We start from the raw sequence: 60948 nt of genomic DNA on the forward strand, positions 1-60948 counted from the left end.
AGAAATAATCACGGTGTTACGATTATCACGATTATTATGCATTAATTAATTTCACAACACTATGAATGTGTAAAATCAAATATAGTCAAAATATAATTACATTACTCATTATTTACACAAAATATTTCAAGTATCTATTAATGTATGACCAATTCTTAATCCCCAGGGGAAATGTTTGAAATATTCAGGTCATAAATTGTCATCTATACCAAATGTTTGTGTTTATTTTAATCGTTTTTTTGTTTTGTTTTGCTTTTTTTTTAAATTAAAAATGACACGCTAACATTTAAATTCCTACCAATTCAATGTTACGTTAGTTACATGGACCGGTATCTGTGCATTTACCTTTGTTTTTGCGCAGATCTGCCGATAAGGTTCCAACATCAAATTTTTGTGAAAGTAACGGTATTTAGTAATCTTTACGATTAATTAAAGCAGAAGTAAGCGATATTTTTGTGTTAATATAAGTCTTAAATAGTTATATCTTCCGACAGCAATCACTTACATAGAGTGTTTGGACCGAAACACGGGTCTGTCAGTCACTCTGCTCTGCTCTGAGCCGAGGAGAAAACTTTTCTCGTATCCTACAAGTTTTATCCAATGAGGAGAGAGAACGGCATGAAGGGCTGTGGTGCAGGCAAGGGATGCGCGTGAATGTGGTGACGTAGGGACGAGGACTGTTATGGTGCGTTCAAGGCAACTCGTAACTCGTGTTTTTCCGACCTGTGAAGTGGTACCAGTTCGATCTGGTACGAGTTCACGGGTCGGAAGTTACGAGTGGCCGTTATAGTGACTTTCACAGGTAAAACAGGTCGGAAAAACACGAGTGGGTTGCCTGGAACGCTACAAAGTCGTAAGTTGTGATTTGAAGCTGTAATTTACGGTTTCAAAAGCCTGCCTGGAACGCAGCATTAGCCAAAACGACCGGATCACTTACTTCTGCTTTAATTGTGGAGTTTAATACCGCGATTAATTAATATAGTAATAAAGTAATTGTGACATCCCTACTGCCGTCTCCTTCTTCCTGTTCGTCTTCCAAGACTAGAATATGACACGCCCACTGATGATGTCATGGTTCCCAGGAAAAGAACCGACAATTACCACGTTTACATGATGTTTTTAAAGCGGAATTAACTTTAATTCAGAATTAAATGATTTTAATTTGGAATTAACCCTCTCATGTAAACGGGGCATATATTCAAAATTGGGTTCAGGAACCGGAACTGGCACGGAGCCCTGCTGGTGGGAAACCCCTATGTGATGCCTCTCTGCAGTTTCCCCCTTGCTGCCTGTCACCAGACCTGAACAGGGTCCTCACTTTGCTACTAAACCACGACCCCTGTCCTGGCGAGATGAACATGGTGGAGGACTGACTGTTGTGATGCATTGTGGTGCTGAAGGTTTCAAATGCAATGCTGCAGTGCCGCTTCGCTCAGTCAGTCTCTGGTGGGCAGCCAATCACAGCAAAGTAAGCAGTGCCACTTGAGTTCAGTGTGTCATAGCAAACCGGGTAAGTGAGAGCGGGGGTGGCAGTTGTAAGGACAATGAGAGGAGGGAGCAAGAAGAAAGAAAAAGGGGGAGCAATGAAAGAAGCAGATGGGGAGATGGTGATGACAGGAGGAGAAAGGGGTGGAGGGAAAATTAAGGAGGGAAAGTGAAGACCACACTGAACCATCCAGCAGAGCAAGAGGAACATAGTCAGCGCCATTTCATTTTCATGTTTTAATGTTTTCTTGTCTGTATACAACATCTATGTCACGTCTGCCCGTCCTGAGGGATTCCTCCTCTGTCTCTCACCCTGAGCTTTCTCCTGTTTTTTCTCAGAAGTTTTTCCTCAGTGGATGTGAGGGCATAAGGCCAGAGGATGTTGTTATGATGCTGTGTAAAGACCTTTGAGACAAGCTGTTTGTAAAAATGGGCTATGCCTTGCTTATAGCTTCACATTTTACACATTTTACAGGGCAGACGGTCAAATGAAAACCTTTGGATTTATCCCAGAATACATGCATAATGATGATCTCAGTTACACATACATTTACCTCTCGGGCTATCAACGAGAAAAGAAAAAAAAAAATTATGCTTTTCCTGTTTTTCTTCCTTTGCCATCTATTATTTCTGACTATCGGGGGGAACAGGACCATATAAATGAGGCTCCTTACTTATATTATTTATCTTACTGCAGACATGCTTGCCATGGCTCTTGTGTTTCATATGTTAACTATAACAATTTTTGTGTGTTTTAAATCTTTGTGCATGGGTTTCATCATTATCAATAATATCATTATTTATGTAGTTACTAATTATGTATGTGTCACATATTTAGCATAGCATAGCAATGGCTCTCAGCACGAGGGCTCTGTTTGATTCCTGGGAAATGAGAGGAGTTTGCATGTTCTGCCTGTGCCTATAGGTGTGGGTTCTCTGGCTTCCTACCACAATCCAAAGATGCGCGTTATACATGGATTGAGACTCGTGTCGTGTGTGTCATTTTTCTGTATACATTGGCCCTGTGATACACTGATGACCTGTCCAGGGTGTACCCCGCCCTCTCCCTAAGTCAGATGGGATTTGTGATTGGGATTGGTTCCAGCCCCCACAAGCGGTAAAGACAATGGATGGATGGATGAAATACATTGAACAGCAGTGTGACAGCACTGTCCAGGGGCTGTCAGTGCTCAGTTCATAGCGTAGTGAATGTGCAGGTCACAACTTGTCCACGAGAGCATTTTGGAGTTGTTGGATTGTGTATTTGATGAGTTTGATGAGGGACAGGCGACTACTTTATGTATCGTCTCTGCTGACAATTAAAGGTAATGAACCTACCGCTATGTGTGAATTCGCCAAAATGTTGAACTATCCCTTTAACTCTGCTACATTTTTACCTTAATTAAACAGCTTTTTTTGTGTGTGTGTGTGTGTGTGTGTGTTTAATAAATGGCTTAATTTGCTCCAGGGAGAATGGGGGATCTCTGTGTGTCACTTATTGTGTCTCTTGGCTGAAAAACAACTTTGCAAGATCAGCGCCGCCGCCCTGGAGTCCCAGCTCTTGTCTCTGCGGCACTGCAATATAACCCGAAGTCTCTTGTTTATGACAATATTAAACTACACAAATATACATGTTGTAACATCGTATATGATATATAACGTTATCCACCGCTCTATTGATTGATTTCTCACCGACTTCGCTATAAACAAATGCACATGGCCAGGAGGAGGGTTAGCAACACAGAGGAAAAGTGACCAGACTTACATAGTTCCTCTTTAAAAGGATGAGACACCTGGCTACTTAGGGGAAATCAAAACTTTTTTCTTTTTTTTAATTAAAGGTAGCATCACACGTTTTATACTAAAGCATAATGAAGTGGAAACACTGGTGTGTTTATGAGGTGGGACATATTAGAATTATGGCTGATATAGGCCAGTGTCGGCCCAGTAAATTCATATAAACTTATTAAAGGGATAGTTCACCCTAGAATGATATTTCGCTCATTATCTACTCACCCTCATGTTGACTAAGGGCTGGAAGAATTTTCAGAGTCCTCCGTCCCTTCTCTGAGTTACAGGGGGTCTTGGCGTAGCAGTGCATTTCAATGCAACGGTTGCAAAGGGACACCAGAGCTCTTCGTAAAAAAACACACACAAAAAAACATCCAAATACCTCCATGATGCTCGTATGTAATGTCCGTCTTGTGCTGAAGCCCCAAATTGCGTAATTGTCCCGAAAAAAATTAAATAAGTCTATATTTTAAGCTTGTTTGTAGTGGAAGCTTCTCGAAGCTCCTCTTCCTGGTCCGTCCAAATCTCGCGTGATTCGCAGTAACCGCACTGACGCCGGCGCAAATCACGCGAGATTTGGACGGACCAGGAAGAGGAGCTTCGAGAAGCTTCCGCTACAAACAAGCTTAAAATATAGACTTATTTAATTTTTTTCGGGACAATTACGCAATTTGGGGCTTCAGCACAAGACGGACATTACATACGAGCATCATGGAGGTATTTGGATGTTTTTTTGTGTGTGTTTTTTTATGAAGAGCTCCGGTGTCCCTTTGCAACCGTTGCATTGAAATGCACTGCTACGCCAAGACCCCCTGTAACTCAGAGAAGGGACGGTGGACTCTGAAAATTCTTCCAGCCCTTAGTCCACATGAGGGTGAGTAGATAATGAGCGAAATATCATTCTAGGGTGAACTATCCCTTTAAAGACATTTCTATCGCTTCTAAATGGCTAAACCCAAAGCTGGGGAGAAATATGGTTGGACATGCACTCCGAGGCCTTCATGGCTGGTATCTCTTTGATTGTTCCTTATGAATGATATAACCTGCAGTTGCAACAAGAAATCTACAGAGTCTGTGTGTGTTAATTAAGTCATCAGCAACATTTAAGATTTGAAAATGTTGGATTCTTTGGTTGAAAACTTTTATTTATCTATCTATCTATCTATCTATCTATCTATCTATCTATCTATCTATCTATCTATCTATCTATCTATCTATCTATCTATCTATCTATCTATCTATCTATCTATCTATCTATCTATCTATCTATCTAGTTAACGATAGGAAACCTCAACCTAAATAATGAACTAAATTGAACCAAAAGGCTCAGTTATTTGATCCAGTGTTTAATATAAGGAGAAATATCACTTGCGGTAATTAATCCTGCCACAAATAGCGAAGTATATTGTACTGTAATTTGCATAACATGTAGATGGAAACCTATGGAGTGTGTCTGTATGTGTGTATATGAGGTCACTGTGAGTGATGGGGCAGACAGGCTGCTCTGTATCCTATGACCTGATGTGTGCTGTGACCCAGTGTCTGTGTCTACAGCTCTGCAGCCACAGCAGACTGACTGACAAGGGGATCTCTAAGCCTTGTCTGTCTCTGTTGATCTCTGGGTTAGAGTCGGCTAAGCTTTTCTTCCTCTCATTAAAAAGGCATACAGGTAATCGCCTCTAAGCAGCTGTCTAACGCCTAAGACCAAACAACTACCAGTGGTGATGCTGCCATCAGTGTCCATCTGGCCTCCAGAACATGCAATGCCATGAAAATATTAGGGCCTCAAAGCTCCCATAGGGAATCCTACAGCACAGTTGTAAAGTAGAGAGAGGGAGAAAAATGTAGATACATGTGGCTGCAGGAAGCTTTTGTCTTATGTCTCTGTCAGGAACCAGGACATGGGCTTCAGGCACAACATGAAAATGGCATCAGTCTGAAGCATATCATTTCTATGCTTATGTAATGAGTAATGTTATTCATCACACAATGGATTGAAAATGTGGTGCTGAGATAGACTTTCGAAAATAAAAAAAGACAAAAGAATGGCCTTTAAAAAATATGTACTAACAAGATCAATATGTTGTGAAATTAATCAAAAAAAAATCTGTCATTGTGTTTTTTTTTTCCAGTGTGTGTTGATGTGGTGATGTTTATTGAAATAAAACTCTGTTTTAAATTTTGACTTGATGAATGAAAGTGTATAGCAGTCTGTTTCCAGATTTTTATCAAGCAATGTCTGATTGTCAGCAGTGACAGAGAACAAAGAGAAGGCTTGGAAAAAGCATGGACACAGCAAGTAGGCTATGTGTGTTGCAATTTCCATCAAAGTAGCGCAGTGTTTGTCAGGATTTAAGCATGTATGGGAAACCCATGAAGCTCAATAGATTTAGGATTGCTAAGAATGGGGAGGTTGCTTTGGGGGGAGCGAAGGTGTCAAACATTAACAAGAAGGTCCCACCCCATCATCACCTCCTCCAGTTCCTGAGTGGTTCCTCATTAGCATCTGTATTGTGTTCCAGGAGAGAGCGAACAAAGCAAAGTGCTACAGCTCTCAATGGGCTTAAAATCCTCTCTCCCTAGTCCTTTTAGGCTTGGTTATGCCTTTATTTCTTTTATCCACATGAGGTTTAAGTTTTCTCATCACATGAGCTAATGTGCGTTTTATAGCCTTTATGTTCCATGTTCACTTATTTGTTTGTCAATTACAAATGAGTAGTGAAGAGTAGCCTACTGGCAGTTTTGTAGCCTGGAACTTTAAAGCTCCCTCTGTTTGTACCAGAACTGTGAGGTGGAAAGTCTAGAGAAAGTCTAAATAGGCTACTGGCCATTAGAGAGCAATTGGAATTGGTAAGGTTACCAGTGGTGTAGTCTGTCAGGTATAGGCCTACTCAGGTATACCCACTGAAAATGCATTCATATTTCAGTAGCCTATAGGCTACTCACTACAAATTTGGTCTACCAGCAGAACTGAAATCAGACCAGGTCTATGCATTTTTAAATCCAGGTTAATTTCAATTTATCTATTTGTTTTTGGAGGACAATGTACAACATTCAGCACTCCCTCCAAGGGGGTGCGGCTGTACCCAATTGCAGCCTTATAGGCTGATTTACATTGCCAGTCCCCAAAACATTTAAAAACATTTCTGTTTTCATGTGCTTATGGATGAGCTCTTTTAAGGTATGGTATGTTTTTATGTATTTTTTCCAGTTTCCAGTTCTTACTATTAAATGTTTTATTTTTATGTAAAGCACTGAGTTGCCCCTTAGAAATGCACTATAAATAAAGCTGCCTTGCCTTGCCTACAACAAATCTGTGATACAGTGAACAGTGTGGGCTACCCACCTAAAAAGCAGTATACCCACCCACTGCAACAAATTAGACTACACCACTGAAGCTGACACCCTTTACAACAATGAGATACAAAGCTCACATGCATTTACAGTGCAGTGAGACAGTGAAGAAACTGGTAAATGTGTGTGTTGCCTGCTCAGGTTGGAGGTAGGCCTACTGTACTAGGCTATGTAAGTCTACATGTAAGTAGCTACAGAGTCTTTTTGTGTCAGACACTTCAACTGTGTGTTTTTAAAACATATTTCCTGGTTGCATCTCGCTCTGTTAACTGACTCTAACAGGACACTTTATATGGCAGTAGCATAGACTGTAGCCTATATGGCAGTAGGCCAGTAGCTACATAATATCAAATGTAAAGAAGTGAGTGAAGAGCAGACATGGGGAACAAAGAGAGACCTGAGGACAAAGAAGGGGCGTGGCCTCCGACTAGTTCCCGCCCATTCCGCCCAGAGCAGCCAATGGGCGCGCGGACATGTAAACCCTCTCACAGCGCCGCATCGTCCCTGCCCGGGCGGTGACGTCATTCGCACATCTCTCTGTGTCTGGCTGCGCGAGGACTCAGACAGAAGCAACAGAGGATCTGAGGGGAGACTATAACCGGGGAGGGGCCCTTTGTCAGGACTCAACATCACTACTACCACCAGCAGCAGCAGCAGCAGCACCGAGCGCCGGCGGTGGAGTAAACACGCGTCTCTTCTCCGCCCTGCTGTTAGCCTATATTATATTATAGGCTGTATTATATTATATCTACCGGCTGGACCAGGACAACAAAGGGACAGTGGATGCTCTCTGGTGGCTCGTTGCAGTTGCACCCTATTTTCTTCCTCCATCAGTCGCACTGATTTATTTGCACTGACCCAATTACCTTCGACAACCCGGTCCGGTGCCTCCCCCTCCTCCTCCTCCCCTCTCCTTTCTTTCTTTCTTTCTTTCTCCCCCCCTCCTGGTCACTCCTTATATTTACCCTCCTCCTTCGTTTTTTTTTTGACTTGCATTCGGATTCCGCAACGTTGCGATTAAAGCTCTGAAGATGCCCAGCTCCCTCTTCGTCGACAGCGGTGTCCGGGGAGAGGCACTGGACGAGCAGAAAGCCCTCCACATCGCCCTGGATCACCTCTCCCTGCTCGGCTTGGACAGCGACGAGGGTTCCCTGTACGACGAGAACCAGGAGCAGCGGAAAAAGGGTGTGAACATGACCGAGTGCGTCCCGGTCCCCAGCTCCGAGCATGTCGCTGAGATTGTGGGCAGACAAGGTGCGTGTTTTTTTTAGTGTTTCCACATAGTTTTCATGTGTAGTTAGTTATCATCACACTGTTACAGACAGACAGCCATGCAGGAGCTTATACTGCGTGGGAGGAACTGAATGCCAATACATCGGAATGATGCATGTTGCTGGTCTGCACGAGCCGTGGAACAACTGATATTCGGCCTAAATGAATTCAGCATCTGTTCCAGACCCAGTTGTAGTCATAGGTTTGGGGAAAAAACGGAACAACTTAATGAAGTTGTTATTAACATGAAATTATTATTCCATGTGATTGCAAAATAGCAGAGTGACTTGAACCAACTCTGAGAAGATTATAAGTTAATAGGTTATTGATGCGTATAGGCTACTTCTGGGGGGGACAAAAAGCATCATTAAGTTATGGAATAGACAAATGCTTTATTCACCCCCCTGGAGGGAAATTCAAGTCGTCCAGCCACTTACAAGAACACATGACAAAAAAGATAACACAACCTAAAATGATGTAGCCTATACAAAGTAAAAGTGTGTCGCCTAACAAATGGCATTGTGCATCTGATGAACTCTTTGCATGGAGTTTAGGCTAGGGCAAATAGGGCATCCCGTGTAATTGAAATGAGGAGACGTCTGGGCGACGTGCAGCAGTGGGCGCTGACGGGTCAGGTAGTCATTATTTGAGGTATTAATCATCCTCTTGTAGGTCACTGAATTAGCTCAGTTAAACGTGGCTCTCACATCACAGATGCGCCTTTGTTATTAAGCTGCTTCTTGCTTTATGATCATGACAGTATAGTAGCTACAGGATCAAGACAGCGGTCATGATCTTCTTACCTTGTCACTGTCAGAAGACGCCCAGAAATGCACAGGGACCTATAGCTATAGTCTCTGAGCCGCAGGGGGCAAGAACTGGTACTTGGTTACATATGCGGAATCTTTTCCCTCCCCTCAGTTTCTAGTTTAACCGCTGCTGCTCCGAGACAAACAAAGGAGTCGCAGAAACACAGGAACACCTACCCACCGTGGAAAGGCAGAACAAGAAAGAAAGGATCTGGGCCTAGATGTGTTGCTATACAAACTTACAGGGAGCCTCTTGAAAAAAAAAGATCAAATTTAAGTTCAATTCACATCAAAATGTATTTCTAAGAATTTCACGTTAAAGTAGAATTGATATGTAGATTGAGCAATTTTATTTGTAGGCTATAGTCCATTTTTACAAACAGTTTGTCACAGCATCATAACAACATCCTCTGTCCACATCCACTGAGGAAAAAGTCTAGGTGTGTTTACTCTCCTCTGCATCCCTCCTTACATCACCAGGCCCCCCTCAGCTGGCTCTGCTCTGCTTATGTCATTCCTCCAAGGCTGTTTCCTGACTCTGTCCCAGTTTGACCAGAGAGAGGTGTGTGTGTGTGTGTGTTTGTGTTGGAGTGCAACATTATGCACCAACGTGGCACTGACATGCAGTGTCAGAGTATCCTTAAGATCTGAACAGTCCTGCTGCTCAGTGATCCGGTATAGGGGAGGGGAGGGAGGGGCATCTTGTTGACACACTGGTCATATGTCGCTCACCAGAGGGAGTTAGGTCAAAAAATTGAACAGATACATTTATCTCGCTATTCAAAGATATTTAGCTCTTTACGTGTGGCATGAGTGATTGGCATCTCAGGTGAGAGCAATTTTCCTATTTTCGATCCTCAGTAAAAAGTAAAAACTGCAGTAATTGTGTATGAAAACTTTGATAAATGACCATGATCAGTGAAAATAGCCTCGCTAGCAGCAGCAAAAAACATCACCTTTGGGCAAGTTGTCACGTAATATTCAGTGAAAGCATTGAAAGGCACTGCATAGAACAGGTTTATTTCTGTAGTTTGTAGTTTTTTTTTTGCCTACTTTGTTTAGTACAGGGGTCTTCAATGTTTTTCAGGCCGAAGACCCCCAAACTGATGGAGAGATAGAGCAGGGACCCCTACTATATTAAAAAAAATTGTATTTTATCAAACTGGGCCCAGTGCCATGTATAAATGTACCTTATTATTGTGCATTCAATACTAAGCTATTCAAATAATACATAATTCATGTTTTTTTTTAATGTTCAAGGTACAGTGAGTAGGACGGCCATGCTTCTGCCATTTATAAACAGACCTTGTTAACTGATACCAATGCTGATATCAACTGTCTGTCAATTGCATGATAATCATGCACACAAGCTATTCAAATTGACCTTTTTTATTTGAAACATAAATGTGGAAACTAAAAGATAAAAGACCTCTGGTTCAGTAGATACACATAAGACCAGTGGTGTGAACTAAAATGGTTAAAAATGTGTTTTTATTTTTATTTTAGATGGAGTTAACTGGAGTTAATGATGTAACTAGAAAACATAAACAGACTGCATACTCAAGATTTATTTTTGCAGGAATGTCCATCATAAGAAAGATAGAATGAAAATTCAAAATTGTAAAAGAAATACAGAAAAGAGCAGCACAGACATTGTAGTTATTTTGTTAATTGCTTGGTCTTGGTTTTTTCGTGTACTTCCACTGATTAGTTTTTCTAAATAAGATGACTTTTAATTGCAGAAATTAGTATGGAATGCCTCTATTTTTGTGTTATTTTCATTCTAAATGTAATATGGTTAAAGGTTCAGTGGTTCAAGCCCACCAGTATTAGCACATAGTTGAAGTGTTTGGGGAGTTTTCTTGAAAGAATAACTCATCTTGTGGTGGGGCAACCTGTCATAAATCACCATTATGTATTTAACCTTTTGAAACTATATTACAGTAAAGCAAGTAGTCAAAATCAAAGAGTATCCATTTGGACGCAAGAACTTATTATTCACTGTAATATTGAAATTGAGTGATGACCCATAAATTGAAGTCGGCTCCAGGCTACTTTTCACTAGACACTTCCTCATTTTTGCTCTTACATGTAAAAGACTTGAAAACACTCAGAATGTCGGCCCTCTCTGCTACAGATAGTAACAGCTGAGTCTGTGTGTCTGCATGTGTGCTGCACAGTGGCGGAGTGACACAGAGCTGCCCCACCCCTCACACACAGGGTGAGGATGGGGTCTCTCCACTGCATTGTGAACATCATTCTTAGGCAGATTCAGCTCCCTTTACTCCCATTAAGCCGGCCAGCCCTCCCTGCCCCCCTCCCACCAGAAGCTGCCTTCGTCAACTCTTGTTAACATTTCTATGTTTTGCATATTCTGTGTTATAAAACATCTCTTCAACATATAGGGATCCCTCCTCTGTTGCTCACCCTGAGGTTTCTCCAATTTTCCCTGTTAAAGGGTTTCAAATACAAATAAAACTGCCTTGCCATGTGTCAGAAATGATTTTGATTAAAAAAAAGTGAGATAAAATGTGCGAACAGACTTAAACATATCATCTGTCTTATTAATACGTCACACTTTAAAAATGTAGCCCTGGGTTTTGGTACCCATCCCTAGTGTCAGGATATAAAATAATTACATAGTGTCTTCCCTTAAAAGTATACTTTATAGGTCATTTTAAGTTTTCAAAAGTCTACTGCCTCAGTTTTAGTATAAAATGAGTATACTTGTAGTACACTTTAATAATCTACTTTTTGCTAAGGGATTCCCCTTTCCATAGTGGCATTACTGTAAAAAAGAAAAAAGAAGTGAGTCCTCTTATCAGTTACGTTTGTCTTGTAAACCTGTGTCAGTGCACCATGAAGTCGTTATACATTCATTAAATTCAATAAGCAATGATTTATCACATGACAAATTGTTATTAAGCAATGTGAGCTCACTTTTACCGTTTGTTTCCATACCCCAGGTTGCAAAATCAAAGCCCTGCGAGCAAAGACCAACACCTACATCAAGACCCCGGTCCGAGGCGAGGAGCCTGTGTTTGTGGTGACAGGAAGGAGGGAGGACGTGGCCATGGCCCGGAGGGAGATCATCTCCGCCGCCGAGCACTTCTCCATGATCCGAGCCACCAGAAACAAAAACACCACCCTGAACGGGGGCGGCACCCCGGCCGTCGGACCGCCCAACCTGCCGGGACAGACCACGATCCAGGTGCGGGTGCCTTACCGCGTGGTCGGGTTGGTCGTCGGCCCCAAGGGCGCCACCATCAAGCGCATCCAGCAGCAGACCCACACCTACATCGTGACCCCCAGCCGGGACAAGGAGCCCGTGTTCGAGGTGACGGGGATGCCGGAGAACGTGGACCGGGCGCGCGAGGAGATCGAGGCGCACATCGCCATGAGGACCGGGGGGCTCATCGAGCTCCAGGACGAGAACGACTTCCACGCCAACGGGACGGACGTGGGTTTGGACCTGCAGGGCCACCACCACGCCGCCCTGTGGTCCAAGCCCGGCGCCCCCCCCGTGACCCCCACCTCGGGGCGTAAACCCTTCTCCAGCTACCGCAACGACTCGTCCTCCTCCCTGGGCAGCGCCTCCACAGACTCCTTCTTCAACAGCAGCTCGTGCATGGCCGACTTCAGCCCCCCCAGCCCCACGCTCAGCTACACCACCACCAATAACAACAACGGCAACAACAATAATAACAACAACAACAACAACAACAACATCATCATCAACGTCGACGGCGGTGATTTTGTTCATGAAAGTGACATGATCTCGCCCGACTGCACTGATCTGAGTTTCGACTCCTCGCCGGGATTCGACCACGCACAAGCCCCGCCCCCGCCGCCGGGCCTCCTCTGGTACGACAGCCACGTGACCCCCCCCTTCATCAGAGGCGGCTCCCCCACCTCCAGCGCAGCCATGTTCCAAAGCAACTCCGCCACCAACGCCAACGGGATCGCGATGAGTCAGCGGAGAGTTAACGGATGTATCCCACAGCCGCTGCATAGCAACGGCGGAGGAGGCCCCGTCGAGCACCACCTAGAGCGGAGGGTGCGGAGCGACCCGGGTGGGGGCTCTCTTAGTTTTTCTGGTTACTCCAGTATCATCACCTCCCTGCCAGGAGTTCCATGTGACTCCTCCTCCTCCTCTTCCTCCTCCTCCTCCTCCTCCTCCACCTCCTCTGGCAGCAGCCGGAAAGGCAGCCGTGACTGTTCGGTGTGCTTCGAGAGCGAGGTCATCGCGGCCCTGGTCCCCTGTGGCCACAACCTCTTCTGTATGGAGTGTGCCAATCGCATCTGCGAGAGGAGTGAGCCCAAATGCCCCGTCTGCCACACACTCGTCACTCAGGCTATACGTATATTTTCATAATAAGTATATCTCTCTTTGACTATTTGACACCCCTTGTTTGGGTTCAGTCACAGCTGACCGCCGTGCAGTAGTTAATAATATACTGTTATACTGCTAGGGGTAAATATTTTCTAAGTGCATGTTTTAAACAGTTAAGAAATGAATAGTTCTAGTAAATTGTATTCTATATTTATGGACTGAAGAGACGCGGCGGGGTCAGGATGGAGGTCGGTGGGTCATACGTGCTGCCTCAGAGTTTTGCCAATTAAATGTAAGGAGAGAGGGAGCCATGCTGGGGAACACGGAGGGCTTCCAGCCAAACAGGTCTATTGACATACTGCAGCTTTAGGTCCCAAACTATACGAGGGAGCAACGACATATCCTACACACACATATATACATATACACATGTGTGTGTCTATGTGTGTGCATGTACAGAATACATTTCCACAAGATGAAGGTTTAAAGGACATTAATACAGATTGAAGTATTTTATTCTTTTTTGACTTGAAAGATTATATTTCTTATCGCAAAACTGTTTACAGATATTTTGATTTAAGTTAAGTGAACATTTTGTAGCTGGGTTGAAATAGTGTTTATTTTGTAGTATGGCCTTACGGCACTGATCACTGTATTACTTTAATATCACATTACCATGAGAGGAAATGTCAAAAAAATGGTATTGTAATTGACAGTATTCTGTTGGGGAGGAGTTTTTTATAGTTTTAACAAAAAATGTCTTATCTGCTTCACCCAGCATATTTTCTATTCAGTAAGATAAAGTATATTTTATTCTATATTATTATGAAACATGGAAATGTACAAAACTTAGTAAGTTGAACACAAAGAAACCGTTAATGCTTTCTAAAAATTTATATGAATTAGATTCCAGTGGGAATTACAGGCTTCTGTTGCACCACTATAGTTTTAGTATTTCTATTTTACTACATTTGTTTACCACTTGTTTAAGTATATGTAAGTTACTTGAGAATAAATGTACTTTATTGATCAAAGTTTAAGAACAAAGTCTATTTTATTTTATGATGAAGGGCCTTCAACCTCATGGTCAAATACTAATATTATATTTGCTGCGATAAGAATTGAAAATGTTATCAAGATTTTTTATTTTTTGACATTTAAAGTTATACATGAGAAAAATAAGACAAAAAATAATGGTGCTACATCATGTTTTTGTTTTGTTTTGTTTTGTTTTTTTCTTAAGTATTTCTATATAAGTACAATAAAAATGGTACATTGATTGAGTGTGTACTTCTGTGTTCTTCCTGACCTGTTTTGTCGAGTGTGGGTGCTGAGCAGAGGTGAGCAATGAGGCTGCTGAAGATTGTTCAAGTTTGATAGCTGTCAGACCATCTGACTGTTTCATTTCTAGCAGAGACTTGGAGGAGGCAGGAGATGGCAGCGGCCTAATTACTGAGATCTGTTAGCGAGACGGGGGACTAGGCCATAGGCCGTCTTTGGCCCAGGAAACTTCTGATGAGCGTTGTTCATTTACTTCATTTTCTACTATGCAAAGACTGACTGATGAATTGGGGAAAAAAATTAGCAGCAAATGTTTCAGTGCAGATTCAAAACAAGGAAGAGAAACAGTGCTCATCTCTTTTTTTTAAAGGGACAACGAGTAGTTTCTATTTGGTTATAAAAAAGTCTCACGTTAATGTGGATGAATCTCTGCTACCCACACTTGTTAATGGGCCCATTTTAGATAAAATATTGTTTTGTCTCTATCGTTATTTTGTTATTATTAGTGGTGGTGGAAATGCTGGGCGAGCCGACCAGCGTTTCTTTACTTTCGGTTTCGTGGCGAGTCATGAGAATAACGCAGCCGAATCGCTGTTTATTGTGGGAACTACGACGGTATGTGATCGTCTTCCAACCTCTGACTTTAATTCTTGATGAATGAAAACATGAGTCTGTCTTGCGCCGGTCAAAGAATTTTACGGTGCGCGGAGGCTCATAAATGTAGTGTGAAAACGCTTTGCTTTTCCAAAACTCCTTGTTGTCCCTTTAATCTTTTTTTTAATATGTTCGAAATAAAGACTAATCAATCAATCAATCAATGATTTCAAAAGCAGACATGCTTGACACAGCAGCACAACATCTAAGCAGAAGCAGTGTTCTCTCACCCATTTACTGTAATACTGTCCCTCCTCAAGCAAGTAGAACCAGAGACAGAGCAGAGTGAAGGTACCCACCATACCATTGTCTCCTTGAAGATCCCTCATTGGCCCATGAGCATACATACCAAAAGGCCCAAGCCATCAATCCTCATCTTACTTGGCCAGTTCCAAGACATTAGGTTCATTACCTTTAATTGTCGGTGCAAGCTGTTTTTAGATGGGCGGGGCAGAGACGTGAGCTCTGCACGGCGCGCTGTAAATCGCCTTTCCCTCATCAAATTCATCACATACATGGAAATCTCTGTGGTCACAATGAAGTGACTGGCCAGTAGAGGGCATGCCCCCTGTATTCTGCTTTATAACACAGGACAACAGGGACCAGTCAGCCAGCAGCATGAAGAGCAGAGTGCTCAAATAGTTCCCGGCTAAACTGTCCCCTTTACTGTAACACACACTTTACAGAACAAATAAAAAAAAACAGTATAACAAAACCCTGGTTATTGGAACTGTCTCTGTAAAGGCTACCCAGAGTTGTTACCTATCTATCTATCTATCTATCTATCTATCTATCTATCTATCTATCTATCTATCTATCTATCTATCTATCTATCTATCTATCTATCTATCTATCTATCTATCTATCTATCTATCTATCTATCTATCTATCTATCTATCTATCTATCTATCTATCTATCTATCTCTATCTATCTATCTATCTATCTATCTATCTATCTATCTATCTATCTATCTATCTATCTATCTATCTATCTATCTATCTATCTATCTATCTATCCAACCATCACACTATTAACACAGCTTTATCAGCTGTGAAAATAGCATCAAGTCAGTGCTACATGCTATTTACTTATTTAAATGTTGACCATTTTTATCCAGTCTCCTTGTGGCCAGATTGCAGCACAGAAAATGACACTGGCAACTACTGATTGATAAAACACAGATGTAAAAAGGACCCAAACCGCCTGAGGGAAAACAACCAGCTGGAGTCTGTTTAACCCAAAAATGATCTGTACCATATTACAGTTTAAACTGGGAGTGCACATGGTTTATTCCAGGAGTGTTTTTTTTTTAATTTCTCTCTTCTTGATTAGAACAGATGTAATAAGGAGAATTAGATTAAAGGAAGTTATGTTACTGTAATTCTGACAATGCATGACAAAATCCTCAGTATCAAGAGATTCACTTCAATAATGAATAACCTATTATAATGCACCTTTTCCTTGGATGGAGCAGTCGCTGCATATATGCGCATATCATAAAAATGGGCTTTCCTTTATTTTCTGAATAGTGATGACAAAATTCAGTAACAAAAACATATTCAGATCCATAATATCTGCCTTTCTGAGGACATATTTGAATTAGGGCACACCCCCAGTATGCACAAAATATTGTGTGTGCCATTTTTATGGCCACAGTCAGATTTGTCAGGAATGTCAGTCATGTACATGTTTCTACGGGGTTTCACCAACTGACAGCCCTTGGAGGCCATGCAGCAAAGTTATTACTGTAACATTAAGAATGCCTTGTGGTGTAATCAGATAAGCATACTCAAAATTATGCAACACTTTGCTTAATTTGCCTAAAATAATACTACAAAATCTGCCTGAAAGTACAAAATCATTGAATGATTCATTGATGATAGCGGTGCGCAACTTCTCAGCTATAAACACCACCTTAAGAACATGTGCAGCCTACCAGGGTTGCCAGGTCCACGGTTTTCCAGTGGAATTGGGCTACTTTTTACAGTAAATAAAGAATAAATAAAGATTCATATTTTGAATGACATGTTTCTACCCAAATCTTGTCAAACGGACTCTGGGTCAGACCAGCATACCCACATACATCACCTGCATGCCCCACAGACACACAAATACAATGTTATATGATGTCACCAACCACAGCATCAACACCACCTGCCTGATCTGTGGTATAACAGTTAATACATAGCCTACTTACATACCCGGTATGCATTTACTGTATATGAATAAAATAGTGTAAATGTTTGATCTGAAGTAAGGCATTCCATATTATATTTTAAGTTATAATAATTTAGTGTCAATTTCATAAGGGCTTTTTAGGACCTATAGGTGTTGCCATGGCGGCGTGACCAGAGCCAGCAGCGGGAACAGGTATCAGAGCCTCCGTTCTAGATCCAGCAGGATGCTGAACGATTTTTCCCTCAGGGCAGAATTATGAACGGTCTCTGTCCTCTTCCACTGCCACTCCCCATCTCTGATCGGGTCTGATCTGATCTCTGAATAATCACTGTGGTACTGGTACTTGTTGGGGGAACATTTTATTTTTATTTTTTATGTACATTTGTGCATGTGAAATGACAAATAAAAATTCTTGTAATCTTGTAAGAACTGTTTCAGTGAAATTGCCTTTAATGTTTATGGTGTTATTTTATAGATAGGAGCTATTGGTGGATAGATCAGAAAATGATTACATCTTCCCAATTACCACCTGTACTATTCATTTAAACCTCGTCATTGTAGCTTTGTCCCACACCCTGAAGAAGAACCTCCTGGTCGAAACGTCGGTTCATTTTCTCTACTTTATATTAAATAAGTCCCTTTGTACATTCTTTGTACTTCTTTTACTATTCCTTCATGTTAAAACGTGATGAATAATAAACTTAACTGAGAAAAAAAAAACTGAGAACTTACAATGTCTGGTTTCGAATTAGAGGAAATAGTGAATGGTAGAGTTAATAGGAAAGTTGACCATGCTGTTTGACTGACTGAGCAGTTTAGGATTTCCTATTAGAAACCTGTTGAACTGTGCTGAGATGGCCCAGCTTTGAACGGGGAAAGGTAAAGTGTAATTGCAATGATATTTACACCAGAGCGTAAACATTATCTGACATAATCATTTATTGATGATTGAATGCTGCAGGTAGATAGAGGCAGCAAGGGGAGCCCTCCACAAAACATATTCAGAAGCTGACTAAGCCCATCGTCTCTCTGATCAGTTCCTGTTATTAAACCCTGGCCTAAAGAAAATCATCACACTTCACAGAATTTATTTTATTAGTTAATGATCATGAAAATACACATACACATTGACACACATCTGAATGACATCACTGTCTCTTATCTTCTTACCTAGTTCAGCTTATGGGGAAAAAAAACATGAACTTCCCTTATGTGTGGTACAGTCTGGAAGTGTTTAGTGTAGCTTAGCATTAAGGAACAAGGGGGAAAGAGCTAAGCTGCCACTGCCGTAAGTGGTGTTCATACATCTGCTCAGTAACATCACCTGGTAGTGTACCACCACAGCTGCTATCAGTCTGAACTCTGACAAAGAAATCAGATCAATGAATTTCTCAAAATACTGAACAAAGCCTGGTCCAAGCATTAGAGAGTGAATAATCAAATAAATCATATATCATATCAGACATTCAGCCTGAATATTTGTTTCTGTCTTCAGAAGCTGGCTGTGAAGGTGACTTGTCACTGGGTGAGATTATTAACCCCTCACTGAATTGCCATGACCTCGTAACTAGATGACAGCTCAGCAGCATCTGACACCACCTCTTTCTCTAACTCCTCCTCCTCCTTCACTTGTTCCTCCTGTTCCTGCTCCTGTTCCTCCGCCTGTGGTGCAGGATCTGAGAACAGGCAAGAGGTGTTGCCATCTTTCCACGTGACCACAATGTCTCCTGCTCTGAGGTCATTCGCCTCTCCGTTGCTGTTACAGTCATCTCTGAGAGCTATTTCTTCATGTCCACTCTTTTTAACCAGAGATGCTGCTGCCTTGTACTGAGCTATCTTCTTTCTGCTCCTGTGGGGAACGGACAGGGAATGAATGGTCAGTCAATGAAATGAAATACACAGTGAAATTAAGTTACTGAATAAATTGAGGTAGTACTTGTTGGCCATGGATCCCATTCCCAGTAGAAGAAATCCAACTAGCAGGCAGACAAAGGACAGTCCAAGAAGCACAAACTTCCACATGGTTGCTGCAATAGGAAGAACACAAGAATATTGCTTATCGACCACATACATATCTATCTATCTATCTATCTATCTATCTATCTATCTATCTATCTATCTATCTATCTATCTATCTATCTATCTATCTATCTATCTATCTATCTATCTATCTATCTATCTATCTATCTATCTATCTATCTATATGGGAATTAGTGATTATAGTAAGATTTTAAACAGGTTTTCAACAAGCTAGGTTTAATAATCAATATTATTTAGGCTATAACCTGTAACCCTTCAATTTAAATATAGTTTATAAAACATCAATAAGCAAAGAAAAAATATTTTTAAGAGACGTAGCTACCCCAGAATACATTCTAATCTACTTTTGCTGCTACAGCTGAGCAGGTAAATGATAAACAAGTGGCTCAATTCTGTAACTCACATCAGGCTGTAACTTTCAGAACAGTTTGAGGGGATTCATATCTGCAGCACTTACGATCCTCTGTGCGATAGTACCAGCGCAGATACTTTCTTTGTTCATCTGACATGACTGCACTCTCACCGGCATGGCCCTCTACATCCTGACTCTCATCTGGATCATCATATGCCCGTCTGAGTCCTACAGACAGACAAGGAGGTAGTTCACAGACAGGCAGGAAGACAGGTTTGAGACAGAATTAGAGAAAGGTAGGTTAGGGACAGCTCAGGCAGACAGACAGACAGACAGACAGAACGGACAGGCACGGTGACAGGCTGGACGGCAGGTTTTAAGGCTAAGCTCTGAGTACTGACTGCGTGTGTGTACTGAGGCTTTGATACTAGAGCTTGGTAGATGTAGATGTAGTTTACAACATTTTTCAAGTTAAGGCCCTTTCACATCGGGGACGTAACAAATAAAAGACACAAAATGTAATCAAAACCACCAACGGATGCAACAATTATGAACCAAAGTTTCGCCTTGCGTCGGGTGGTTCTTCGCCTCCACGCCGCACCTTAAATCTGTTTAAGCGTTTAGGGATATTTCAACATTTTGGCAAAGTCGCCTATTGCCATAATCCCTATAGTTTTAGGAGTAGAGGAGAAGTAGCCTACGCGAGCTGCATGGTATTTTCACATTTCCCTCATCAAACTAAATACACAATCCAACAACTCCAAAACACTCTGGTGGACAAGTTGTGACCTGCACATTCACCACACTAAAAAATAATAACATCACGACACATGAAGCAAATACTCAGAACTACTTGCTTTTGAAATCACTCCGCCCAGCAGCCGTGTCTGGAATGTAGTTTCGGCTACGTATTTGCCTCGATAACAACTCTGTCTCGTAATGTTCCGTTATGTGGTGAATGTGCAGGTCACAATTTGTCCACCAGAGCGTTTTGGAGTTGTTGGAATGTGTATTTGATGAGTTTGATGAGGGAAAGCTAGAAATACCATGAGTCTCCATTGCGTTAGCTGAGCAGCTTGCGTCTCTGCCCCACCGATCTAAAAACAGCTTGCACCGACAATTAAAGGTAATGAACCTACTGGTATGACTATAGGGATTATGGCAATAGGCCAATTTGCCAAAATGTTGAAATATCCCTTTAATGAGTATACCTTATTTATCATTTTATGCAGTCCAACACCACTGCTGCTGTTTTTAACGTAACACAATGTCCACATAGTCTACTTGCGACGACGCGCACACACTATTCTAGTTAGCCTTTCCACACGACTCTGTCGGGTCTATTTTCAGTGGAGTCTGCTCCGCTGAAATGTGTGGACTAAAGCTTAATAATAATCCACATAGCTCTGGACTGTAATAGGGACTATTTACTGGTCTACTTTGTCTCTCGGTTACATAAATACAAAAGAAAGCAGAATCAGCATTTAAACATTTCAACGTGAGAAAACAACAAAAACAGCAATTCAACCTAAAGAAGGCAAGGTGATCTGTTATAAATGGCTGATATTGCGAGATATCTAAGCTGTAATTGTCCCATGGTGTTGTCTCTGGCCACTCGCTGCTCTGCGACAAAGAGAGCTGGGGGATTTCGGGGTAACACTGTTATGAACATGCTTAGTACAAGAGCCAGCAGCAACACATGTCTTTGTCATTGTAATATTATTAAGATATTAATATAAATAGGCTATAGATTATGATGAAACCTTTCTGGTTTTAAAATATTTTCTGACTTACTGAGTTTTTCCTGGCAGATGTCCCCCTGGTCTAGAGATTTCCACTTGGACTGTTTGCTGCGGTCAGTCAGAACCACATGTTGGCCATCTACTGAAAGCATCATTGTGGTGCTCCTGCTGATCAGTCTGTCCCTGTCACAGTCCCACAGTAACCGTTCTCCCTCTGGGCTGGGGCTGTGGCAGGACAAGGTCCGGACTGGATCTGGCTGGGCCGACAAACATCTGGATGTAGCAACACACATCAGCTTGCCCTGAGTGGTCCAGACCCACTGTTGGTTCATGGAGTCCAAGTTGCACTTCTTAAGCAGGACTTGACCTGCAGAGTCCTCCAGACACAGGCTGCACTGGGTGTTCTGGACCAGGAATGCCCTCACTCCTGTATGTGTAGTGATAATGACAGGTAGATTATATATATATATATCATATAATATATCATCAGATATGACCAAAATACATGAATGATAATGTACACTAGATGGACAACGGTATCACTGAATTGTGTTTCATTCATTCCCACTGCCAAAGATGTAAAGTGAGCACCATGCAGCCTGCCTCTACAAACATCTAGAGCTGACTGGGTTCAAGTGTGGTACCATTAGGGTTGGCCACATAGTGGCACAAAAAGTAAAGTCACAGAATAGGGCTTCACATGTGCACATGATTATAGAGGGGCAGGGGCTCAATGTCAGAAAAGGGCAGTAGCCTATGTGCGCGCCATTTTTTTTCAGGCCTTAATAACAAAATAAATAAATAAAATTAAATTACAGTTACTGTACAGGACTGCAGTCAACATGCTGATCTCAATTTGTTGACATAGCATAGCTAACGTAGCCCGAGACCTATATCAGGGACAATAAGATAGACCAATTTCCAGACTTCCCAAAATTGAGTCATGACTTCTGAACTGGTAGGCTAATAATATGGTATTTTTTATAAGGTGCACAATGCACATTACCATGGTCTGCCTAACAAAAAATACAAAAAAAAAAAAATCATGGGAGTGCAAGTGCAAACGATACAGGTTACAAAAATGTGACAAAACCAAGAAATGACTACTATGACTGCTACTGTGCATGTTTCAGAACAGCAACGTCACAATAAACTCAACATCTGGAAACAAATTCAAATAGTCAGTGAAACCAAGCTGAGTGAGTGATTCCTCCTGTTGCTGCTGTTGTTCACTACATTCAGGTCATGTTAGTCAGAGGAGAGGGGGGGGTCTTAACTCTCATTAACAAGCACTTTCTGAAACATGACTCGTATTTAAGCTCGGTGAATAAGCGGAAGGCGATTTGTCAGCCCCACAAGGAAGTTATGTTGATGGATTTATAACTCACAGAGGTTTAAGTCGCTCCACTGTCTGTCACGTCTCATCTATGTGCAACACACATGGAGTTATTGGTGAGGCAGCAGCTCTTTCTCTCTCTCTCTCTCTCTCTCACAAACAAACACACACACACATAAAAAAGGGCACTTTTTAACACGAAGCAACAAGGGTAGGGGGGCCCTATGTGTGCACGTGCATGGTTGCAAGTGAGTAATAAGCTGCATAATGCATTAAGGCGCCAATTCTCTGCAGACTCAATAACTGCCAAGTTCCACACCTCCTCTGACATAAGAGCTTCATGGCCAAGCAGCTGCATGAAAGCTTTAAATGGATAGTAGCATTTTTTTAAAAGTGGGGTTGTATGATCTACAAATAGCCCCTAAGTATTTTAATTGCAATAGAAGACTCTCTGCACTCCTCCCGTTAGCAACGCCAGCCCATAGCCCTGCCCAGAGATTTACAACATACATTGTTGTGAATGGACCCAAAGAAACGGCCTATTTTCACAGCCTAAAAGAGGTTTTACGTGAAAAAAAATACACAGTTCCATTGTTCGCTATAATATAATTTTTTCCAGCCCCTCAAAGTGCAGGAAAAACACAGTTTTTATTTGGACCAACTGCTGATCGGCGGGCGCTAACTCTGGGCGGAGGGATACGTGAGTCTGTTAGGTCCAAATAAAAACTGCGTTTTTCCTGCACTTTGAAGGGCTGGAAAAAATTATGTTATAGCGAACAATGGAACTGTGTATTTTTTTTCAGGTAAAACCTCTTTTAGGCCGTGAAAATAGGCCGTTTCTTTGGGTCCATTCACAACAATGTATGTTGTAAATCTCTGGGCAGGGCTATGGGCTGGCGTTGCTAACGGGAGGAGTGCAGAGAGTCTGCTACTGCAATTAAAATACTTAGGGGCTATTTGTAGATCATACAACCCCACTTTAAAAAAATGATACTATCCCTTTAACGTCACCAAACATAATGCCAAACGTTGGACTGCATGGTGTAAAGCACACTGTCACTGGACGCTGAAGCCAGAGTGACCAATCACTCTTCTCTATCTGACAGTCTGATGGGTGAGTATGGGTTTGGCCAATGCCAGGAGAAAGTTACCTGTCTGTCTGTCTATGCAAATTAGAAAGTTTGGTGGAGGAGGTTTTTGTTATTACGTTATAGCCACAACTAATGCCTATTTAGAATGGGATGTCATGAAAGCTCCTGCAGGGTGTGGTATGCAGATGGTCTGCTACTTTTGTCCATCCGTGTGTGTGTGTGTGTGTGTGTGAGAGAGAGAGAGAGAGAGAGAGAGAGAGAGAGAGAGAGAGAGAGCATGTAAACCATAAATATGAGTAAACGAAGAATCACGTTACCTGACAGGAGGAGAGACAGCTTGATCCAGATACTAAACATATCTGAAGAGGAAGAGATATTAAAAATCAAATAAATGTCAATCTTAACATTCAAGAGAAAAGACTTGAAGCAAGTTCACTCATTTTTGTTTAATTGTTTATTCATTTACTACAATATTTATTTATCTGCTGTTGTCTTGTCCTGTCCTGGTATTTTTCATTATTAGCATTTAGCACTCACCATAACTGGAACTTCATCATTTCTGTCTGTATTTCAGATTTATTTATCCCTGCTGTATTTATTCATCTATTTTCCTCTCATCTGCTGTATATACTATATATTTAGTGTGAATGCAGAAGACTTACTGTTTTTATTCAAATCAATTATAAACTCAATTTTGAGTTGATGATTTTTTTCCACATAGTCAGACACATTGCTTTAGTTCAGGTGATCAGCCTGTCTAACCTGACACGTACTGACTTTGATCTGTGAGCGTCAGGGTGATGGGACTAATCTCCACTCTCCATTAAAGTACAATACAAAATCAGTAGCTGCTTTTCTGGGAAAAAGCAGAGGTGTGTCTTTTAAACTCGCAAACAGTTTCCATATTTTTTACATTAGAATCCCCTACACTATGTGGGGCTGGTCTCTGGCTGACCACAGTAGGTTTTTCTGATAGGAGGTTTGTATTTTTCAAAGAATAGCTAAAGTTCACCAAACACAAATCTCACTGAGCTCTGGTTAGAGACAGGTGAAGGATGGAGCTTGTTAACAGACTCTTTGATCTCTGATATTTTTATGAACACAGCCACACACATGGGTGCAGATTCTGGGGGTTCTGAAAAACATGAATTGTCCCCCCCAATAAAAAATACCCAAAATTATTCAAAATTGAACAAATGTATTTTCGGGCTTCACATTCTTCACATTTTAGATTCACATCTAAAAATAAGTTATTGAAATGGTGGAACAAATAATGTTTAACAAAAATATTTCTGACTCCACATCCCATCTCTGGTCTCCTCCACTATAATGCAAATGAACGGCTAGTTTCTTACACACGCTGGTGACATCAGCAGGCTTAAAAAAAAATGACCCCTCAATCTTAGGGCTTCATATTTTGATTTTCATCCATATGAATTAATCATGTATAAAGTAGTCCCATATCTGGGAAGGTATGGGACAAAAAGACTCACGCATTCATACTTGTAGACACACGTACGCACACAAACACACATACCCTATACATTACAAGACTAATCTTGCCTCTACATATTTTTGTCTGCATTTCCAAATCTATTTATCTGCTGCTATGCAAAAAATATTTACTAATCTGCTGCTTTCTGATTCTTACTTTTAATTTTTGTATGCTCTAATTTGCTTTTTCTTTTCTCTTCTGTGATTTGCCCTCTGAAAATTTAAATCAAGTTTTTTAATTTAATTTTCAATTTTGATCTGAACTCAAATTCATTTCATTGTGAGACCCAGTGGCAGAAGAAAAACAGCTCCAGTGTCTTTTCTGTTAAATAAAAGCAGTTTCTGGTCATGCTGTACAGTGGTGATGGTTTTAGTCCTGAACCTTTTTTCTTCCCGTCTGTACATGTTACCACTAGTGTCCGTCACCCTTTCTACCAGTGCCACACATTTCTCACCAGGCAATATGAATCCTGTCAACAGTAACAAAAGAAAGAACCTCATTCCACATGCACGTGGTCTGGGTCTTGTGATTTTTTGTGTGCCTTGTGTTTCAGGGCCGGTGTAAATATCCTTGTCACAGTAGCACCATTGATCTTGTGTCTGCAGGTGTCACTTCCACCAAACGAGGGCCGGTGGAGCTCTAACCTCTGTGTAACATCAGCAATGACTGTATATAAAGATGGATCACATGGCGGTTCCCCAAAGTGAAGCTAAAACATGGTGACTGGTAGAGTCTAGATATCTGTGTGGAGTGGATCTATGACGTGTGCAGGGCCGTTGTATAGGGGAGAACGGTGATGATAATTCTAGTGGCCCATGCAGCGCCCAGTAGGGCCCACAAAAAACCCCAGTGGTCTAATCTTTGTATGACTGAATTATTCTGCATAAGACCCTGACTAATACTCCTAGTAATCTGCATTAGCATCAAAACAAAGTAGGCTAAATAAAAAATTATAATACATACGTAGTCTAAGAAAAAAAGTGGAAAAGTCAGGGGCCCACTTTAGTATTCTTTCAGGGGGCCCAGAATTCCTAGCAACGGCCCTGATGACATGTGCAGGGTGAAGCCATGGGTCATCTCAAAGAATTCATATGATGCAGCATCAGAAAACCTCCAGCTGAGTAATGATTGATGATCCCACAAAACACAAGACGTTTGGGTTTTGAATAATTTCATTTACCAACTTGTGTCAAGCAACTGAAGACACATTAGAGAAATCAGTTCAGAGGAGAAGCTGCAGTGCAGGCAGAGCCGAGTTTACAGGCATGGACACATTGCTGAGGTGAGATTGAATCTTTTACAATCTGCTGTTAATCCCACGACCACACATAACTGGGTGACACAGCTTCACCCTCCACAAGAATTTGCAGCATGCACAAGAAAACTAGCAGTGAAAAAATACTTTAGTAAACTAAAAATGTAAAACTAACTAAAGATAGTCAGATAACATCAGCTTAGTTGTAGTTTTCTTAGAGATGTCTAAAGCTGCAGGAAGAAAAGGCCACAGCTCAATATGGGACAACTTGGAGTACGACCCACAGGTAGATGAGAGTGAATGAAACCTGATGAGGACTGATGGGATGGGAACATTATGGGATGCAACTAAAAGGGAAAAATCCCACTAATGTGGAAGTTCATCTTCAGAGGTCTGACAGAGGCTTTCTCCTAGAACATGAACAACTAAATAAAAACTAGTCAATTCCTCTAAAATAAAAACTAAACTAGAACTGATTCATCACTTGTTGAACACTAAGACTAACCTGAAATAAAAAAGCAAACTGAGAAACTAAATAAAAATAAAAACTAATGAACATTTTAAAACCATAATAACCTTGCTTGACATCCAGGTGCACTTAAACAGCAACAGCACAGAGCTCCATACTGTATCTTTCTAGTCAGGTACTCACCTGTGGGACGTTCGTTCTGTGACTGAGAAGACGAGGAAGAACCTCTGAGTCATCACTGCAAAGGAAACAAACGTTTTCCAAAGTTCATGGGGCGGAGCTTCAGATGATGTCATCAATCAGCTCTCCCTCTGAACACAGAGCGTGGCATAGATTTAATAGACAGTGAATATAGTCTGTGCATGTGTGTTGTTTTAACAGTTTGGTGATTTCAGGGAGACCTTCTTTATGTTTTTGCAGCAGCTTCCACCGTGTTGTTCACAGTCACTGTTCAGACCGAGTCCAGGTCTCTGACCTGTGGCATGTTACTATTTAGACAGCCTTGCAATGACCTTGTCCTTGCTGTTTGTACTAATGGGTGTCTGACTCATCGGTCAAACACACACACACACACACACACACACACACACACACACACACACACACACACATGAATGAGTAAAGGATTTTATTTTATAGCAGAGGTGTGGAGAGGTGAAGAACCTCAGTGTCATGAAGGAACGAGGAGGAAAACGAAGTATCAGACAGATGATTTAAAGCAGAGTATCAGTCTGAGTCAGAAAGACCAGCCTGTAACACATCTGCTCAGTCAACTACGTTAAAAAAGCCTGTCAGGAACCATTACTGCAGCTTTCTCTGCTGGACATCTAGAGTTATTGCATTCATTATTCTCAGAACAGCTCTGCTGCTTCAATTTCAACCCAACTGGACAGTTTATCACCGGCTCACAGAGCGGTGGGGGAGGAGCCTATCCACTTCTACAGGGAACACATACATGTACACAGTTGGTGACAATGAAGACTGTGGGGATTAGACCGTATGTTTTATATATGTATGTGTAACATTGTACTGTAACCTTCTTAGATTTAATGGCTGAACTGTATAGTAAAGATCCACAGTGTGTATAAGGAGTCAAATCATAGTGATAATAACAACAACTTGTATTTATATAGCACTTTTCAAAATAGATTACAAAGGAAGGTTGGCCCACAGTAGCATACATAATCCATATTTACATGTGATTCATCAATCATGTTGCCTTATCATTATTGATCTGTTTTCAGGTCTTGCTGGTTTTGGTGAGGAGGTAAAAGACGATGCTTCATAGACTTAATCATACAGACTTTTGTCATTGACAATGCTCTTAATGGATTTATTGTGAAGCTGCCCTCGCCCTTTTCTGTCTTTCTTTCTGTCAGCTTTCCCTTTGTATTTCCTTCCTTCTTTACCCCCCTGCCCCCCATTGGACAATTCCAACAGGGGTCATTTTTTTTAAAATATGCCACAAAAACTACAAAAATAAACCTGTTCTAACCCCAATCCTCAAATCAGTAGCTTTTTTTTCCTGCATAGTAATTGTTTTTTTGTGTGTAGCATCTTTCTTTAGTCTTCTTTGTTTCCTTATTATATACTCTACCAAACACACATAAACCTTATTGTCTGATTGTGCCTGCGTGAAGTCATCATCACTTTTTAATGCTGCTACATTCCAAGTATATTCAGTAGATCTAACGTAAATGCACTCATAAATAATAAGGGAAAACAGTAGGATCATACTGTACATCAGACACATCATTGTCACAACTCTTAACATGTGCTGTGGAATTTATTGTGTTGCACAAGAAGGTATGCAGGCAGTCATCATGGTCACTGTTGAATGAGTGCAGGTTGTGTTTTCTGGAGGGGCTGCTGCCTGAGCTTCTCCTCTTTATTTGTTTTTGCTGAGTGTCCTCTGCTTCTCTGCGTGCTCCACTATCTTCTCCTCCACGTAGAGGCCTTTGCGGCGGCGGACAGCGTTCATGTATTTCAGGGCCTGGTTGGCAGAATCCGCTTTCTCACCAAAGTGCAGGTATTCTTCTTCGGTGGTGGGAACCCAGTTTGGATCACTGCTAATAACCTGGGACGCACACAGGATGAGAGAGACAAGATCAAACACCTGTTCATGTAATAATGGTCCTTTTTGTTTGTTGCAAACAAACCACTCGTGAGAATTTTGACTGTGAGATTGAGAGACATTGTCTGTGTGTTTCTGAACAATATATCCTAATTTGTTCTCCTTACAGACAAAAGACTTGTCTGCTGATCGTGAACAGAGTAAACACTTTGATCCTACTGAATATTTAAAACGCATTGTTCATTTAAAAAAAAAAAAAAATAGAAAATGCATTTACTGAAGGAAATACGTGTGAATGCTGAAAGCAGCTGAACACCATTGCACAAAGAATGCAAGCAGTGATGCGACATTCAAAGACACGATAGAGGCAGGAATCGAACCCATGGCCTCATGGTCAGCAAACCTTTACTCTGCCACTAGGCCACAGAGTATACTGTGACAAATTAAAGCTGTTTGAATGCTAGCTGAAAGTATTTTGAATGTTTTACATAATTTCAGCATTCACACTAATGAATGTGGGAGGAGTTCTGCTGCAGAGTGAGTGTGAATGAATGTAACACCCAGTGTCAAAAAGAGAAGACTGGAATGTATCTACTTTTGGGGTCTTTAATGTGTATATATACATTTATAAATGTACAATAATTGTTAATGATCTGCACGTTCCCTTCGCAAATGTTGACAATGTTATGTTCAACCTGAGTGTGTCTTGAAAAGAATGTGGCTGTGTGTAATTTGTCTTTCTGTTCTGAGTGTGGTTTCAGTGCACCTGAACTGCATTGTACTATATAACATGCAGTAACAATAAAGTATCTTATCTTATCTTATCTGCTGACAATGCAAGACTGCAGAAGATGTACTGGAGCTGCTCTATAAAAATCTCCCTAGCAAATTACTTTTTTATGGACATGGACACTGCTTCCAATTTCCATCTGGTATGAACATACCATCTAGTGTAGAGGTAACACAACACATTGCAATCAGAACATTTGGACCTCTAGTTCAGTCAAAACAAAAGGAAAGAAAAATTGAAGAATCAATGTGTAATGTGTGAGGGCTCTTTGAGTGACCAGTAGTAAAACATTCAGATACTGATCACAGGGTTAATACCAGTGATGAAAGTGCATGTGTATGTTAAAACAGACAGATGCAGAATGTGCTTCTGTCAGGATTAAAGCAGAAACAGACAGCTCACCTCCCAGTGGCTGAAGACCAGCTGTGGACTGGCCAGCCCGCTGGTCCTCTTCCGGATCTCATCAGCAAATCCAAAGCTCTCAGCCACGGGCAGAACGGCCTTGATGATGAACATGTCTGTCCCTTCCTTCATCTCTTCATGGAGAACACGACCCTCTCGCTTCCCCAGGACGCCATACACTCGGCCTGATATAGGCAGAGATGCAGGATAAGGAAAATGTGCACAAACACAGAGACAGCAGAACATCAGATTAGACTGTTTTACCAGCTGTGACAAAAGCAAGACTACAGTTTAAACCATAGCCTGAGCATGATGGACTTCTGTGATTAAAAGTGATAAAGATACTTCAAGTTCCACAGATCTGACAAGAAAAACCTCTGTGCCTGTCTCTCTCTGTCCATACGCATTGTTATTATTATCATTACTGCTATTATTATCATTGATATTGACATTGTTACTTATGTCCACCAGTAAAAGGAGGCCTTTAAAGGGATAGTTCACCCTAGAATGATATTTCGCTCATTATCTACTCACCCTCATGTGGACTAAGGGCTGGAAGAAGTTTCAGATTCCTCCGTGGCTTCTCTGAGTTACAGGGGGTCTCGGCATAGCAGTGCATGTCCATATAACGGTTGCAAAGGGACACCGGAGCTCTTCGTAAAAAAACACACACAAAAAAACATCCAAATACCTCCATGCTGCTCGTATGTAATGTCCGTCTTGTGCTGAAGCCCCAAATTGCGTGATTTGTGCCGGCGTCAGCATGCGTCAGTGTGGTTACTGCGAATCACGCGAGATTTGGACGGACCAGGAAGAGGAGCTTCGAGAAGCTTCCGCTACAAACAAGCTTAAAATATAGACTTATTTAATTTTTTTCGGGACAATTACGCAATTTGGGGCTTCAGCACAAGACGGACATTACATACGAGCATCATGGAGGTATTTGGATGTTTTTTTGTGTGTGTTTTTTTACGAAGAGCTCCGGTGTCCCTTTGCAACCGTTATATGGACATGCACTGCTATGCCGAGACCCCCTGTAACTCAGAGAAGCCACGGAGGAATCTGAAAGTTCTTCCAGCCCTTAGTCAACATGAGGGTGAGTAGATAATGAGCGAAATATCATTCTAGGGTGAACTATCCCTTTAAGGATGGAGACAGCAAAAAGCTCAGGTGTATGCAACAGGTGAAACCAGACGAAGGAGGACGACTACAGAAAACAACACAGTGTGTAGAGTCTGTAGACAGGGCCATCACCTGCCAGCCAGGCAACATGCAATGATGTCGTCTTGTTTATATGTTTATATATATACTGTATATATATATATACTGTATATTATGGCATGCCGTTCAGGAAATTAAAGCAGAAGTAAGCGATCCGGTCGTTTTGGCTAACTTCCTGTCAGCAGATGGAGTTAGCAGTCCCCGCCCTCGTCCCTACGTCACCACATTCACGCGCATCCCTTGGCTGCACACACAGAGAGGACCGCCCCTTTATGCCGTTCTCTCTCCTCATTGGATAAAGATTGTAGGATACAAGGAAAGTTTTCTCCTCGGCTTAGAGCAGAGCAGAGTGACTGACAGACCCGTGTTTCAGACCAAACACTCTATATAAGTGATTGCTGTCGGAAGATACAACTATTTAAGACTTATATTAACACAAACATTACGCTTACTTCTGCTTTAATATTTGAATATATTGAGTGAACCTTTGAATATATGGAATGCAACTCTGAATATATGGAACTTTTATTTTATTTTTGAAATTGCTAAAGCGAAGATTTCACCATAGGCTATTTGTGTGTCTAGGTAGCAGTGAGAGATACTCCTTGTTCACTTGTGTATACATCGATGTCCACTGTGTTGTTTGTCTCGTATTTCAGTAATAATAGACTAGTGTTGTCACGATACCAACATTTTGGTACCGGTATCGGTACCAACATGTTTTTCGATACTTTTCGGTACTTTTCCAAAATAAAAAGAGAACACAAAAAATGTCATTATTGGCTTTATTTTAATAGAAAATCTTAGAACTATAACATATGCATCAGTAAATAATCAGTAAATCAGTAAACAGTCACTGCTGCTGCAGGATTAAAATTACATCTATATTAATCTGAACTCTTCCTAAATTAAAACATTAGTGGTCTGTTTAAAAATGAATATCAACTTGTTTTCTTTGCATTATTTGAGGTCTGAAAACACTGCATCTTTTTTAGTTATTTTGACCAGTTGTAATTTTTGGGATAAATTGTTATCAGTAGTTTATAGAATGAAACACAAACGTTCATGTTACTCAAACACACACCTATTGTTTCCCATACGTAGACCAAATTGATTCTGCCCCCGCAAATTACAATGCGGCGACTTCACGCGGCGACGTCAGCGCTGCCGGCGGCGCTAAATGAAAGTACCGGTCCCATCTAAGCCAGTATGGTACCGTTTTAAATGCGTCAGTACCCCGGTACCACTCTAGTACCGGTATACCGAACAACCCTATAACAGACTTGACAGGATATGGGAAGAAGCAGCAGCAGTTTGTCACCAGTGCTGTCTTACCTAGTACTTCAGCGGTGGACATGATCTCACAGGTGTACATGGCGGCCATGAGTCTCTGTGGCTGAGCCTGGAAGGCGTGGCGGGACGCCTCCTTCATGGCGGCGATGAGCTGTCCAGAGACCGGCCCGTAGCAGTCTGCAGACGCTGCCTCTGGCCTGAGTCTGGCCTGGCTGGGCCCCGCTGCCTGGCTGGGCCCCGCTGCCTGGCTGGGCCCCGCTGCCGGGCCCCCAGCCGGGCCCCCAGCTTCTGTTGACGTCTCACCCACACCGAGATCTGGCTGGTACAGAGAGTCCTCCTCTACAGAGTGGGCGTTCTGAGGTGGAACTGAAGACTGCATGTCCCACCTCTCGAAGGAGAAGCACACCCCCATGAGCGGCTCCTCACACATGGGCCCTGACAGAGCTGCTAGCTGGAAGCCGCTGACGATGCTGTTGTCAAAGTCTCGTAAAACGGAGGCCTGAGCTTTGGCCTCGCTCAGACACTGCCACACCGAGGGCCGCTCGTAGCCCTCCACGCTGTTCAACAGGATGTTGGGGCCGCACCTAAAAACAACAACAGGAACATGGTGAAGAAGACTGGTAAACCTCTCTGCTAAATGTCCAACAGCTTATTACAAAGACAGCAGCATCTCCTCAGTGAGGGACAGAGACAGAGACAGTTTGTGACTTTTAGCTGATGCAGTCCGGTGAAATGAAGCTCAACTCATCAGTCCAGTTAGAAATGAACTGACCATTTCCCTGATCCCTGATGGCCATATTTGTTAATGTTATCATCTGAACTACTTGGATATTTCACTAAGATGGCAGGTCCAAGTGTATGTTGATATAACCAAGAGCAGAGTGCACTTATCTCACATTCTGTGTTGCAGTTCTTCCAATCCGGCCCGCCACTGAGTTCTAATAGTTGACAAGTATTATATTTCTCAGTCTCTGTTTGTGTGCGCCTATGAGTCAATGCGCTGGGATAAGGAAACGCCCAGGTACCCGAATCACGATGTGCAAAAGTTTAAGGAGCCACCTGGGTGTGTGTGTGTGTGGGGGTGGGCATTCAGATGTAGCGTCTTTTGTGCTCTCAGACCCATTCAGTGTAGATGAATTATTTCACATGAAGACAGGTGTGTTAGGGCCAGTGGGTCAGCGTGAGTCAGACATTTGGCTGCCTAAGGGCTCCATTTACTTTGTTCTATGCTCTTCTTGTGTTGAGTATTGCTGTGTGCTTACTAGGAATGGGCTGGGATATTTTACCGTTTGCAATATACCGTCAAAAAATTTCCCCACGATAAGAATTTGTCATATCGCGGTAATAACGATAAATTCCAGTTGATGACGTTTTTGTTTTTTTTTAACTTTATTGTATTCAGATTTACTCCCGTTTGATGACGTTGTGTGCAACCACACACTCGCAGCCCAGCTCATGTGACAGGCACCTGCGTGCAGACCTGACCTCTTGGCTCACGTGAAGAACAATAACAAACATGGTGGAAGGCGGAGCTGAGAGCGAGGAGCTCGTTGCTAAACGAGGCTCCAGCATTTGAATAAATGTTGAATCTGTTCTCACATTTCAAACTTGTTTGATTTGAGTCATTGCAGTTTTGCAGTACAGGTGAATTGGTATTTTTTATCGTCACTTTTATCGTTACCGGGATAAATGGCAGAAATTAGCGTGATACATTTTTTTGTCCGTATCGCCCATCCCTAGTGCTTACCTGCGAGGGCCAAAAGCCCAGATTCGGTCCACAGCGTTCCTCCACTTCCTCCCCTGCAGTAGGCTCTTGAGCTGCTCCTTGAGGTGGATGAGAGCCTCCACAGTCCCCAGGCTGATGTCCAGATGCTTCCCCTCCCTCAGCGACATGTTCACCTGCTCCAGAGTACGAATCAGCTTGGAGCTGTTCTCCAGCAGAGAGGCCACTTCTGACAAGACAAACATCAACAGCATTGTTGTGAAAATTAGTTCAATTTGGAGAAATATAATGATGTTATATGTGTCACTCCATGCACTTTTACTTTTTCTCTCGCTCATCCTTTTGGGTGCTCTCTCCCTCCTCTACCTGTTTCCCTCGTTTTTTTGGTCATGATTTTCTGTTTTCATTTGAAATTTCTGTCTTTGTCTGAACCTTTGTTTATTTAGGGGGGAGAGTAACAGTGTTGAACCATTTTAAAGCGATGGTTCAACATTTTGGCCAATCGGCCTATTGTATAGTTACCGGGCTCCTTTACTGTGGAACCAGCTCTCTCCATGGGTCAAAGAGGCAGACACTCTAACTACATTTAAGTCTAGACTTAAGACCTTCCTTTATGACAGGGCTTTTAGTTAGGGCTGGTTCAGGTAGCTCTGAACCATTTTCCCTCTCTCCTTTCTCCTCTTCTCCCCTCCTCTCCTCTCCACTCCTCAGTATATTTTTGAACTGTCATTTTCTGCTGTACTTTGTAGTTTGGCCTTGGTGTCTCGCACTCTCTCTGTGTTTCCGCAGATCCACCGGAGCTCCATCTCTCTGCACCAGCCGCCGCCTGCATCGCCCCCCCTCCCACCCTTTCCCCTGCTGCTAGACCGGCCGCCCCTCCCTTCCCATGGACCAGTCTACCACCCAGTCCTCCCATCGAGCTGGCCAGCTCCCCCCCTCACCAGAGACTGCCTTCATCAACTCCTGCTAACACTTCCATATTCCACACATTCTGTGACAAACTGTAAACTGTCTTCTTATCTGTAACAACATCTATTGCACGTCTGTCCGTCCTGGGTGAGGGATCCCTCCTCTGTTGCTCACCCTGAGGTTTCTCCGATTTTTCCCTGTTAAAAGGGTTTTCCACTGAGTTTTTCCTCAGTGGATGTGAGGGTCTAAGGACAGAGGATGTTGCTACGATGCCATGTAAAGCCCTTTGAGACAAACTGTTTGTAAAAACGGGCTATACAAATAAAATTGCCTTGCCTTGCCTATTGCCATAATCCCTATAGTTTTAGGAGTAGGTTCGTTACCTTTAACCTTTTGTCGGTGCAAGCTGTTTTTAGATCGGTGGGGCAGAGACGTGAGCTGCAGTTAACGCAACAGAGGCGCGTGGTACTTTTGCTTTTCCCTCATCAAATACACAATCCAACAACTCCAAAACGCTCTGGTGGACAAGTTGTGACCTGCACATTCACCACGCTATGAAATAATAAAATGTATAATTACCGGTATGTAACATTACGACCTGCATTTTTGAAGTCAGCATCGTGTCTGGAATGTAATTCCGGCTGCATTGCCTTGAAAACAACTCTCTTAACGTTACATTATTATTTCACAGCGTGGTGAATGTGCAGGTCACACTTCACCCACAGATTAAAACCACCGTTACACCATACACCTTGTGTCCAGAAAGACTGTTTGCTGAACTAGGTAGTCTGTTCTCCCAGGGAAAATGAAGGCTAACAGGAGATTAAGCCCACATGAAAGAGAAAGGCACTTTAATTAGTTAAGAAAATTCAATTCAATTGTTTTGTTTTTTTACAGGGTTGCAAACACATCCTTTAACCAAATATTAGTGACACGGTGGCGGACAACAAACAGCTGATGTGCACTGCGGTCTTTAAACTGACTAGTGTGTGTTGAGGTCTTACCCTGAGGCAGAGGGATCGCCCTGACACTGATGGTGGCCATTCTGTTGGGTGTGGTGAGGGTCACCAGACCACTGGAGTCCACATGGAGCGTGTCTGCTGAACGCCCCTGCAAGGCCTCTTCCTTCACCTAGCATCAGATACATACACACTGACATGTTTGAACACCAATCATTTGAAAAGAAAAATATTAGCCTAACGCTTTAACAACCCCACCAAGAAGAAACCAGCGAAAAACCAGTGAAAAAAAATATTTCTTTGCAGTTATTTTTCCCTTAGGTGAATCATAAGCACAATCAACGATTTTTTTTTCAACAGACCCTGTGGTTTTTAAAATATTGATCTCTACCAAACGGTTGAGCTATCACTTAATGGTTTAAGTACAGAACTTCATACAAATACCAGGGACAGTAGATTAAAGGGATAGTAGCATTTTTTTTTTAAAAAGTGGGGTTGTATGATCTACAAATAGCCCCTAAGTACTTTAATTGCAGTAGAAGACTCTCTGCACTCCTCCCGTTAGCAACGCCAGCCCATAGCCCTGCCCAGAGATTTACAACATACAGTGTTGTGAACAGACCCAAAGAAACGGCCTATTTTCACGGCCTAAAAGAGGTTTTACCTGAAAAAAAAATACACATTTCCATTGTTCGCTATAATATAATTTTTTCCAGCCTTTCAAAGTGCAGGAAAAACAGTTTTTATTTGGACCTAACCAACTGCTGATCGGTGGGCGCTAACCCATGGGCGGAGGGATACGTGAGTTGGTTAGCTCCAAATAAAAACTGTTTTTCCTGCACTTTGAAGGGCTGGAAAAAAATATATTATAGCGAACAATGGAACTGTGTATTTTTTTTCAGGTAAAACCTCTTTTAGGCCATGAAAATAGGCAGTTTCTTTGGGTCTGTTCACAACAATGTATGTTGTAAATCTCTGGGCAGGGCTATGGGCTGGCGTTGCTAACGGAGGGAGTGCAGAGAGTCTTCTACTGCAATTAAAGTACTTAGGGGCTATTTCTAGATCATACAACCCCACTTTTAAAAAATGCTACTATCCCTTTAAATTCACATGAAATGCTAATTTATGAAGAAATAAACAACAAAAAATGTCTGGGGTATTGAATATACTCTATTTCTTTCAGTATGCCACAAAACACCTCTGGTTTTTATTACAACCATGAAAAGGAAAAGGAAATATTGCATTTCTAATTTTCCCATCTGTACCATATCTGTGTGCAGCACAGAATTCTCACATTCAATACACTTCTGACTATATGTAACAGTGCAAAACATTAATTTTTGCATTCAAATGGGAAAAGAAAATCCTGCAAAACAATAGAAAAAATTTTCATTTCCCGTTCTAATATCTGAACACACCTTGTCTGTGTTGGTGCACCAACAGTCATGTTTTTTGGGACACAACAGTCACATTTCTGGTACATTTTAGTCAATTTTACTTACATTAGGTTAATTTGCTACATTTACCATCAAGCAACAAATCAACCATTTGGTTGAACATGTTTTAAAAAAAAAAATAGACATTTAATTTAGGTTTTTAGATGAATCAAGTGACATAATTGTGTTTAGTAAGGACTCTAAAACACATATAATATATCAGAAAACTGTCCCGTACCTTTCAAATTTTTACTGAAAACGGTCAACATGTCGCAGATGAATTTGTGTTTCGGATTTCCTGGTTGTAGGGGGTGTGAAGAAGAATACTATTTCTTAAGAACAAAGTGCCCTCTAGTGGATTTCTAGAGCACAGCGTACCTCAACCGAGTGGTAGAGATGGCTTAACCAGGTTGAACCAAGTTAGGCAATCCTCGCATTGAGATTATAGTGACCCAAAATGAGCTCAACCAAATGGTCGAGCAGGCAGTTAAAGGGTTGGAGGCTGAGTTTAGGAGATGATCAGTAAACAAATGTGCTCTGTGCTCCACTATACCTCTACCTGTTCCACTCTGGTGATGTAAAACACAGTAAAAGACATCCTCTACCTATACACAACATGCTCAGCACAGAACATTCTGGAGAACCGGTTGAAGCTGATGATGACTCACCTGGTGTATGATTGCTACTTTCTGCTGCCTGCCCAGGTCTTCATTCACCATATCCACTTTTGGTGGGCGGACTACCGTTTCTTTGAATGGTATGATGGGTTTTGATGCGCTGATTTCTATTTTAGCAAACCTTTAAAAAGACAAGTCAAACTCATGTTGAATGATGACAGTGATGCTATATTTCAATACATTAAACAGATCCAAGCACAGGATTTAAACACTGTACACTCGCCAAACCCCTGTCTGAACAGGAGGGTTTGGCTGCTTTTAAAAAGAGTTTTTTTTTTTTCTTTTTTCAACAGTTCACATTTCTGCTCCACCATTGCTTGGTAGATCTTTAGGCTCATAGTCTGATTTTTTTTTCTTCCTTTTTTTTTTCTCAAAAAATCTTAGTTTAAAGGAACTTGAGGCAGGATTTGTGAAGAAATACACATACGTTTAAAGTATTTTACTGCTAATGGGTGATGCATGCAGTGTCATTTGACGTCACATCCGCAGGACAGCGTGGGAAATTTGGACCCAGAGTTGCCGCGCATTATGCAGCACACAGCCTGTTGAAGGCAACAGAGAGACACGCGAGTGGACTCATTCTTTTTGGTTTTGAACGCTTCATCATCCATTAGCAGTAAAATAAACTTTAAACGCATGTGTATTTCTTCACAAATCCTGCCTCAAGTTCCTTTAAAGTGAATTATTCCTGTAGCTGCACTAAAAATGAAGCAAATGAAGTAAATAAAAAAGTTTTTTTCAGTTAGTGTGACTTGGCTTATTGTTACAAAGCAGATGGTCCGTCATGACCAGACAGGTTGGAACATGCACTCATTAGGCTCTCTAACTCTTTATTCAACAACACCGAGGCTTCTTGGCTTCCTCAGGGTCATGCCTTAGTGGAACTAGACTGTGCTTATGGATGTGTTCAGGGCTGACATGGCATTACTTACAAACTTACATATACAGACACATGCTCGTCTAATCCAGTTAAGGAGAGCAACAGAGAGCATGTAATCCCAGCTGCTCACTGACCCTGCTCCTGATAAATTCTCTCCCTCTGTCACTCAGCTGAGGATGATTTAAAACACAGTAAAAAGACCATCATAAAAGTGTCCGCAGTCACTTTATATGTAACCCTATTTTGCCAAATACGATAAACCAATTGTGGGTAAAAAAAAAAGAAAAGAAAAAAAAGGGAGATAATCCCCTTCGTGTTGTGGGGCCGTGATGTCAAAGTCAAAGTCACTTGGTGGCTGAACACTGACCTGGTTCTAACACACTGCAGGTCAGGCTGCTCGCCAATAAAGGGCTCAGACAGCTATTGGCCAGCCATGTGACAGTGTCAGAGATGTGTTGATACAGTGTTGACAAGTGCACTTAAAGGGATAGTTCAACATTTTGGTAAATTCACCCATTGTCATTATCCCTATAGTCATGGGGTAGGCTCATTACCATTAATTGTCCATGCATGTCGGTGCATGTTGTTTTTAGATATACTATATATATATATAAATGGTATTGAGGGGAATGGAGGAGCACAGATTGTTGCTATATGTAGATGACTTAATTGCATATATCTCTGACCCTGCAAAGAGCGTCCCTAATTTAATGAAGTACCTTGAGACATTTGGATTTTACTCAAATTACAAAATAAATGTTTCAAGAACGGAAGCACTCTCTAGTGACTAGAAAAGCACTATTTAAGTGCAAGTCCATTTAGCATTCTATGAATAATTTGATTTCTCCTCGATTGAAAACCTCATTTTTGTTTAGATAGCCTAGGGATGGCATTAGGCATTTGGGAATAAATACACCCCCTGAATTTAATCTATATCGAGCCAATTATACAAATTTAGTAGAAAAAATTAGGAAAGATTTAAATCACTGGGCTACACTTCCCCTTACATCAAAATGAATGTACTTCCGAGATCCCAATTTGAAACATTATTGGATCGCGTCACATTTACAAGTGATGACAGTATTTTTATCAGATGATACAAACACAAGATGGCTCAATATGGGAAAAAAATGTAGTATTATTGTACCTCTATCAGTGATCCCCTCTACTAGGATTAAATTAACTAGAGATTTTCTGGGAGAATGGCCAAAGATTACACATTACACATCAAGTTGCCAACAGATCTTGAACTCAATTAGTTATGTTAAAGAATGTAGGATTTAAAAATTGAACACACATGAACATGTTATTATTTAATGTGTGTTATCATGTGATTTCATGTGGTTTTATGTGGTAATTTCAGTAATATACTGTATGTGCACATCTACTAATCACAGGTCAGAGCAGTGCTTAATTTGGCTGGACTATAAAAGGACGATGTGGTCAAATGAAGTGTCATTAGAGAGCTGGCTGTTTTTGGTGAGTCAAATGATCTGGCTCAGTGAAAAGAGACAGAATTCCCATCATGAGTTGCTGCTAAAGGCAGAAACACGACCTGGGGTCGAACATGAGAAGCATTCTGTGCCCTCTTGGCGATGCATTCAGATCTATCTGCTGTCACTGTAGGCAGAGACAGACACTGACCCACCTGAGTGGTGGAAACATCACCAAGAAAGAAGAAGAAGTGGCAGTCAGAGTGGGGGGTTCAGTGTATGTACTGTACTGTACCGGGGTTTTGTTACACGTTAAAGGACATGCTTTAAGATTGTTGAAACTGACCGATGTCCTGTACTGGACATGGCCCATGTACTGCACAAACTGCACTCATCCCTGAACACAGATGCCACCTACTGGGCAGGTCCTGGGATGTCTGCCTTAAAATGTTGCACATGTTTAATCAGTCAGTCGGCCAGCGTCATTAGGGCATGAAATAATGGAACATCGCTCAGTGTACAGCATATATACAATACAATTGCACTGCTTTTATTTTTTTAGACTGATATATATATATATTTTTTAGAGTGATATATTTTTTAGACTGTATAAAAAATAAAGAGACCACTCCAAAATGTTCTTAATAAATCAGCTTCTCTACATGTATGGCAGCCATCATCGATTCCAGTGTCTATTGAACTCCAACACAAGCACACCTCACTCTACTTAGTTGATCACCTGAACCAAATCATATTTAATGAGGAAGAAAGATTATAAATAAATTAAAAAAACACTGCTGCGATTAAAAATTGGGATTATTCCACCAATTTTGATTTCTAAACTCTTCCTAAGTTTAAAAAGTAGTGTTGTGTTGTTTTAAAATGAATATTAACTTGTTTTCTTTGCATTATACAAGGTCTGAAAACACTATATTTTTTTGTTATTTTGACCTGTTGCCATTTTCTGCAAATAAATGCTCTAAATGACAATATTTTTCTTTCCAATTTGTCAGTAGGATATAGAATGAAACAAAAGTGTTCATTTTACTCAAATACATACAGTACCTATGAATAGTAAAACCAGAGGAACTGATCATTTTGAAGTGGTCTCTTAATTTTTTCCAGAGCCGTATATCTATATCTATATCTATATATATATATATATATATATATATATATATATATATATATATATATATATATATATAGAGAGAGAGAGAGATAGATATAGATAGATAGACAATCTCACTTAAACAGAAAAAAAAATGTAGAAGTTGAAAATCTAAGATGAGGCAAGTGGATGCAATATTGAGAAGCACAGTTTCAGTACCAGATACAAGATGAGACAAAAATGAACTGGACAAGATTCTTCTTTCTGACTTGGAAAATGAAAAAAAAGAGAAGAGAAGCAGAGGCAGGTCTTTTTGGGGATGTCACACAAACACACACACACACAGAGACTGACCGATCTCGGAGGTCGTCCAGGCAACGCTGCAGATGAACTTCCCCAGCGGTGACCAAAACATGTTCTCCCGTTTCCTGGATCAGAACCTCAGCACAGGGATCGGCCTGGTTCAACAGCCGCAAGCCACGCACCAGCTTCGGCATTTCACCTGACGGCCACACAGAGAGATCAGAAAAATAATGCATCTGCTTTTCTATATTATCGCTTCAATGATCATAACATACTGTAATGTGACACATGAGGAAAAAATGGTACCAGTGCACTTAAAGCGCCATGAGTTTTTAAGGGATACAAAATTCATAACCACAGCAAGTTAATGACTAAAACGTCCTCCAATCTAAGCAGATGTTTACATTTTTGCCAACTTTCAGATAGACACACATACATACATACATACATACATACATACATACATACATACATAGCTACGGAAGAATATTAGGGCCACTCATGAAAAAAAAAATGTAGGTAGGGTCAGAGATCCTGGAGCCTCCAGATTATTATTATATTATTATTGTCACACATTATATTCATTATTACTGTTAATACTATGCTGTTTGTACATAAAATGTGCTGATAATATTCACTTTTTTACTATATCAGTCATATATATCAGAGGCTTGCTCTGTTGCCAGACACTGATTGTGGATGGAGGGTAATGTTATACATTATTATGAATTGACTATTTTAAAACCAAAATTACACCATAACTTTATCGTAAAATATTTATGGAATTTCAGACTTACTTGGATGTTTGGGTTCTACTGCAACCCGTACTATGGGCGTATCAAAGCTGAATGGGGTGAAGGGGGGACAGGCAGGGGAGGTTGACAAAGTGGCTGACTTCAGGACGAACTCCTCCAGACCACCGATACCTGGAAGAGCAGAGGAGAAGAACATCTGTGACAACAAAATCCATCTCCATAGTGTTAGGGAGCGCTGCCCGGCTCATTCTGATAATAATCGTTCCGCTTCAGCATTCAGGTCCATTTATAGCTCAACCAGCCAGGCTGAGGAGAGGAAGCCTGTGGAAGCTGAACTTCATCCAGCTGCTCATTTTGTTCTGACAAATTGGAAACACGCAGAAACGGACCAGAGCGGCGCTCAGAGATGACATCATCCAGGTCAGAGGTTAGTAGGTCAACCTACAGACCCTGGATGTTGATAACAGCTAACCCCGGACTCAGAGGGGATTAGCACTAGCCTATCATAACAAATTATTGGTGAAATGAATGTGTTTCGCGTCAGATAATGTGTTATTTAGAGGCTGCATTCCGCTGCCCTGTGTTCTCGCATTATACGGATAAACGCGGCTCTTGGCTGGATCTAATTTCGTCGGAATGACACCAAAGTTATCTGGGTGAGTAAATGATTGTATTTTATGCTAGAAATAAGGCCCAGATAGTAAAAAAAATGGTAGCTATCCTTTAATTACACATGGCTTCCATCTGATCACCTGATTCCTGATGTCTAACCATGTTGAATAACAAGTGACCCAAAATCTGACCGACAAAGCATTGAAGAAGCTGCAAACAAAGCAGCCAGAGAGAAGAAGCGGACGTACTCACCCAGGACATTTCCTGCTGGCACCTCCTCCAGCTCCTCCAGCTCTCTGCCCATCAGCAGGTAGATGCTGTCCATGGAACAACAGGAGAGATGAGGCACCTCAGGCACACAGTCTGAGGCACTGCAACTCTCCGACAGCTGGCAGACATGAGAGAATATAGCGTAAATATAGAGATGTGTCTAAAGTCTCTGCTAGAAGACCACCATGTCCTCCTGAGACATTTCAGCAGCAACTGAAGAAAAGATAAACATTCAACATAAATTGAATTACAGTAATGTGAAGAGCAACATAAAACAATTAGAAGAGAGAGGGAGAGAAGCAATATTGTGTGGTGATGTAAAGAAAATATGTGGATTATGCAGTGCTCAACTGGGCCAATAGAAAGTGAATTGTTTGTTTCTTAAAGGGATAGTTCACCCTAGAATGATATTTCGCTCATTATCTACTCACCCTCATGTTGACTAAGGGCTGGAAGAAGTTTCAGATTCCTCAGTGGCTTCTCTGAGTTACAGGGGGTCTCGGCATAGCAGTGCATGTCCATATAACGGTTGCAAAGGGACACTGGAGCTCTTCGTAAAAAAACACACACAAAAAAACATCCAAATACCTCCATGATGCTCGTATGTAATGTCCGTCTTGTGCTGAAGCCCCAAATTGCGTAATTGTCCCGAAAAAAATTAAATAAGTCTATATTTTAAGCTTGTTTGTGGCGGAAGCTTCTCGAAGCTCCTCTTCCTGGTCCGTCCAAATCTCGCGTGATTCGCAGTAACCGCACTGACGCATACTGACGCCGGCGCAAATCACGCGAGAATTGGACGGACCAGGAAGAGGAGCTTCGAGAAGCTTCCGCTACAAACAAGCTTAAAATATAGACTTATTTAATTTTTTTCGGGACAATTACGCAATTTGGGGCTTCAGCACAAGACGGACATTACATACGAGCATCATGGAGGTATTTGGATGTTTTTTTGTGTGTGTTTTTTTACGAAGAGCTCCGGTGTCCCTTTGCAACCGTTATATGGACATGCACTGCTACGCCGAGACCCCCTGTAACTCAGAGAAGCCACGGAGGAATCTGAAACTTCTTCCAGCCCTTAGTCAACATGAGGGTGAGTAGATAATGAGCGAAATATCATTCTAGGGTGAACTATCCCTTTAAATGAATTTATGCTTGTGCAGTTTCTAAGGTGGATTGGTAATGAATTCCAAAAGTGCAGACCTCTAAATCATATTGAGAACTAAGAGAAAGTAAACTTGAAAAAAGTGGGATGAAGTTTATTTGCTGACCTAGTGTTGAAATTATGAATCTGGGAATTGAACTGAATAATCCCTATAGTCATAGCAGTAGGTTCGTTACCTTTAATTGTCGGTAAAAGCTGTTTTTAGAACGGCGGAGCAGAGACACGAGCTGTATTACATAACGCAGTGCTACAGACCTCAATAATCATAACTGAATTGAATCGGGAAATAGGAGCCATTAACCACCCAACCCACTCAAATGGATCTAAATATCGTCTGAAGGATCCTAGTGACACCAACGTTATCTGGGTGAGTAAACCACTGGATTCTATGTCAGAAATAAGGTCCAGGTTGTAAAGAACGGCACTTCTCCTTTAACAGGCTGCTGTGAGCGCTCCACCAGGTGAACACAGGAGCACAGAGGCCTGTTCATCTGTGTCTGTAGCTTTAAATGTATTTCTATTTGACTGGGCCAAACAAATAAAAACAAGGTAAGGTAAAGCTTGATCGATAGGTGTGTGTTTACCATGCTCAGGCCCTGGGCGGGGTCATACTTTGGTCCCAGCACAAACACTCTCTGTCCTTTCTTGACCACCCCGCTGTAGACACGAGCAAAAGCTACGAAGGTCTCCCTCTGTTCTTCTTCCTCCTCTGGCTTCAAGTCTTTCAATGTCAGATTCTCAGTTTGAGCTGACAGAGAAAAAGCAGATAGACACAAAAATACAAAGGCACATTCATTTTTTGACATTTTATGCGTTTAGGACAGTGAAGCGAGACAGGAAAGCAGGGAGAGAGATGGTCTCAGTCAGAGGGTGAACAGGACATCACCACTTCAGACTACGCCAACATGGGATGTGTTCTAACCACTCGACAGCCAAGCACCCCATCTAACTTTTATTTGAGTGTCTTTACATCTTTTGTTCATCTGAGTGTGAAACATTAAACGACTGAAGCTTGATCCAACCATAAGGAACCTTACCTGTGAGTCCTTCAGCCTGGTCTTTCTGTGGCATGGAGGGGTCTTTGTGGCTCTCTGCTGCTGTCTGACCAGCTGTCATCCGGTCAGCATGGCGCTGTCTAGCAGCTTCTCTGCGCAGGGTAATCTCTTCCTGGGTGATAGGCCTACACACACACACACACACACATGTTGAAATTTATGGATCTAGTCAAATTCAGAACAGCGCAAATCATGTACAAAGCGAGAAATAATCAATTGGAATAGGGAAGGGGGATATAATCTAAGGGGAGACCTAAACTTTAAAAAACCAAGGGTTCGGACAAATATGAAAAGCATGTGCGTATCGAGCTGTGGGGTGACTTTGTGGAACAGTCTGGAGACAGAAATAAAACAAAGCGCAAATATAAATCTGTTTAAAAAAAGGTACAAGAAATTTTTTCTAAACAAGTATAGGGAAGAGGAAGTGTGTTAACGGAGGATGAGGAGGGATAAATCGATAAATAGAATAGTGTTGATCGTTATATTGTAACTAACTTAGTATAGGGTATATATGGTATATATTTAATTTGGGGGATAGTTTATATTATATATATATCCATCCATCCATCCATTTTCATCCGCTTGATCCGGAGTCGGGTCGCGGGGGCAGCAGTCGGAGCAGGGATCCCCAGACTTCCCTCTCCCCGGACACTTCCTCCAGCTCTTCCGGGGTGACCCCAAGGCGTTCCCAGGCCAGCCGAGTGACGTAGTCACTCCAGCGTGTCCTGGGTCTTCCTCGGGGCCTCCTCCCGGTGGGACATGCCCGGAACACCTCACGAGGGAGGCGTCCAGGGGGCATCCTATACAGGTGCCCGAGCCACCTCAGCTGGCTCCTCTCGATGTGGAGGAGCAGCGGCTCTACTCCGAGCTCCTCCCGGGTGACAGAGCTCCTCACCCTATCTCTAAGGGAGCGCCCCGCCACCCTGCGGAGGAAACTCATTTCGGCCGCTTGTATCCGGGATCCCGTTCTTTCGGTCATGACCCAGAGTTCATGACCATAGGTGAGGGTGGGAACGTAGATCGACCGGTAAATCGAGAGCTTTGCCTTTCGGCTCAGCTCCTTCTTCACCACGACGGACCGATACAATGACCGCATTACAGCGGCCGCCGCACCGATCCGCCTGTCGATCTCGCGCTCCGTTCTCCCCTCACTCGTGAACAAGACCCCAAGATACTTAAACTCCTCCACCTGAGGCAGGAACTCTCCCCCGACCTGGAGGGTGCAAGCCACCTTTTTCCGGTCGAGAACCATGGCCTCGGACTTAGAGGTGCTGATTCTCATCCCAGCTGCTTCACACTCGGCTGCAAACCGCCCCAGTGCATGCTGAAGGTCCTGGCTCGAGGGAGCCAACAAGACCACATCATCTGCAAAAAGCAGAGATGAAATCAAGTGGCTCCCGAACCGTACCCCCTCCGGCCCTTGGCTGCGCCTAGAAATTCTGTCCATATAAATAATGAACATAACCGGTGACAAAGGGCAGCCCTGCCGGAGTCCAACACGCACCGGGAACAGGTCTGACTTACTGCCGGCAATGCGAACCAAGCTCCTGCTCCGGTCATACAGGGACCGTACAGCCCTCAGCAGAGGGCCTCCGACCCCATACTCTCGGAGCACCTCCCACAGGATGCCACGTGGGACACGGTCGAAAGCCTTCTCCAAGTCCACAAAACACATGTGGACTGGTTGGGCAAACTCCCATGCACCCTCGAGCACCCTGCGGAGGGTGTAGAGCTGGTCCAGCGTTCCACGGCCAGGACGAAAACCGCATTGTTCCTCCTGAATCCGAGGTTCGACTATCGGCCGAATTCTCCTCTCCAGCACCCTGGAATAGACTTTCCCCGGGAGGCTGAGGAGTGTGATCCCCCGGTAGTTGGAACACACCCTCCGGTCCCCCTTTTTGAAGAGAGGGACCACCACCCCGGTCTGCCAGTCCAGAGGCACTGTCCCCGACTGCCACGCGATGCTGCAGAGCAGAGCACGACAGCCCCGCAACATCCAGAGACTTGAGGTACTCAGGGCGGATCTCATCCACCCCCGGTGCCTTGCCACTGAGGAGCTTCCGGACTACCTCAGTGACTTCAGCTTGGGTGATGAATGAATCAACCTCTGAATCCTCAGCCTCTGCTTCCTCGACGGAAGGCGTGTCAGTGGGATTGAGGAGATCCTCGAAGTATTCCTTCCACCGTCCGACGATATCCCCAGTCGAGGTCAACAGCTCCCCTCCTCCACTGTAAACAGTGTTGGCGGAGCACTGCTTCCCCCTCCTGAGGCGTCGGACGGTTTGCCAGAATTTCCTCGAGGCCGACCGGTAGTCCTCCTCCATGGCCTCCCCGAACTTTTCCCAGACCCGAGTTTTTGACTTCCGCGACCGCCCGGGCTGCCGTCCGCTTGGCCTGCCGGTACCCGTCAGCTGCCTCGGGAGTCCCCCGAGCTAGCCAGGCTCGGTAGGACTCCTTCTTCAGCTTGACGGCATCCCTTACTTCTGGTGTCCACCACCGGGTTCGGGGATTACCGCCACGACAAGCACCGGAGACCTTACGGCCACAGCTCCGGACGGCCGCGTCAACAATGGAAGTGGAGAACATGGTCCATTCAGACTCAATGTCTCCGGCCTCCCTCGGAATCCGGTCAAAGCTCTCCCGGAGGTGGGAGTTGAAGACCTCCCTGACAGGGGATTCTGCCAGACGTTCCCAGCAGACCCTCACGATACGCTTGGGTCTGCCAAGTCTGACCAGCTTCCTCCCCTGCCAGCGGATCCAACTCACCACCAGATGGTGATCAGTTGACAGCTCAGCCCCTCTCTTCACCCGAGTGTCCAAGACATACGGCCGGAGATCAGATGACACGACTACAAAGTCGATCATTGACCTCCGGCCTAGGGTGTCCTGGTGCCACGTGCACTGATGGACACCCTTATGCCTGAACATGGTGTTCGTTATGGACAAACTGTGGCTAGCACAGAAGTCCAATAACAAAACACCGCTCGGGTTCAGATCGGGGAGGCCGTTCCTCCCAATCACACCTCTCCAGGTAACACTGTCGCTGCCCACGTGAGCGTTGAAGTCCCCCAGCAGAACGATGGAGTCCCCGGTTGGAGCACTTTCCAGCACCCCTCCCAGGGCCTCCAGGAAGGCCGGGTACTCTGCACTGCCGTTCGGCCCGTAGGCCGAGACAACCGTGAGAGACCTATCCCCGACCCGAAGGCGCAGGGAAACGACCCTCTCGTTCAGTGGGGAGAACTCCAACACATGGCGGCTGAGCTGGGGGGCTATGAGCAAGCCCACACCAGCTCGCCGCCTCTCACCATGGGCAACTCCAGAGTGGAAGAGAGTCCAGCCTCTCTCAAGGAGTTGGGTTCCAGAGCCCAGGCTGTGCGTGGAGGTGAGCCCGACTATCTCTAGTCGATACCTCTCAGCCTCCCGCACGAGCTCAGGCTCTTTCCCCCCCAGCGAGGTGACATTCCATGTCCCTAAAGCCAGAGTCGTTGTCCGGGGATTGGGTCGCCGGGGCCCCCGCCCACGGCTGCCACCCAAAACACACGGCACCGACCCCTCATGGTCCTTCCTGCGGGTGGTGGGCCTACTGGAAGGCGGGCCCACGTCGCTCCTTCGGGCTGGGACTGGCCGGGTCCCGTGGACGGAGACCCGGCCACCAGGCGCTCGCCTGCGAGCCCCAACCCCAGGCCTGGCTCCAGGGTGGGGCCCCGGTGACGCCGATCCGGGCGACGTGAACGTCCTTGGTATTTTGTCACTCATGGGGGGTTTTATATATATATATATATATATATATATTTATATTTATAAGGATATGTATGTAGTATATTTTTATATTTGGAATATTATATTTATACAGATATTAATGATGTGTATTTAGGGTATATATTTATATAGGTGTATTATATTATTTAGGATTGAGATAATTATTATGTGTGTATATATATGGTATATATTTATATAGGTATTATGTAGTAGTTACAAACTGAAGAATAGTTAAAAAGGGGTGGGAAATTAAAAAGTTTTTTACTTCTTCCTACTCCTTTTTCGAACAATATGCTGTATTTTGTTATGTCTTGGCTTTCTACACACACACACACACACACACACACACACACACACACACACACACACACACACACACACACACACACACACACACACACACACACACACACACACACACACACACACACACACACACACACACACACACACACACACACACACACACACACACACACACACACACACACGTCAGACTTACATCAACCCTAACCTCAACTATCTAACTAAGATCAGAGATGCAGTGCCACTCAGACCATAGAAAGAGGAAGAGATCCTTAAAGTGAAGGCTGTGGTTGTAATGCTTGTCTTGTCTTATTTGGGTCCAAGCCCCTACCATGTGTGCAAGGAACCTTTTATTTTTGCTGTTTTGCAGACATTATTTTTCTGCTGGAATAAGTAATGGATGGCGTTGCCTGCTCAAAAACAAAACAAAAAGTTTTATCGATCAAGTTTGCAGCCGCTACTTGATGTAGAAGGATTTTACGAATCAATTCAAATAAAGGTCGATATGAATCGGAAAATCATTCTTTAAAACCCAGCCCTCGTCTCCACAGCTATGGGGCATTAAAGGGATAGTAGCATTTTTTTTAAAGTGGGGTTGTACGTATGATCTACAAATAGCCCCTAAGTACTTTACCGTATTGATCCGAATATAAGACGACCCTGAATATAAGACGACCCCCCTTTTTCAAGACCTGTCTTTGGAAAAATACCTTTTTCAGACAAAATCAAAGAAAAAATTAATCTTTTTAAAATCATGTTTTCAGTATCTGTGAAATAACGTTCTGGTAGATTGTAGCGCCCACTGATCTCTCTGAATGTGTGTAGGTGTGTGTCCATCTCTCTTGCGCTCTGTTTACACAAAAAGGCACACGCATCAATTGCGGTGTTTTATTTTGAAAATTGTTTTGATTTTGAAAGTTGAGCGGATTCTCTCATGTTTCTTTGTTTGACCTGCCTGGCTTGACGCAATCACTCGCAGCTCGCGCACAAAATAGACCAGACACCGAAACGATCTGCAGGACGTCTGGTGTGAACAACACAATCGTTTAACATGAGCCCCGAAAGGAAACTGGCTCAGCTTCTCGGCGCTTCGCAGCTATTCGGTGCCTGCGTGTCCGGTGTGTCCCTGTCCCCGGCGACAACGCGGCCGTAGCCGCTGTGATATGACGACCCCGCCCCCGGAGTCAGCTGTGATTAAAATGACCTAAACCGAGTCGAGTTGAGCTGTAACTGTGTGGCAGCGCTCTGCTGTGTGGCGAAGGGGCAACACACACACACACACACTTGGTGCACACACGCGCGATCATCCTCTCAGACGCAGCTGCATCTCTCCAGGTGACTGGTGTGTGAGTGAGGAAGAAAAGCCCTGACTTGCTTGGACAGACGTTGTTTGATGTCACCCGCTGATTTGCATATATAAATATCTAGACCCCGAATATAAGACGACCCGTCTTTTTCAGACTTTTTTTGACGGAAAAAATATCGTCTTATATTCGGGTCAATACGGTAATTGCAGTAGAGTAAGTAGTAAAGAGGTTTTACCTGGAAAAAAAAATACACAGTTCCATTGTTCGCTATAATATAATTTTTTCCAGCCCCTCAAAGTCCAGGAAAAACACAGTTTTTATTTGGAGCTAACCAACTCACGTATCCGTCCGGCCCAGGGTTAGCGCCCGCCGATCAGCAGTTGGTTAGGTCCAAATAAAAACTGTGTTTTTCCTGCACTTTGAGGGGCTGGAAAAAATTATATTATAGCGAACAATGGAACTGTGTATTTTTTTTCAGGTAAAACCTCTTTTAGGCCACGAAAATAGGCCGTTTCTTTGGGTCTGTTCACAACACTGTATGTTGTAAATCTCTGGGCAGGGCTATGGGCGGGCGTTGCTAACGGGAGGAGTGCAGAGAGTCTGCTACTGCAATTAAAGTACTTAGGGGATATTTGTAAATCATACAACCCCACTTTAAAAAAATGATACTATCCCTTTAAGGAAAAACCTGAACGCAGCATCGTCGTCGACTGACACACACAGTCCCAGTTACCTCGGCCTGTTCTGAGGCAGAGCCTTGGCGTCCACAGCAAACATCTTGGACACAAAGACGATGACTGGAGCATCTTCCCCGCAAGAGCACTGGAGGAACACTGGAAAACACACATGTAAGATAGATCACTATACTGGGGCCATAACAAACCAAAGCCATCTTTCAAGAGGTGTATCCAGTCTATATTTGGATACACCTCTAGTCTATATTTATGATTATTTGTTTTCCATTATCTGAACTTTTCTATACATTAGATGTACAGTAGGCGGCCCTGTCCTACGTGTCATTCCCCCCTTCTCTGCCCCCATTTCCTGTCTCTCTCTCTCAACTCTCTTGTCCATTGAAGGAGAAAAACCCCACTGGTCCAGCCACATCTACGTGTGTGTGAGTGTGAGTGTGAGTCTACCTTTTTTCAGGTCCTGAGTCTCTGGGGGCAACGAGTCAAATCGTCGCACTCCAACACTCATCAGTTTCTCCACACGATCTTCTGCCATTTCTAAAGGGCTGGGAAGCTTCTCACACACCATGGCTTCAGTTGGTGTTAAAGAAATGTACAGTACAGACACAAATGAACAGAGATGCAGACAGGACAACGGTGATGTCAGACAGCCAGGATACAGAGGACAGCCTGGGAGACAGGTAACCACTGGCTGCAGATGGCGGTCAGGAGGACTTTGGGGTCAGAGTGACGAGAATCCCTGGCCATCACCTTCACACCGAGCGATGTCACCACCTTCTCCACCTTCTCCTTGTCCCTGGAGAGAGAAACATGATCCCATTACTAAAGATGGCAGGGTATGGATGCCCACAGGACCTGACATGTTCCACCATTACAGCTATTTTGTGAAGATATGGTAGTGTGGTAACTAGGGTTGCAAAATTCAGAGAATTTTCAATTTCCATGGGAATTAACAGGAATATATGGGAATAAACGGGAAATTTACAAAATTGAAGGTTGGCCCTTAACAGGGAACTTGGGGGGGGGGTCATGTTTTTTAATTGTATTATTTTGCATGGATGTCTGCTTATTACAAAACAAAATATTTACATTTATGTTTGGATATGATACAGTTTGTTTAAATTATCCCCAATTTCCAGTTAATTCCCATGGAAAGTTTCCAAGTTGGAATATTTCCAAAATTCCCCAGTTTAACTTCCCATGGAAAGTTTCTGGAAATTTTCCGCCCCTTTGCAACCCTAGTGGTAACCCTGGTGATGTTGTAACTATCTGCAGGCCTCGTTGGTTTAGTGCTGTAGCTGGAGAGCTCAGTGATACAATACAAGCCAAAGTAGGGCTGGGTGAGGATTAAAACGTGTTGACAATGTGCAAAATGATAAATATATTATAATCTATCATTTAGTGGATATTGAACTCCCATCGATTTAGTTATTAGCTCATTATGAATGTGTAGCTGTTAAAAAATCCAGTCAGTGTAGTCTTAACTCTGACAAGGTTTGAGTCGTACATTCCCTCTTCTAACATAGAATCAATTTAATCAAGAAACAACAGTGCTTGTGATTTTACATTTACGATGGTAACATCTCTCACCTCCTTGTGACAACTGCGTCATACAAACTCCAAATGTTATCCAGCACAAGCTGCACAAACAGTGGCTTCTTCCCTTTGAACTGCAGCAAAGAGGGAGGCAAATACAACACATTAGATGTATACAATTAGAGATTACTTCAGTCCAGTTTTATTATCAGACCAAAGAATCTTTGTCCTCATGCCCCAAATGCCCTTGCTGTTTGTAGCACGGCATTATGTAATAATGTAATACATTTTCACCTCATGATGTAATAATGCCACATTTTGTAATAAAGTTCTTGAACATTTTGTAATAAGTTGTTACATAATACACCAAATTATTACTTTTTTTTCATTTAAAAAGTGCACAGAAAGTCTTTTTAGAAACAGATGGATTTATATTGGTTTCAGATCCAAATGCTTGGTGCTGGAAGAAATCCCATATTTATTGTTATAATTAGGGATGGGCATTTCAAGCAAAAGTACTATTCGATAATTGCAGGGTCCTAATCGATTATTAATCGAATAATTAACCGGTAGCTTCTCATCACAGTCCGCACCTTGCAGAGTTTGAGCTGTTTTCATTTGACAGAGTTTCACACAGAACTTTCTGGTGGAGTCTTTCCATGTTTCTCCTTCTGCCACAGTAAAAACGGAACATTTACATTTTTTCAGACAAGACGATTGTCTCAAACTATTCGATTTTTTTTAACTGAACGACTATTCGACTATTCAAAAATCATTACCCATCCCTAATTATAATATGATGGGATACTGAAAAGACAGTAGTGTAGTTCCATTACCCGAGCTCCTTTCATGACCTTCTTTGCCTTCATATTGAGGTAGTAATCCCCCCACAGGGTTCTGAGCAGCACCTCCTCTCTAATACCCATCTTCTGGCTGTAGATGTGGGCAAACTGCTGGATGCTACAAAACACAACATGTGGTAACACGTTACTTGAATACATGTTCATAAGACTGGCATAACACTGTCATAACCATGACATGACACCTGTCATGAACATTAATGAATATGTATGACAGTTGTCGTTAAGTGTCAATCGGTAAGTTATCTCACTTTTGATGAAAGTTGACATTGTTTGAGATGTCCTTGTTATGACAACTTGACATCATTTTAAAAGTTTGGCAATTAGGTCTGCTATGACAGGTTATGTTGTCTTTTATTATTATTATTTTATTATTATTATTATCAAAAAGACAATACTACTCCAGTAATTCAGTGTTTAAACTCCTAAATCAGGATACATCCAAACACTCCTTTCATCTGAAATACAGTTTCATTCAGTTCAGCTTATTAGCTGTGTGCATATTATGTGGTTTGAGTGCCTGGGTCTTTATTTTGTAACCTCTTCTCACTTTATACATTATTATACACAAACTGCATAAACTCAACTTCAATATCAAATATACAAATGGCATATTCCATACTGTTGACCAGTGAAATCTTCTGAATAGACAGACAGTCATTTTTAGACTTCCAGTCCTGTTGTGATTGAACATGGAGTAGTGATGGAGCAGCCTCACCTGAAGCCCCATCCATCTATGGCGCTGGCAAAGACCACATTCCCTTGGTCAGGAGAGAAGTAGAGCTGGGAGTCGTCGACCTTCTCCAGCCCAGCACTCCAGTCATAAACCTGTTCACCGGTTTCCGTCTCTTTGCTCTCTGTCTCAACCTCCTTCTCCGCTTGCTCTTCCAACACTTTGGATGTGAACAGATGTCCTGTCACCGCGTTCACCTGCCAGGTGGAACATGCACACAAATGCTTAGTTACAGTGGTCTATAACAGCGGTACTCAATAGGCGGCCCGCGGGCCGCATCCGGCCCGCCGAACCTTCCAATCAGACCCGCGACTGAGTTCTACTAGTTTACATATTACTGTATAGCCTACTGTATTTCTTGGGCTCCGTGCGCCTGTAAGTCAAAGCGCTGGGACATGGAAACACGTCCACAGCGTTTGTGTGTGCCTGTGAGGCGCTGCACTGGGATACAGAAACGCTGACGAACCCAAATCACCATGCGCGAGTGTTTGGGGAGCGGGCTGGACTGCAGGGTTTTCCCTGCCTGTCTGCAGAGACCGTGGGTGATTTTCACCACCGTCTTGGTTCAACTGTGTGCATCATGCATGGGGGGCCGTTCAGATGAAGCGTCTTTTGCGCGCGCTCAAACCCATTCAATGTAGCCGCGCGTCATGCACGCTCACAACTCAAAGCCGTAGCCGCACGCATTTGATGAGACGCAATTGTTTTTCCGTGCACGTCTGCGGCGCACAGCTGCACGACCTGCTTCTCCCCCGGTGTTGTGTCCCGGTGCCTTCGGCCTGTGTCTCTCCTACTGTTTCCCACTGAGCTCAGCCTCGTTTCAGAGGTGAAGGAAGCCCATGTGTGGAAAGACGTCGCCTCCGAGATGTAGAATGTGTATTATAGAAGAGAAACACACATTTCAGGACCAATGACTTGTATCCTCAGAACAGAGTCAGACATGTCCTGTGATGGTCAGGTCATATTTAAGATGAAAATCACAGGGCATGTCTGAGGATACAAGTCAGCAGTGTAAAGCTCCAGCATGATATGTAAATGATGATATGATAATGTCAAGATTTTTCATTTTATATCATACAAAACACCATGAAGTGTATAAATAAAATTTTTGTGCTTACAAGTAAAATAAAAATATTTAAATTATTAGACGAAAAAGGTGAATTTAACTTCAATCAAGGCCTATTTGAATGTGCGGCCCCCAAGGTGTCTGTTAAGAAAAATTCTGGCCCTTTGACAAATGTATTTGAGTACCCCTGGTCTATAATATACTAACACAGCTCAACACAGGTAAACCCACCAACACAGGCTTATAGAGTTACAGAAGACTGAGGCTTCTGTCAGGGGAGACTCGGACCCCTCACCTGTTCCAGGATCTTCCGCAGATGGCTGTAGGCTTCCTGAGACGTGAGCTTCAGCTCCATGATCAGTCGGTCAATCTTATTGATGACCAGGACAGGCCTGATATTCTCCGACCACGCCTGACGCAACACAACCTGAGTCTGTACACAACACAAACACAACACATGACCGTCACATTTCATGTCAGCTATGCTATTTACACTATAGCATATACGTATATGGTAAACACAATCAGTATCCACTAAAAAGATATGGCTGTAGTTCCTATATTTAACATCATAACACCAATTTTTTACTTACAGGATAGAAAATGCTTACAGGGTAGCATGCACAGAATAAGAAATAGACACCTTCCCTCATAATTATAAGAGACCAAGATCATGGTCTAATTATAAAGAAAATTGGAAAGTTGAGGTGTCACATACACTAAGCCCATTTTGTGTTTAACATGCAAAAATTAAGAAAAAAAGCTGTTTTTCCACTTCATGTGAACATTCCATATCAAAAGAAAGGAAGTGATGAAAATTGAATTGAATTGAAAATGGGTAAAAATATTCAAATGATTTATTAAAATACTTAAAAAATGTAAATACACATTAAATCAAGAAAAAATACACACACACTCTCAGTTTGTGAAAATGTATGTGGAGATCTTTCTGGCAGGAGCAGACATGTGGGACGCTGTCCATAAGGGATGCTTTGTAAGTTGCCAATTGGGCACATGAAGTTATCATACAATTTAATATGTTAATTGGGTGACATGATGTTCTGTTAAGTGAAAGCTAAAATGTCCCTCACTTACTGTATACCAACAGCCTACACAATTACAGTTATTCAATCAAAAGAGATGTTTACCTGTGAACACACCCCCTCCACAGCATCCACAACCACAATGGCGCCATCACACAACCTGACAGCAGTGGATACTTCTGAGGAGAAGTCGACGTGACCAGGAGAGTCTATCAGATTGAGTAGGTACTCCTGATCTCCTGAGCAGAGGGACACAAAGACCACGGTCATATCTCCACATTCCTTCTGTTTGGACTGAGGAGAATTAACATGCGATGCCATGTCAAACTCCAGAAACAAGCAAAAAACTACTAGATTTGACTCTAACCCTGAGTTGATGAACCTTGAGAAGGAAAATTTGAGTTTTCAGTTTTCATAACAGCTGATCTGAACTGTTAAATAAACTCACAGAAATCCCATCCCATCATCTACAGTATGATACGACAGCTAGGACAGGACTGTTCATCACTGTGACCAACCACAACATGAGAACTTATTCTTAACTGACCAAGATCTGTGTCTGAAGATTCACACAGATCTGTTTTAGTTACAGTGATACATCCATAGTGAATATTTCAGTGCAGGAACTCTGCATGATGACAGACGACAGAAACAGAACTCTAATTCATGGAATAGCTGGATGTCGGGGGGGGGGGTGGCCACGGGGTGGTGCCACCTCAAAATATGATGGGCTATAAGCCCAATCAGAGGCATTTTATACATTGTCTTATACTAGCTTTTGTCAAGTTTTTATTTTTTATTTTTTCAAGAATAAAATATTTAGGTCTTCTATCACAATTGTATGTTGCCACTATTTATTTTGACTAGTAGGTCTAATTTTTCTTGCAGAGTTAGTAATTGAAGTAGATATGGGTTTTGCAGACAAAACCACTGGCCAAACCTGTGTGGGTGTATGAAAAGAGAGTCTCTTGTGTTTCATCCCCTCCACAGGTGGAGGTCTGTGCTCACAGAGAGGACCAGCAACTTAGGTAACTATATGGATGAATCCAAGGTGCAGAGGACTAACAGAGTCGGGTGTGTGTTTGTGATGTGTGGTGTAGGCGCTCATGCTTCATGCTGCCCCACCATAAGTCAGTGCCCTACTTGGGCCACCCCTATCAACAATGTCTGGATACGCCCCTGAGACAGACTGTGTACAACCAGTAAAAAGAAATCCAGGATAATAGCCTCCAACAGTGTGAAGTACTTTTTTTTATTTTTTATTTTATTTAGCCTTTATTTAACCAGGTAAAAGACCCGTTGAGATCGAGATCTCATTTTCAAGGGTGACCTGGCCAGGAGGGCAGCAGCACACGTCGTCAACATTATAAAATGCAGGAGCAAGGGGGTCATGGTGACAAGGTTGGTCAGCAAAGGCACCGCTCAATTGATTTTTGTTGTCGGACCTTTAAGAAGTGACGAAATACATTAAGAGATACAAGTTCAGACAATTTTAGTTCAGCCTGGAGGTTGTTCCATGTTAATGGAGCCGCATAACTAAACGCTTTTTTCCCTAATTCAGTCCGCACTCTAGAAATGTACTACAGTGTCTTACCGTGTCTATGGTGCAGAGAGATGGCACTAGACTTCATGGTGATGCCTCTGATCTGTTCATCCTCTCTGCTGTCCAGGTACCGCAGCTGCAATGTAACATATTTACTGTCAGTGGAGTCCAGCATGTCGAGGTCCTACAGTGCTTCAGTTGAGCCGAATCCTGCCAGAACAAGACCCGGCACCACGCGGGTCGAGACCGGTAGGCCTATCTATTTGATTGGATCCTGGTCCTCAATTATCTGTCAATCAAAATCTGTAAATAAACAGCGTGTAACAGGTCTATCTCATTGTATCTATGCTCTGTTTGTGTTTTATTTCTCCAAGTTACTCAAAGATCACCCGTTTGCTCCTACTTTGGATGCATTTTAATTGCAATTGCAAAGTTTTTATTTGTTATGTCTGTCCATTTCTGTATTATGTTTTATTTCTTTTAACATTTCCGAAATAAACTTAAACTAAACTAATCAAAGAGGAAAGCAGAATAAACAAAACAAAAGGGCACAACTAAAGGACATAGAGACGCTCTATAGTAATGTAAGAACATAGGAATAAGTCTCTGTGGATGGTTTGTGGGGGTTTTCAACAAATAAACTCAAACTCATCAAGGACACTTGATTGATAGTCTTGCACGTCAGGAGCGATGTGTGTGTGACTTTGTGTTGTGAATCAATGTGTATGGCGAATGAAAACTTGTAAGTCCCATCACCGTTGTGTAGGCATGATACGCGCATCGGTGCAGGGGCTCGAGCGTCACCATGGACAGCGGTGGTGCTGTGTGTAGTGTGTGCAGGGCCGTTGTATAGGAGAACCGTGATGATAACTCTAGGGGCCCAGCGCCCAGTAGGGCCCACAAAAAACCCCAGTAGTCTAATCTTTGTATGACTGAATTATTCTGCTTAGACCCTGACTAATACTCATAGTAATGCTGCATTAGCATCAAAACAAAGTAGGCTAAATAAAAAATGATAATACATAGCCTACATAGTCTAAGAAAAAAAAGTGGAAAATTCAGGGGGCAGGGGGCCACTTTAGTATTCTTTCAGGGGGCCCAGAATTCCTAGCAACGGCCCTGAGTGTGTGTGTGTGTGTGTGTGTATGTGGGTGCATGCATGACAAGGTAGAAGATGTCACTCACCTTCCCAGCCAGCCGACTGGATATGATCCCGTTACTCGCCACTAAGCAGTCAGCCAGAGTAGTTTTGCCTGTAACGTTACGGACGCAGATGGTTCAGTTTACATTACGAATAGTCACTGTTTTTCTTTTCTTTCCCTTTAATCAGACTGGGCTTCGTCTGACACATAACGTTACGTAGCCTACGACAGGTGTTGAATATGAACTTACCATGGTCGACATGTGCCAGGATGCAGAGGTTTCTGATGTTCGCCGGGTTTCGCTGCAGTGCAGTGATCTTCTCCAGGCTGGGATGTCCCATGGCCAACACATTCAACCAAACGAAGGACTCAAACAGTCAAAGTGCAGCTTGTCACCTGCTTAACGACGACTCGTGTATCTGTGCTGATGGTGTTGCGGGTAAAGTCTGACTGAAGCTGAGTTAGCGAGCACTGTCACGGAGAAACTTTCACACAATGGTCGATGTTCTACAGAGAAATGTGCGCAGACGGTTGTGTTTAGTTAAATACAACTGTAGTGTGAGAATAAAGGCGTATTTCGGAGACATGTGGACATTCTCCACTCACGTTGTTTTCGCGGAAGTTGACAGGACATTATTCGTCTTCTTCTTTTTTGATGTCATCAGCGGTTAGTAGGCTATTCCGCTTTCAGGCGCTCTACCGCCACCTACCGGACTGGAATGTGGAGACTTTCCATTATATTTCTTAAAGGGATAGTTCAACATTTTGGCAAATTTGTCTAGGGTGAATTCAGGTATATTGGGACAATTTTTGTAAATTCATTTTCTGAGCCATTTTTTGTCATCAAGATTAATAAATAACCCAACAAATGAGATATGTCTGGATTCCTCTAGGTGTCTGCATTCTTTATGTGAAACAATTATGTGCTAAAATTCTTTTGTGAGAGCACAGCACACTA

At 42.6% G+C, this 60948-nt stretch overlaps 3 protein-coding genes across 3 annotated transcripts; 1 reads left to right on the forward strand and 2 right to left on the reverse strand.

Annotated features, from left to right (window-relative positions):
* The first annotated feature begins 7630 nt into the window (after positions 1–7630).
* mex3b (mex-3 RNA binding family member B) lies at positions 7631–14257 on the forward strand. Its single transcript, XM_085771507.1, has 2 exons — positions 7631–7884; positions 11678–14257. Exons 1-2 carry the CDS (start codon positions 7662–7664, stop codon positions 13084–13086), a joined length of 1632 nt encoding a protein of 543 aa, XP_085627633.1. The 5' UTR covers positions 7631–7661; the 3' UTR covers positions 13087–14257.
* A 4238-nt stretch (positions 14258–18495) lies between these two features.
* LOC146990293 (uncharacterized) lies at positions 18496–27261 on the reverse strand. The gene is made up of 6 exons (XM_085771592.1): positions 27122–27261; positions 24037–24078; positions 21345–21719; positions 19656–19778; positions 19095–19185; positions 18496–19007 (listed from the first exon to the last, which is right to left on the reverse strand). The coding sequence occupies exons 2-6, from the start codon at positions 24074–24076 to the stop codon at positions 18701–18703; spliced, it is 936 nt and encodes a 311-aa protein (XP_085627718.1). The 5' UTR covers positions 24077–24078; positions 27122–27261; the 3' UTR covers positions 18496–18700.
* A 1225-nt stretch (positions 27262–28486) lies between these two features.
* On the reverse strand, positions 28487–60644 carry efl1 (elongation factor like GTPase 1). Its single transcript, XM_085771394.1, has 22 exons — positions 60241–60644; positions 60034–60101; positions 58900–58984; positions 57411–57544; positions 56558–56695; positions 55182–55393; positions 54440–54563; positions 53658–53737; positions 52727–52863; positions 52515–52637; positions 52109–52208; positions 45986–46128; positions 45533–45696; positions 43769–43904; positions 42947–43075; positions 42201–42348; positions 38414–38543; positions 36355–36481; positions 34466–34670; positions 32761–33302; positions 30205–30389; positions 28487–29015 (listed from the first exon to the last, which is right to left on the reverse strand). The coding sequence occupies exons 1-22, from the start codon at positions 60329–60331 to the stop codon at positions 28827–28829; spliced, it is 3390 nt and encodes a 1129-aa protein (XP_085627520.1). The 5' UTR covers positions 60332–60644; the 3' UTR covers positions 28487–28826.
* Positions 60645–60948: the final 304 nt, after the last annotated feature.

Source organism: Trachurus japonicus, chromosome 3, assembly GCF_045865225.1.
Source record: "Trachurus japonicus isolate A0001 chromosome 3, Traja_1.0".
Lineage (NCBI taxonomy): Eukaryota > Metazoa > Chordata > Actinopteri > Carangiformes > Carangidae > Trachurus > Trachurus japonicus.

Bases quoted from the DNA above. Each gene is read 5' to 3' on its own strand.
- mex3b (XM_085771507.1), top strand. From the start codon at position 7,662: ATGCCCAGCTCCCTCTTCGTCGACAGCGGTGTCCGGGGAGAGGCACTG. The intron at 7,885-11,677 runs GTGCGTGTTTTT...TCCATACCCCAG, and splicing joins TGAGATTGTGGGCAGACAAG to GTTGCAAAATCAAAGCCCTG.
- efl1 (XM_085771394.1), bottom strand. From the start codon at position 60,331: ATGGGACATCCCAGCCTGGAGAAGATCACTGCACTGCAGCGAAACCCG. The intron at 56,696-57,410 runs GTAAACATCTCT...TGTTGTGTACAG, and splicing joins TGGAGGGGGTGTGTTCACAG to ACTCAGGTTGTGTTGCGTCA. The intron at 54,564-55,181 runs GTGAGGCTGCTC...TGTGTTTTGTAG, and splicing joins ATAGATGGATGGGGCTTCAG to CATCCAGCAGTTTGCCCACA.
- LOC146990293 (XM_085771592.1), bottom strand. From the start codon at position 24,076: ATGTTTAGTATCTGGATCAAGCTGTCTCTCCTCCTGTCAG. The intron at 19,779-21,344 runs GTAAGTCAGAAA...GTCTGTCTGTAG, and splicing joins CATCTGCCAGGAAAAACTCA to GACTCAGACGGGCATATGAT. The intron at 19,008-19,094 runs GTACTACCTCAA...CGTTCCCCACAG, and splicing joins ATGGGATCCATGGCCAACAA to GAGCAGAAAGAAGATAGCTC.